At 42.3% G+C, this 72,089-nt stretch overlaps 1 protein-coding gene across 5 annotated transcripts; it reads right to left on the bottom strand.

The window, feature by feature from the left end:
- Positions 1–30,282: 30,282 nt before the first annotated feature.
- neurl1b (neuralized E3 ubiquitin protein ligase 1B) lies at positions 30,283–56,251 on the bottom strand. Of its 5 annotated transcripts, none has more exons than XR_005036003.1 (8): positions 55,950–56,251; positions 51,380–51,651; positions 44,880–45,213; positions 40,179–40,381; positions 35,870–36,458; positions 33,159–33,281; positions 31,618–31,992; positions 30,283–31,584 (listed from the first exon to the last, which is right to left on the bottom strand). XR_005036003.1 is itself a non-coding variant. In XM_036943563.1 (8 exons), the coding sequence occupies exons 1-7, from the start codon at positions 55,975–55,977 to the stop codon at positions 31,703–31,705; spliced, it is 1,839 nt and encodes a 612-aa protein (XP_036799458.1). In that variant the 5' UTR covers positions 55,978–56,251; the 3' UTR covers positions 30,283–31,560; positions 31,667–31,702. The 5 variants fall into 5 exon arrangements, 3 of the variants coding, with proteins under 3 accessions (XP_036799458.1, XP_036799457.1, XP_036799459.1); XR_005036004.1 differs by having other exon boundaries at positions 30,283–31,573; XM_036943563.1 differs by having other exon boundaries at positions 30,283–31,560; positions 31,667–31,992.
- Between the last annotated feature and the right edge of the window lie 15,838 nt (positions 56,252–72,089).

The following is a 72,089-nucleotide window of genomic DNA, read 5'->3' as shown; positions in this document are numbered from 1 at the left end:
GGTCTAAACTACCTCCCCTCTCATCACAAATAACTGGTATAAACTACCTCACCTCTTATCACAAAGAACTGGTATAAACTACCTCACCTCTTATCACAAAGAACTGGTATAAACTACCTCACCTCTTATCACAAATAACTGGTATAAACTACCTCACCTCTCATCACAAAGAACTGGTATAAACTACCTCACCTCTCATCACAAAGAACTGGTCTAAACTACCTCACATCACAAAGAACTGGTATAAACTACCTCACCTCTCATCACAAAGAACTGGTATAAACTACCTCACATCACAAAGAACTGGTATAAACTACCTCACATCACAAAGAACTGGTATAAACTACCTCACCTCTTATCACAAAGAACTAGTATAAACTACCTCACCTCTCATCACAAATAACTGGGTATAAACTACCTCACCTCTCATCACAAAGAACTGGTATAAACTACCTCACCTCTCATCACAAATAACTGGTATAAACTACCTCACATCACAAAGAACTAGTATAAACTACCTCACCTCTCATCACAAAGAACTGGTCTAAACTACCTCACATCACAAAGAACTGGTATAAACTACCTCACCTCTCATCACAAAGAACTAGTATAAACTACCTCACCTCTCATCACAAAGAACTGGTATAAACTACCTCACCTCTCATCACAAAGAACTGGTATAAACTACCTCACCTCACATCACAAAGAACTGGTATAAACTACCTCACCTCACATCACAAATAACTGGTATAAACTACCTCACCTCTCATCACAAAGAACTAGTATAAACTACCTCACCTCACATCACAAAGAACTGGTATAAACTACCTCACCTCTCATCACAAAGAACTGGTATAAACTACCTCACCTCTTATCACAAAGAACTAGTATAAACTACCTCACCTCTCATCACAAATAACTGGGTATAAACTACCTCACCTCTCATCACAAAGAACTGGTATAAACTACCTCACCTCTCATCACAAATAACTGGTATAAACTACCTCACATCACAAAGAACTGGTATGAACTACCTCACCTCTCATCACAAAGAACTGGTCTAAACTACCTCACATCACAAAGAACTAGTATAAACTACCTCACCTCTCATCACAAAGAACTGGTATAAACTACCTCACCTCTCATCACAAAGAACTGGTATAAACTACCTCACCTCTCATCACAAAGAACTGGTATAAACTACCTCACCTCTCATCACAAAGAACTGGTATAAACTACCTCACATCACAAAGAACTAGTATAAACTACCTCACCTCTCATCACAAAGAACTAGTATAAACTACCTCACCTCTCATCACAAAGAACTGGTATAAACTACCTCACCTCTCATCACAAAGAACTGGTATAAACTACCTCACCTCTCATCACAAAGAACTAGTATAAACTACCTCACCTCTCATCACAAAGAACTGGTATAAACTACCTCACCTCTCATCACAAAGAACTGGTATAAACTACCTCACCTCTCATCACAAAGAACTAGTATAAACTACCTCACCTCTCATCACAAAGAACTGGTATAAACTACCTCACCTCTCATCACAAAGAACTGGTATAAACTACCTCACCTCTCATCAAAAAAGAACTAGTATAAACTACCTCACCTCTCATCACAAAGAACTGGTATAAACTACCTCATCACAAAGAACTGGTATAAACTACCTCATCTCTCATCACAAAGAACTGGTATAAACTACCTCACCTCTCATCACAAAGAACTGGTATAAACTACCTCACCTCTCATCACAAAGAACTAGTATAAACTACCTCACCTCTCATCACAAAGAACTGGTATAAACTACCTCACCTCTCATCACAAAGAACTGGTATAAACTACCTCACCTCTCATCACAAAGAACTGGTATAAACTACCTCACCTCTCATCACAAAGAACTGGTATAAACTACCTCTCATCACAAAGAACTGGTATAAACTACCTCCCCTCTCATCACAAAGAACTGGTATAAACTACCTCACCTCTCATCACAAAGAACTGGTATAAACTACCTCACCTCTCATCACAAAGAACTGGTATAAACTACCTCACATCACAAAGAACTAGTATAAACTACCTCACCTCTCATCACAAAGAACTGGTATAAACTACCTCACCTCTCATCACAAAGAACTGGTATAAACTACCTCACCTCTCATCACAAAGAACTAGTATAAACTACCTCACCTCTCATCACAAAGAACTGGTATAAACTACCTCACCTCTCATCACAAAGAACTGGTATAAACTACCTCACCTCTCATCACAAAGAACTAGTATAAACTACCTCACCTCTCATCACAAAGAACTGGTATAAACTACCTCACCTCTCATCACAAAGAACTGGTATAAACTACCTCACCTCTCATCACAAAGAACTAGTATAAACTACCTCACCTCTCATCACAAAGAACTGGTATAAACTACCTCACCTCTCATCACAAAGAACTGGTATAAACTACCTCACCTCTCATCAAAAAAGAACTAGTATAAACTACCTCACCTCTCATCACAAAGAACTGGTATAAACTACCTCATCACAAAGAACTGGTATAAACTACCTCACCTCTCATCACAAAGAACTGGTATAAACTACCTCACCTCTCATCACAAAGAACTGGTATAAACTACCTCACCTCTCATCACAAAGAACTAGTATAAACTACCTCACCTCTCATCACAAAGAACTGGTATAAACTACCTCACCTCTCATCACAAAGAACTGGTATACACTACCTCACCTCTCATCACAAAGAACTGGTATAAACTACCTCACCTCTCATCACAAAGAACTGGTATAAACTACCTCTCATCACAAAGAACTGGTATAAACTACCTCCCCTCTCATCACAAAGAACTGGTCTAAACTACCTCCCCTCTCATCACAAATAACTGGTATAAACTACCTCACCTCTTATCACAAAGAACTGGTATAAACTACCTCACCTCTTATCACAAAGAACTGGTATAAACTACCTCACCTCTTATCACAAATAACTGGTATAAACTACCTCACCTCTCATCACAAAGAACTGGTATAAACTACCTCACCTCTCATCACAAAGAACTGGTCTAAACTACCTCACATCACAAAGAACTGGTATAAACTACCTCACCTCTCATCACAAAGAACTGGTATAAACTACCTCACATCACAAAGAACTGGTATAAACTACCTCACATCACAAAGAACTGGTATAAACTACCTCACCTCTTATCACAAAGAACTAGTATAAACTACCTCACCTCTCATCACAAATAACTGGGTATAAACTACCTCACCTCTCATCACAAAGAACTGGTATAAACTACCTCACCTCTCATCACAAATAACTGGTATAAACTACCTCACATCACAAAGAACTAGTATAAACTACCTCACCTCTCATCACAAAGAACTGGTCTAAACTACCTCACATCACAAAGAACTGGTATAAACTACCTCACCTCTCATCACAAAGAACTAGTATAAACTACCTCACCTCTCATCACAAAGAACTGGTATAAACTACCTCACCTCTCATCACAAAGAACTGGTATAAACTACCTCACCTCACATCACAAAGAACTGGTATAAACTACCTCACCTCACATCACAAATAACTGGTATAAACTACCTCACCTCTCATCACAAAGAACTAGTATAAACTACCTCACCTCACATCACAAAGAACTGGTATAAACTACCTCACCTCTCATCACAAAGAACTGGTATAAACTACCTCACCTCTTATCACAAAGAACTAGTATAAACTACCTCACCTCTCATCACAAATAACTGGGTATAAACTACCTCACCTCTCATCACAAAGAACTGGTATAAACTACCTCACCTCTCATCACAAATAACTGGTATAAACTACCTCACATCACAAAGAACTGGTATGAACTACCTCACCTCTCATCACAAAGAACTGGTCTAAACTACCTCACATCACAAAGAACTGGTATAAACTACCTCACCTCTCATCACAAAGAACTAGTATAAACTACCTCACCTCACATCACAAAGAACTGGTATAAACTACCTCACCTCTCATCACAAAGAACTGGTATAAACTACCTCTCATCACAAAGAACTGGTATAAACTACCTCACCTCTCATCACAAAGAACTGGTATAAACTACCTCACATCACAAAGAACTGGTATAAACTACCTCACCTCTCATCACAAAGAACTGGTATAAACTACCTCTCATCACAAAGAACTGGTATAAACTACCTCACATCACAAATAACTGGTATAAACTACCTCACCTCTCATCACAAAGAACTGGTCTAAACTACCTCACCTCTCATCACAAAGAACTGGTATAAACTACCTCACATCACAAATAACTGGTATAAACTACCTCCCCTCTCATCACAAAGAACTGGTATAAACGACCTCCCCTCTCATCACAAAGAACTGGTATAAACTACCTCACCTCTTATCACAAAGAACTGGTATAAACTACCTCACCTCTCATCACAAATAACTGGTATAAACTACCTCACATCACAAAGAACTGGTATAAACTACCTCTCATCACAAAGAACTGGTATAAACTACCTCACCTCTCATCACAAAGAACTGGTATAAACTACCTCACATCACAAAGAACTGGTATAAACTACCTCACCTCTCATCACAAATAACTGGTATAAACTACCTAATCACAAAGAACTGGTATAAACTACCTCACCTCTCATCACAAAGAACTGGTATAAACTACCTCACCTCTTATCACAAAGAACTAGTATAAACTACCTCACCTCTCATCACAAAGAACTGGTATAAACTACCTCACCTCTCATCACAAAGAACTGGTATAAACTACCTCACCTCTCATCACAAAGAACTGGTCTAAACTACCTCACATCACAAAGAACTGGTATAAACTACCTCACCTCTCATCACAAAGAACTGGTATAAACTACCTCACATCACAAAGAACTGGTATAAACTACCTCACATCACAAAGAACTGGTATAAACTACCTCACCTCTCATCACAAAGAACTGGTATAAACTACCTCACCTCTTATCACAAAGAACTAGTATAAACTACCTCACCTCTCATCACAAATAACTGGGTATAAACTACCTCACCTCTCATCACAAAGAACTGGTATAAACTACCTCACCTCTCATCACAAATAACTGGTATAAACTACCTCACATCACAAAGAACTGGTATAAACTACCTCACCTCTCATCACAAAGAACTGGTCTAAACTACCTCACATCACAAAGAACTGGTATAAACTACCTCACCTCTCATCACAAAGAACTAGTATAAACTACCTCACCTCACATCACAAAGAACTGGTATAAACTACCTCACCTCTCATCACAAAGAACTGGTATAAACTACCTCACCTCTCATCACAAAGAACTAGTATAAACTACCTCACCTCACATCACAAAGAACTGGTATAAACTACCTCACCTCTCATCACAAAGAACTGGTATAAACTACCTCACCTCACATCACAAAGAACTGGTATAAACTACCTCACCTCACATCACAAATAACTGGTATAAACTACCGCACCTCTCATCACAAAGAACTAGTATAAACTACCTCACCTCTCATCACAAAGAACTGGTATAAACTACCTCACCTCTCATCACAAAGAACTAGTATAAACTACCTCACCTCTTACCACAAAGAACTGGTATAAACTACCTCACCTCACATCACAAAGAACTGGTATAAACTACCTAACCTCTCATCACAAAGAACTGGTATAAACTACCTCACATCACAAAGAACTAGTATAAACTACCTCACCTCTCATCACAAAGAACTGGTATAAACTACCTCACCTCTCATCACAAAGAACTGGTATAAACTACCTCACCTCTCATCACAAAGAACTGGTATAAACTACCTCACATCACAAAGAACTAGTATAAACTACCTCACCTCTCATCACAAAGAACTGGTATAAACTACCTCACCTCTCATCACAAAGAACTGGTATAAACTACCTCACCTCTCATCACAAAGAACTAGTATAAACTACCTCACCTCTCATCACAAAGAACTGGTATAAACTACCTCACCTCTCATCACAAAGAACTGGTATAAACTACCTCACCTCTCATCACAAAGAACTAGTATAAACTACCTCACCTCTCATCACAAAGAACTGGTATAAACTACCTCACCTCTCATCACAAAGAACTGGTATAAACTACCTCACCTCTCATCACAAAGAACTAGTATAAACTACCTCACCTCTCATCACAAAGAACTGGTATAAACTACCTCACCTCTCATCACAAAGAACTGGTATAAACTACCTCACCTCTCATCAAAAAATAACTAGTATAAACTACCTCACCTCTCATCACAAAGAACTGGTATAAACTACCTCACCTCTCATCACAAAGAACTGGTATAAACTACCTCACCTCTCATCACAAAGAACTGGTATAAACTACCTCACCTCTCATCACAAAGAACTAGTATAAACTACCTCACCTCTCATCACAAAGAACTGGTATAAACTACCTCACCTCTCATCACAAAGAACTGGTATACACTACCTCACCTCTCATCACAAAGAACTGGTATAAACTACCTCACCTCTCATCACAAAGAACTGGTATAAACTACCTCTCATCACAAAGAACTGGTATAAACTACCTCCCCTCTCATCACAAAGAACTGGTCTAAACTACCTCCCCTCTCATCACAAATAACTGGTATAAACTACCTCACCTCTTATCACAAAGAACTGGTATAAACTACCTCACCTCTTATCACAAAGAACTGGTATAAACTACCTCACCTCTTATCACAAATAACTGGTATAAACTACCTCACCTCTCATCACAAAGAACTGGTATAAACTACCTCACCTCACATCACAAAGAACTGGTATAAACTACCTCACCTCACATCACAAATAACTGGTATAAACTACCTCACCTCTCATCACAAAGAACTAGTATAAACTACCTCACCTCACATCACAAAGAACTGGTATAAACTACCTCACCTCTCATCACAAAGAACTGGTATAAACTACCTCACCTCTTATCACAAAGAACTAGTATAAACTACCTCAACTCTCATCACAAATAACTGGGTATAAACTACCTCACCTCTCATCACAAAGAACTGGTATAAACTACCTCACCTCTCATCACAAATAACTGGTATAAACTACCTCACATCACAAAGAACTGGTATGAACTACCTCACCTCTCATCACAAAGAACTGGTCTAAACTACCTCACATCACAAAGAACTGGTATAAACTACCTCACCTCTCATCACAAAGAACTAGTATAAACTACCTCACCTCACATCACAAAGAACTGGTATAAACTACCTCACCTCTCATCACAAAGAACTGGTATAAACTACCTCACCTCTCATCACAAAGAACTAGTATAAACTACCTCACCTCACATCACAAAGAACTGGTATAAACTACCTCACCTCTCATCACAAAGAACTGGTATAAACTACCTCACCTCACATCACAAAGAACTGGTATAAACTACCTCACCTCACATCACAAATAACTGGTATAAACTACCTCACCTCTCATCACAAAGAACTGGTATAAACTACCTCACCTCACATCACAAAGAACTGGTATAAACTACCTCACCTCTCATCACAAAGAACTGGTATAAACTACCTCACCTCTCATCACAAAGAACTGGTATAAACTACCTCACCTCTTATCACAAAGAACTGGTATAAACTACCTCACCTCACATCACAAAGTACTGGTATAAACTACCTAACCTCTCATCACAAAGAACTGGTATAAACTACCTCACATCACAAAGAACTAGTATAAACTACCTCACCTCTCATCACAAAGAACTGGTATAAACTACCTCACCTCTCATCACAAAGAACTGGTATAAACTACCTCACCTCTCATCACAAAGAACTGGTATAAACTACCTCACATCACAAAGAACTAGTATAAACTACCTCACCTCTCATCACAAAGAACTGGTATAAACTACCTCACCTCTCATCACAAAGAACTGGTATGAACTACCTCTTCTCTCATCACAAAGAACTAGTATAAACTACCTCACCTCTCATCACAAAGAACTGGTATAAACTACCTCACCTCTCATCACAAAGAACTGGTATAAACTACCTCACCTCTCATCACAAAGAACTAGTATAAACTACCTCACCTCTCATCACAAAGAACTGGTATAAACTACCTCACCTCTCATCACAAAGAACTGGTATAAACTACCTCACCTCTCATCACAAAGAACTGGTATAAACTACCTCACCTCTCATCACAAAGAACTAGTATAAACTACCTCACCTCTCATCACAAAGAACTGGTATAAACTACCTCACCTCTCATCACAAAGAACTGGTATACACTACCTCACCTCTCATCACAAAGAACTGGTATAAACTACCTCACCTCTCATCACAAAGAACTGGTATAAACTACCTCTCATCACAAAGAACTGGTATAAACTACCTCCCCTCTCATCACAAAGAACTGGTCTAAACTACCTCCCCTCTCATCACAAATAACTGGTATAAACTACCTCACCTCTTATCACAAAGAACTGGTATAAACTACCTCACCTCTTATCACAAAGAACTGGTATAAACTACCTCACCTCTTATCACAAATAACTGGTATAAACTACCTCACCTCTCATCACAAAGAACTGGTATAAACTACCTCACCTCTCATCACAAAGAACTGGTCTAAACTACCTCACATCACAAAGAACTGGTATAAACTACCTCACCTCTCATCACAAAGAACTGGTATAAACTACCTCACATCACAAAGAACTGGTATAAACTACCTCACATCACAAAGAACTGGTATAAACTACCTCACCTCTCATCACAAAGAACTGGTATAAACTACCTCACCTCTTATCACAAAGAACTAGTATAAACTACCTCACCTCTCATCACAAATAACTGGTATAAACTACCTCACATCACAAAGAACTGGTATAAACTACCTCACCTCTCATCACAAAGAACTAGTATAAACTACCTCACCTCACATCACAAAGAACTGGTATAAACTACCTCACCTCTCATCACAAAGAACTGGTATAAACTACCTCACCTCACATCACAAAGAACTGGTATAAACTACCTCACCTCACATCACAAATAACTGGTATAAACTACCTCACCTCTCATCACAAAGAACTAGTATAAACTACCTCACCTCACATCACAAAGAACTGGTATAAACTACCTCACCTCTCATCACAAAGAACTGGTATAAACTACCTCACCTCTCATCACAAATAACTGGTATAAACTACCTCACCTCTTATAACAAAGAACTGGTATAAACTACCTCACCTCACATCACAAAGAACTGGTATAAACTACCTAACCTCTCATCACAAAGAACTGGTATAAACTACCTCACATCATAAAGAACTAGTATAAACTACCTCACCTCTCATCACAAAGAACTGGTATAAACTACCTCCCCTCTCATCACAAAGAACTGGTCTAAACTACCTCCCCTCTCATCACAAATAACTGATATAAACTACCTCACCTCTTATAACAAAGAACTGGTATAAACTACCTCACCTCTTATCACAAATAACTGGTATAAACTACCTCACCTCTCATCACAAAGAACTGGTATAAACTACCTCACATCACAAAGAACTGGTATAAACTACCTCACCTCTCATCACAAAGAACTGGTATAAACTACCTCACCTCTCATCACAAAGAACTGGTATAAACTACCTCACCTCTCATCACAAAGAACTGGTATAAACTACCTCTCATCACAAAGAACTGGTATAAACTACCTCACATCACAAAGAACTGGTATAAACTACCTCACCTCACATCACAAAGAACTGGTATAAACTACCTCACCTCTTATCACAAATAACTGGTATAAACTACCTCACCTCTCATCACAAAGAACTGGTATAAACTACCTCACATCACAAAGAACTGGTATAAACTACCTCACCTCTCATCACAAAGAACTGGTATAAACTACCTCACCTCTCATCACAAAGAACTGGTATAAACTACCTCACCTCTCATCACAAAGAACTGGTATAAACTACCTCTCATCACAAAGAACTGGTATAAACTACCTCACCTCTCATCACAAATAACTGGTATAAACTACATCACCTCTCATCACAAAGAACTGGTATAAACTACCTCACCTCTCATCACAAAGAACTGGTATAAACTACCTCACCTCACATCACAAAGAACTGGTATAAACTACCTCACCTCACATCACAAAGAACTGGTATAAACTACCTCACCTCACATCACAAAGAACTGGTATAAACTACCTCACCTCACATCACAAAGAACTGGTATAAACTACCTCACCTCTCATCACAAAGAACTGGTATAAACTACCTCACCTCTCATCACAAAGAACTGGTATAAACTACCTCACCTCACATCACAAAGAACTGGTATAAACTACCTCACCTCACATCACAAAGAACTGGTATAAACTACCTCACCTCTCATCACAAAGAACTGGTATAAACTACCTCACATCACATCACAAAGAAAACAATGAAAGTGAAACTTATGTTATGGTACGTCATCAATCAAACCACGTTGTGTTGCTACCGTGTTGTTGTTATGTTGTGTTGCTACCATGCTGTGTTGTCATGTGTTGCTTCCATGCTGTGTTGTTGTCTTAGGTCTCTCTTTATGTAGTGTTGTCTCTCTTGTTGTGATGTGTGTTTTGTCCTATATTTATATAGTATTTTTTATTTTATTTTTAATCCCAGGCCCCTGTCCCCGCAGGAGGCATTTTGCCTTTTGGTAGGCCGTCATTATAAATAAGAATTTATTCTCAACTGAATTGCATAGTTCAATAAAGGTTAAATAAAATACCCAAAAACAAACATTTAGAACTGCCATCTCCACTGCACCTACAGACCGATACAGCATCTCTACCTACAGACCTATACAGCATCTCTACTTACAGACCTATACAGCATCTATACCTACAGACCTATACAGCATCTCTACCTATAGACCTATACAGCATCTCTACCTACAGACCTATACAGCATCTCTACCTATAGACCTATACAGCATCTCTACCTACAGACCTATACAGCATCTCTACCTACAGACCTATACAGCATCTCTACCTACAGACCGATACAGCATCTCTACCTACAGACCTATACAGCATCTCTACCTACAGACCTATACAGCATTTCTACTTACAGACCTATTCAGCATCTCTACTTACAGACCTATACAGCATCTCTACCTACAGACCTATACAGCATCTCTACCTACAGACCGATACAGCATCTCTACCTACAGACCTATACAGCATCTCTACCTACAGACCTATACAGCATTTCTACTTACAGACCTATTCAGCATCTCTACTTACAGACCTATACAGCATCTCTACCTACAGACCTATACAGCATCTCTACCTACAGACCTATACAGCATCTCTACCTACAGACCTATACAGCATCTCTACCTACAGACCGATACAGCATCTCTACCTACAGACCGATACAGCATCTCTACCTACACAACTATACAGCATCTCTACCTACAGGCCTATAAAGCATCTCTACCTACAGACCGATACAGCATCTCTACCTACAGACCGATACAGCATCTCTACCTACAGACCTATACAGCATCTCTACCTACAGACCTATACAGCATCTCTACATACAGACCTGTACAGCATCTCTACCTACAGACCTATACAGCATCTCTACCTACAGACCTATACAACATCTCTACCTACAGACCTATACAGCATCTCTACCTACAGAACTATACAGTATCTCTACCTACAGACCTGTACAGCATCTCTGCCTACATACATATACAGCATCTCTACCTACAAATCTGTACAGCATCTCTGCCTACAGACCTGTACAGCATCTCTGCCTACAGAACTATACAGCATCTCTACCTACAGACCTGTACCGCATCTCTGCCTACAGACCTATACAGCATCTCTATCTACATAACTATACAGCATCTCTACCTACAGACCGATACAGCATCTCTACCTACAGACAGATACAGCATCTCTACCTGCAGACCAATACAGCATCTCTACCTACAGACCTATACAGCATCTCTACCTATAGACCGATACAGCGTCTCTGCCTACAGACCTATACAGCATCTCTACCTACAGACCTATACAGCATCTCTACCTACAGACCTATACAGCATCTTTATCTACAGGCCTATACAGCATCTCTACCTACATACCTATACAGCATCTCTACCTATAGACCTATAAAGCATCTCTACCTACACAACTATACAGCATCTCTACCTACAGACAGATACAGCATCTATACCTACAGACCTATACAGCATCTCTACCTATATACCTATACAGCATCTCTACCTACAGACCTATACAGCATCTCTACCTATAGACCTATACAGCATCTCTACCTACAGACCGATACAGCGTCTCTACCTACAGACCTATACAGCATCTCTACCTACACAACAATACAGCATCTCTACCTACAGACAGATACAGCATCTATACCTACAGACCTATACAGCATCTCTACCTATAGACCTATACAGCATCTCAACCTACAGACCTATACAGCATCTCTACCTATAGACCTATACAGCTTCTCTACCTACAGACCTATACAGCATCTCTACCTACAGACCGATACAGCATCTCTACCTACAGACCTATACAGCATCTCTACCTACAGACCTATACAGCATCTCTACTTACAGACCTATTCAGCATCTCTACTTACAGACCTATACAGCATCTCTACCTACAGACCTATACAGCATCTCTACCTACAGAACTATACAGCATCTCTACCTACAGAACTATACAGCATCTCTACCTACAGACCTATACAGCATCTCTACTTACAGACCTATACAGCATCTCTACCTACAGACCTATACAGCATCTTTACCTACAGACAGATAGAGCATCTCTACCTACAGACCTATACAGCATCTCTACCTATAGACCTGTACAGCATCTCTACCTACAGACCTATACAGCATCTCTACCTATAGACCTATACAGCATCTCTACCTACAGACCGATAGAGCGTCTCTACCTACAGACCTATACAGCATCTCTACCTACACAACTATACAGCATCTCTACCTACAGACAGATACAGCATCTATACCTACAGACCTATACAGCATCTCTACCTATAGACCTATACAGCATCTCTACCTACAGACCTATACAGCATCTCTACCTATAGACCTATACAGCATCTCTACCTACAGACCTATACAGCATCTCTACCTACAGACCGATACAGCATCTCTACCTACAGACCTATAAAGCATCTCTACCTATAGACCTATACAGCATCTCTACTTACAGACCTATTCAGCATCTCTACTTACAGACCTATACAGCATCTCTACCTACAGACCTATACAGCATCTCTACCTACAGAACTATACAGCATCTCTACCTACAGACCTATACTGCATCTCTACTTACAGACCTATACAGCATCTCTACCTACAGACCTATACCGCATCTCTACCTATAGACCTATACAGCATCTCTACCTATAGACCTATACATCATCTCTGCCTACAGACCTATACAGCATCTCTACTTACAGACCGATACAGAGTCTCTACCTATAGACCTATACAGCATCTCTACCTACAGACCTATTCAGCATCTCTACTTACAGACCGATACAGCATCTCTACCTACGGACAGATACAGCGTCTCTACCTATAGACCTATACAGCATCTCTACCTATAGACCTATACAGCATCTCTACCTACAGACCGATACAGCATCTCTACCTACAGACCTATACAGCATCTCTACCTATAGACCTATACAGCATCTCTACTTACAGACCGATACAGCATCTCTACCTACAGACCTATACAGCATCTCTACCTATAGACCTATACAGCATCTCTACTTACAGACCTATTCAGCATCTCTACTTACAGACCGATACAGCATCTCTACTTACAGACCTATACAGCATCTCTATCTACAGAACTATACAGCATCTCTACCTACAGACCGATACAGCATCTCTACCTACAGACAGATACAGCATCTCTACCTGCAGACCAATACAGCATCTCTACCTACAGACCTATACAGCATCTCTACCTATAGACCGATACAGCGTCTCTGCCTACAGACCTATACAGCATCTCTACCTACAGACCTATACAGCATCTCTACCTACAGACCTATACAGCATCTTTATCTACAGGCCTACACAGCATCTCTACCTACATACCTATACAGCATCTCTACCTATAGACCTATAAAGCATCTCTACCTACACAACTATACAGCATCTCTACCTACAGACAGATACAGCATCTATACCTACAGACCTATACAGCATCTCTACCTATATACCTATACAGCATCTCTACCTATAGACCTATACAGCATCTCTACCTACAGACCTATACAGCATCTCTACCTATAGACCTGTACAGCATCTCTACCTACAGACCTATACAGCATCTCTACCTACAGACAGATAGAGCATCTCTACCTACAGACCTATACAGCATCTCTACCTATAGACCTATACAGCATCTCTACCTACAGACCTATACAGCATCTCTACCTATAGACCTATACAGCATCTCTACCTACATTCCGATACAGCGTCTCTACCTACAGACCTATACAGCATCTCTACCTACACAACTATACAGCATCTCTACCTACAGACAGATACAGCATCTATACCTACAGACCTATACAGCATCTCTACCTATAGACCTATACAGCATCTCTACCTACAGACCTATACAGCATCTCTACCTATAGACCTATACAGCATCTCTACCTACAGACCTATACAGCATCTCTACCTACAGACCGATACAGCATCTCTACCTACATACCTATACAGCATCTCTACCTACAGACCTATACAGCATCTCTACTTACAGACGTATTCAACATCTCTACTTACAGACCTATACAGCATCTCTACCTACAGACCTATACAGCATCTCTACCTACAGAACTTTACAGCATCTCTACCTACAGACCTATACAGCATCTCTACTTACAGACCTATACAGCATCTCTACCTACAGACATATACCGCATCTCTACCTATAGACCTATATAGCATCTCTACCTATAGACCTATACATCATCTCTGCCTACAGACCTATACAGCATCTCTACTTACAGACCGATACAGCGTCTCTACCTACAGACCTATACAGCATCTCTACCTATAGACCTATACAGCATCTCTACCTACAGACCGATAGAGCGTCTCTACCTACAGACCTATACAGCATCTCTACCTACACAACTATACAGCATCTCTACCTACAGACAGATACAGCATCTATACCTACAGACCTATACAGCATCTCTACCTATAGACCTATACAGCATCTCTACCTACAGACCTATACAGCATCTCTACCTATAGACCTATACAGCATCTCTACCTACAGACCTATACAGCATCTCTACCTACAGACCGATACAGCATCTCTACCTACATACCTATACAGCATCTCTACCTACAGACCTATACAGCATCTCTACTTACAGACGTATTCAACATCTCTACTTACAGACCTATACAGCATCTCTACCTACAGACCTATACAGCATCTCTACCTACAGAACTTTACAGCATCTCTACCTACAGACCTATACAGCATCTCTACTTACAGACCTATACAGCATCTCTACCTACAGACATATACCGCATCTCTACCTATAGACCTATATAGCATCTCTACCTATAGACCTATACATCATCTCTGCCTACAGACCTATACAGCATCTCTACTTACAGACCGATACAGCGTCTCTACCTACAGACCTATACAGCATCTCTACCTATAGACCTATACAGCATCTCTACCTACAGACCGATAGAGCGTCTCTACCTACAGACCTATACAGCATCTCTACCTACACAACTATACAGCATCTCTACCTACAGACAGATACAGCATCTATACCTACAGACCTATACAGCATCTCTACCTATAGACCTATACAGCATCTCTACATACAGACCTATACAGCATCTCTACCTATAGACCTATACAGCATCTCTACCTACAGACCTATACAGCATCTCTACCTACAGACCGATACAGCATCTCTACCTACAGACCTATAAAGCATCTCTACCTATATACCTATACAGCATCTCTACTTACAGACCTATTCAGCATCTCTACTTACAGACCTATACAGCATCTCTACCTACAGACCTATACAGCATCTCTACCTACAGAACTATACAGCATCTCTACCTACAGACCTATACTGCATCTCTACTTACAGACCTATACAGCATCTCTACCTACAGACCTATACCGCATCTCTACCTATAGACCTATACAGCATCTCTACCTATAGACCTATACATCATCTCTGCCTACAGACCTATACAGCATCTCTACTTACAGACCGATACAGCATCTCTACCTACAGACCGATACAGCATCTCTACCTACATACCTATACAGCATCTCTACCTACAGACCTATACAGCATCTCTACTTACAGACGTATTCAACATCTCTACTTACAGACCTATACAGCATCTCTACCTACAGACCTATACAGCATCTCTACCTACAGAACTTTACAGCATCTCTACCTACATTCCTATACAGCATCTCTACTTACAGACCTATACAGCATCTCTACCTACAGACATATACCGCATCTCTACCTATAGACCTATACAGCATCTCTACCTACAGACCTATTCAGCATCTCTACCTACAGAACTTTACAGCATCTCTACCTACAGACCTATACAGCATCTCTACTTACAGACCTATACAGCATCTCTACCTATAGACCTATACATCATCTCTGCCTACAGACCTATACAGCATCTCTACTTACAGACCGATACAGAGTCTCTACCTATAGACCTATACAGCATCTCTACCTACAGACCTATTCAGCATCTCTACTTACAGACCGATACAGCATCTCTACCTACGGACAGATACAGCGTCTCTACCTATAGACCTATACAGCATCTCTACCTATAGACCTATACAGCATCTCTACCTACAGACCGATACAGCATCTCTACCTACAGACCTATACAGCATCTCTACCTATAGACCTATACAGCATCTCTACTTACAGACCGATACAGCATCTCTACCTACAGACCTATACAGCATCTCTACCTATAGACCTATACAGCATCTCTACTTACAGACCTATTCAGCATCTCTACTTACAGACCGATACAGCATCTCTACCTACAGACCTATACAGCATCTCTATCTACAGAACTATACAGCATCTCTACCTACAGACCGATACAGCATCTCTACCTACAGACAGATACAGCATCTCTACCTGCAGACCAATACAGCATCTCTACCTACAGACCTATACAGCATCTCTACCTATAGACCGATACAGCGTCTCTGCCTACAGACCTATACAGCATCTCTACCTACAGACCTATACAGCATCTCTACCTACAGACCTATACAGCATCTTTATCTACAGGCCTATACAGCATCTCTACCTACATACCTATACAGCATCTCTACCTATAAAGCATCTCTACCTACACAACTATACAGCATCTCTACCTACAGACAGATACAGCATCTATACCTACAGACCTATACAGCATCTCTACCTATATACCTATACAGCATCTCTACCTACAGACCTATGCAGCATCTCTACCTATAGACCTATACAGCATCTCTACCTACACAACTATACAGCATCTCTACCTACAGACAGATACAGCATCTATACCTACAGACCTATACAGCATCTCTACCTACAGACCTATGCAGCATCTCTACCTATAGACCTATACAGCATCTCTACCTATAGACCTATACATCATCTCTGCCTACAGACCTATACAGCATCTCTACTTACAGACCGATACAGCGTCTCTACCTATAGACCTATACAGCATCTCTACCTACAGACCTATACAGCATCTCTACCTACAGACCGATACAGCATCTCTACCTACACAACTATACAGCATCTCTACCTACAGGCCTATAAAGCATCTCTACCTACAGACCTATACAGCATCTCTACCTACAGACCGATACAGCATCTCTACCTACAGACCTATACAGCATCTCTACCTACAGACCTATACAGCATCTCTACCTACAGACCTGTACAGCATCTCTACCTACAGACCTATACAGCATCTCTACCTACAGACCTATACAACTTCTCTACCTACAGACCTATACAGCATCTCTACCTACAGAACTATACAGTATCTCTACCTACAGACCTGTACAGCATCTCTGCCTACATACATATACAGCATCTCTACCTACAAATCTGTACAGCATCTCTGCCTACAGACCTGTACAGCATCTCTGCCTACAGAACTATACAGCATCTCTACCTACAGACCTGTACCGCATCTCTGCCTACAGACCTATACAGCATCTCTATCTACAGAACTATACAGCATCTCTACCTACAGACCGATACAGCATCTCTACCTACAGACAGATACAGCATCTCTACCTGCAGACCAATACAGCATCTCTACCTACAGACCTATACAGCATCTCTACCTATAGACCGATACAGCGTCTCTGCCTACAGACCTATACAGCATCTCTACCTACAGACCTATACAGCATCTCTACCTACAGACCTATACAGCATCTTTATCTACAGGCCTATACAGCATCTCTACCTACATACCTATACAGCATCTCTACCTATAGACCTATAAAGCATCTCTACCTACACAACTATACAGCATCTCTACCTACAGACAGATACAGCATCTATACCTACAGACCTATACAGCATCTCTACCTATATACCTATACAGCATCTCTACCTACAGACCTATACAGCATCTCTACCTATAGACCTATACAGCATCTCTACCTACAGACCGATACAGCGTCTCTACCTACAGACCTATACAGCATCTCTACCTACACAACAATACAGCATCTCTACCTACAGACAGATACAGCATCTATACCTACAGACCTATACAGCATCTCTACCTATAGACCTATACAGCATCTCAACCTACAGACCTATACAGCATCTCTACCTATAGACCTATACAGCTTCTCTACCTACAGACCTATACAGCATCTCTACCTACAGACCGATACAGCATCTCTACCTACAGACCTATACAGCATCTCTACCTACAGACCTATACAGCATCTCTACTTACAGACCTATTCAACATCTCTACTTACAGACCTATACAGCATCTCTACCTACAGACCTATACAGCATCTCTACCTACAGAACTATACAGCATCTCTACCTACAGAACTATACAGCATCTCTACCTACAGACCTATACAGCATCTCTACTTACAGACCTATACAGCATCTCTACCTACAGACCTATACAGCATCTTTACCTACAGACAGATAGAGCATCTCTACCTACAGACCTATACAGCATCTCTACCTACACAACTATACAGCATCTCTACCTACAGACAGATACAGCATCTTTACCTACAGACCGATAGAGCGTCTCTACCTACAGACCTATACAGCATCTCTACCTACACAACTATACAGCATCTCTACCTACAGACAGATACAGCATCTATACCTACAGACCTATACAGCATCTCTACCTATAGACCTATACAGCATCTCTACCTACAGACCTATACAGCATCTCTACCTATAGACCTATACAGCATCTCTACCTACAGACCTATACAGCATCTCTACCTACAGACCGATACAGCATCTCTACCTACAGACCTATAAAGCATCTCTACCTATAGACCTATACAGCATCTCTACTTACAGACCTATTCAGCATCTCTACTTACAGACCTATACAGCATCTCTACCTACAGACCTATACAGCATCTCTACCTACAGAACTATACAGCATCTCTACCTACAGACCTATACTGCATCTCTACTTACAGACCTATACAGCATCTCTACCTACAGACCTATACCGCATCTCTACCTATAGACCTATACAGCATCTCTGCCTACAGACCTATACAGCATCTCTACTTACAGACCTATACAGCATCTCTACCTATAGACCTATACAGCATCTCTACCTATAGACCTATACATCATCTCTGCCTACAGACCTATACAGCATCTCTACTTACAGACCGATACAGAGTCTCTACCTATAGACCTATACAGCATCTCTACCTACAGACCTATTCAGCATCTCTACTTACAGACCGATACAGCATCTCTACCTACGGACAGATACAGCGTCTCTACCTATAGACCTATACAGCATCTCTACCTATAGACCTATACAGCATCTCTACCTACAGACCGATACAGCATCTCTACCTATAGACCTATACAGCATCTCTACCTATAGACCTATACAGCATCTCTACTTACAGACCGATACAGCATCTCTACCTAAAGACCTATACAGCATCTTTACCTATAGACCTATACAGCATCTCTACTTACAGACCTATTCAGCATCTCTACTTACAGACCGATACAGCATCTCTACCTACAGACCTATACAGCATCTCTATCTACAGAACTATACAGCATCTCTACCTACAGACCGATACAGCATCTCTACCTACAGACAGATACAGCATCTCTACCTGCAGACCAATACAGCATCTCTACCTACAGACCTATACAGCATCTCTACCTATAGACCGATACAGCGTCTCTGCCTACAGACCTATACAGCATCTCTACCTACAGACCTATACAGCATCTCTACCTACAGACCTATACAGCATCTTTATCTACAGGCCTATAAAGCATCTCTACCTACATACCTATACAGCATCTCTACCTATAGACCTATAAAGCATCTCTACCTACACAACTATACAGCATCTCTACCTACAGACAGATACAGCATCTATACCTACAGACCTATACAGCATCTCTACCTATATACCTATACAGCATCTCTACCTACAGACCTATGCAGCATCTCTGCCTACAGACCTATACAGCATCTCTACTTACAGACCTATACAGCATCTCTACCTATAGACCTATACAGCATCTCTACCTATAGACCTATACATCATCTCTGCCTACAGACCTATACAGCATCTCTACTTACAGACCGATACAGAGTCTCTACCTATAGACCTATACAGCATCTCTACCTACAGACCTATTCAGCATCTCTACTTACAGACCGATACAGCATCTCTACCTACGGACAGATACAGCGTCTCTACCTATAGACCTATACAGCATCTCTACCTATAGACCTATACAGCATCTCTACCTACAGACCGATACAGCATCTCTACCTATAGACCTATACAGCATCTCTACCTATAGACCTATACAGCATCTCTACTTACAGACCGATACAGCATCTCTACCTAAAGACCTATACAGCATCTTTACCTATAGACCTATACAGCATCTCTACTTACAGACCTATTCAGCATCTCTACTTACAGACCGATACAGCATCTCTACCTACAGACCTATACAGCATCTCTATCTACAGAACTATACAGCATCTCTACCTACAGACCGATACAGCATCTCTACCTACAGACAGATACAGCATCTCTACCTGCAGACCAATACAGCATCTCTACCTACAGACCTATACAGCATCTCTACCTATAGACCGATACAGCGTCTCTGCCTACAGACCTATACAGCATCTCTACCTACAGACCTATACAGCATCTCTACCTACAGACCTATACAGCATCTTTATCTACAGGCCTATAAAGCATCTCTACCTACATACCTATACAGCATCTCTACCTATAGACCTATAAAGCATCTCTACCTACACAACTATACAGCATCTCTACCTACAGACAGATACAGCATCTATACCTACAGACCTATACAGCATCTCTACCTATATACCTATACAGCATCTCTACCTACAGACCTATGCAGCATCTCTACCTATAGACCTATACAGCATCTCTACCTACAGACCGATACAGCGTCTCTACCTACAGACCTATACAGCATCTCTACCTACACAACAATACAGCATCTCTACCTACAGACAGATACAGCATCTATACCTACAGACCTATACAGCATCTCTACCTATAGACCTATACAGCATCTCTACCTACAGACCTATACAGCATCTCTACCTATAGACCTATACAGCATCTCTACCTACAGACCTATACAGCATCTCTACCTACAGACCGATACAGCATCTCTACCTACAGACCTATACAGCATCTCTACCTACAGACCTATACAGCATCTACTTACAGACCTATTCAGCATCTCTACTTACAGACCTATACAGCATCACTACCTACAGACCTATACAGCATCTCTACCTACAGAACTATACAGCATCTCTACCTACAGTCCTATACAGCATCTCTACTTACATACCTATACAGCATCTCTACCTACAGACCTATACAGCATCTTTACCTACAGACAGATAGAGCATCTCTACCTACAGACCTATACAGCATCTCTACCTATAGACCTATACAGCATCTCTACCTACAGACCTATACAGCATCTCTACCTATAGACCTATACAGCATCTCTACCTACAGACCTATACAGCATCTCTACCTATAGACCTATAAAGCATCTCTACCTACACAACTATACAGCATCTCTACCTACAGACAGATACAGCATCTATACCTACAGACCTATACAGCATCTCTACCTATATACCTATACAGCATCTCTACCTACAGACCTATGCAGCATCTCTACCTATAGACCTATACAGCATCTCTACCTACAGACCGATACAGCGTCTCTACCTACAGACCTATACAGCATCTCTACCTACACAACAATACAGCATCTCTACCTACAGACAGATACAGCATCTATACCTACAGACCTATACAGCATCTCTACCTATAGACCTATACAGCATCTCTACCTACAGACCTATACAGCATCTCTACCTATAGACCTATACAGCATCTCTACCTACAGACCTATACAGCATCTCTACCTACAGACCGATACAGCATCTCTACCTACAGACCTATACAGCATCTCTACCTACAGACCTATACAGCATCTACTTACAGACCTATTCAGCATCTCTACTTACAGACCTATACAGCATCACTACCTACAGACCTATACAGCATATCTACCTACAGACCTATACAGCATCTCTACCTACAGTCCTATACAGCATCTCTACTTACATACCTATACAGCATCTCTACCTACAGACCTATACAGCATCTTTACCTACAGACAGATAGAGCATCTCTACCTACAGACCTATACAGCATCTCTACCTATAGACCTATACAGCATCTCTACCTACAGACCTATACAGCATCTCTACCTATAGACCTATACAGCATCTCTACCTACAGACCGATACAGCGTCTCTACCTACAGACCTATACAGCATCTCTACCTACACAACTATACAGCATCTCTACCTACAGACAGATACAGCATCTATACCTACAGACCTATACAGCATCTCTACCTATAGACCTATACAGCATCTCTACCTACAGACCTATACAGCATCTCTACCTATAGACCTATACAGCATCTCTACCTACAGACCTATACAGCATCTCTACCTACAGACCGATACAGCATCTCTACCTACATACCTATACAGCATCTCTACCTACAGACCTATACAGCATCTCTACTTACAGACCTATTCAACATCTCTACTTACAGACCTATACAGCATCTCTACCTACAGACCTATACAGCATCTCTACCTACAGAACTTTACAGCATCTCTACCTACAGACCTATACAGCATCTCTACTTACAGACCTATACAGCATCTCTACCTACAGACATATACCGCATCTCTACCTATAGACCTATATAGCATCTCTACCTATAGACCTATACATCATCTCTGCCTACAGACCTATACAGCATCTCTACTTACAGACCGATACAGCGTCTCTACCTACAGACCTATACAGCATCTCTACCTATAGACCTATACAGCATCTCTACCTACAGACCGATAGAGCGTCTCTACCTACAGACATATACAGCATCTCTACCTACACAACTATACAGCATCTCTACCTACAGACAGATACAGCATCTATACCTACAGACCTATACAGCATCTCTACCTATAGACCTATACAGCATCTCTACCTACAGACCTATACAGCATCTCTACCTATAGACCTATACAGCATCTCTACCTACAGACCTATACAGCATCTCTACCTACAGACCGATACAGCATCTCTACCTACAGACCTATAAAGCATCTCTACCTATATACCTATACAGCATCTCTACTTACAGACCTATTCAGCATCTCTACTTACAGACCTTTACAGCATCTCTACCTACAGACCTATACAGCATCTCTACCTACAGAACTATACAGCATCTCTACCTACAGACCTATACTGCATCTCTACTTACAGACCTATACAGCATCTCTACCTACAGACCTATACCGCATCTCTACCTATAGACCTATACAGCATCTCTACCTATAGACCTATACATCATCTCTGCCTACAGACCTATACAGCATCTCTACTTACAGACCGATACAGAGTCTCTACCTATAGACCTATACAGCATCTCTACCTACAGACCTATTCAGCATCTCTACTTACAGACCGATACAGCATCTCTACCTACGGACAGATACAGCGTCTCTACCTATAGACCTATACAGCATCTCTACCTATAGACCTATACAGCATCTCTACCTACAGACCGATACAGCATCTCTACCTACAGACCTATACAGCATCTCTACCTATAGACCTATACAGCATCTCTACTTACAGACCGATACAGCATCTCTACCTACAGACCTATACAGCATCTCTACCTATAGACCTATACAGCATCTCTACTTACAGACCTATTCAGCATCTCTACTTACAGACCGATACAGCATCTCTACCTACAGACCTATACAGCATCTCTATCTACAGAACTATACAGCATCTCTACCTACAGACCGATACAGCATCTCTACCTACAGACAGATACAGCATCTCTACCTGCAGACCAATACAGCATCTCTACCTACAGACCTATACAGCATCTCTACCTATAGACCGATACAGCGTCTCTGCCTACAGACCTATACAGCATCTCTACCTACAGACCTATACAGCATCTCTACCTACAGACCTATACAGCATCTTTATCTACAGGCCTATACAGCATCTCTACCTACATACCTATACAGCATCTCTACCTATAGACCTATAAAGCATCTCTACCTACACAACTATACAGCATCTCTACCTACAGACAGATACAGCATCTATACCTACAGACCTATACAGCATCTCTACCTATATACCTATACAGCATCTCTACCTACAGACCTATGCAGCATCTCTACCTATAGACCTATACAGCATCTCTACCTACACAACTATACAGCATCTCTACCTACAGACAGATACAGCATCTATACCTACAGACCTATACAGCATCTCTACCTACAGACCTATGCAGCATCTCTACCTATAGACCTATACAGCATCTCTACCTATAGACCTATACATCATCTCTGCCTACAGACCTATACAGCATCTCTACTTACAGACCAATACAGCGTCTCTACCTATAGACCTATACAGCATCTCTACCTACAGACCTATACAGCATCTCTACTTACAGACCGATACAGCATCTCTACCTACGGACAGATACAGCGTCTCTACCTATAGACCTATACAGCATCTCTACCTACAGACCTATACAGCATCTCTACCTACAGACCTATACAGCATCTCTACCTACAGACCTATACAGCATCTCTACCTTTTAGACCTATACAGCATCTCTACCTACAGACCGATACAGCATCTCTACATACAGACCTATACAGCATCTATACCTACAGACCGATACAGCATCTCTACCTACAGACCTATACAGCATCTCTACCTATAGACCTATACAGCATCTCTACCTACAGACCGATACAGCATCTCTACCTACAGACCTATACAGCATCTCTACCTATAGACCTATACAGCATCTCTACTTACAGACCGATACAGCATCTCTACCTACAGACCTATACAGCATCTCTACCTATAGACCTATACAGCATCTCTACTTACAGACCTATTCAGCATCTCTACTTACAGACCTATACAGCATCTCTACCTACAGACCTATACAGCATCTCTACCTACAGAACTTTACAGCGTCTCTACCTACAGACCTATACAGCATCTCTACTTACAGACCTATACAGCATCTCTACCTACAGACCTATACCGCATCTCTACCTATAGACCTATACAGCATCTCTACCTATAGACCTATACATCATCTCTGCCTACAGACCTATACAGCATCTCTACTTACAGACCGATACAGCGTCTCTACCTACAGACCTATACAGCATCTCTACCTATAGACCTATACAGCATCTCTACCTACAGACCGATAGAGCATCTCTACCTACAGACCTATACAGCATCTCTACCTACACAACTATACAGCATCTCTACCTACAGACAGATACAGCATCTATACCTACAGACCTATACAGCATCTCTACCTATAGACCTATACAGCATCTCTACCTACAGACCTATACAGCATCTCTACCTATAGACCTATACAGCATCTCTACCTACAGACCTATACAGCATCTCTACCTACAGACCGATACAGCATCTCTACCTACAGACCTATAAAGCATCTCTACCTATAGACCTATACAGCATCTCTACTTATAGACCTATTCAGCATCTCTACTTACAGACCTATACAGCATCTCTACCTACAGACCTATACAGCATCTCTACCTACAGAACTATACAGCATCTCTACCTACATACCTATACTGCATCTCTACTTACAGACCTATACAGCATCTCTACCTACAGACCTATACCGCATCTCTACCTATAGACCTATACAGCATCTCTACCTATAGACCTATACATCATCTCTGCCTATAGACCTATACAGCATCTCTACTTACAGACCGATACAGAGTCTCTACCTATAGACCTATACAGCGTCTCTACCTATAGACCTATACAGCATCTCTACCTACAGACCTATACAGCATCTCTACCTACAGACCTATACAGCATCTCTACCTACAGACCTATACAGCATCTCTACCTTTTAGACCTATACAGCATCTCTACCTACAGACCTATTCAGCATCTCTACTTACAGACCTATTCAGCATCTCTACTTACAGACCTGTACATAATCTCTGCTACTCTCCCCCCTGCTCTGTTCTACTCCGGTATTGCTGCTGGCACTTTAATGGCTCATTGTGATGCTGCAACGTAATTAACATGTGTTTCGTTTGCTCCATTCCAGACATTATTATGAGCTGTCCTCCCCTCTCACCAGCCTCAAATCAATTTGGAATTCAGACTGTTACAAAACATGGAATAAGTCAAGGGGTATGAATACTTTCTGGTGGCATTGTATTTTCATAGTGAAACGCCCTGAAAAATAAGCCAAACATAGCTATGTTCCTCATTTAAAAACATTTTATACAGTCTTCTTGTTACTGCGTCCAGTGAGCTTCAACCTGGAAAGTTGTGTTGTTTCCTCGTCAACTGGAAGGTTCAGGATGACAGGCGGAAATGTGGAGGAACTGGTTCTGCAGAAACCATGACGTCTGGTTGTTGTTTAGTCGTTAAGATTTCTACAAAGGTACAGCGGGAATGGAAAACGATGTTCTTTAAAATACAAGAGGTCAAGTGAAATGTTGTGATTGACTAAGTGATGTCTCTTGACTTAGGATGGTTATCACTTGTCAATGCAGAGGCTGCCCCCTAGGGGTGGATTCACTCGTTCCTCTCACAGAAGCCCTGTTTATATCTGGTTCTAACATGCGTCCTTTGTCCTGATCTTGTCCACATTCTGATTGTGTCCACATTTCTTTTTGGACCGATGTAGACAAAACAAAGGACACATTGTGATCAGATCTTCCTGATCACCTCTAGAGGTAGTCAGACACACATTGTGTCTGGATATTGTACAAGTGTAGACAGATCTGGACAGAAAAAACATTTAAATCATAAATATTATAGGCCCCTAAAATCATTGACATGTGGCACCATTGATTGATTACATTTGTGTCTTGCAATAAATAAATATTATTTTGAAAGAATAGCTTTGAAATAATTTGCCTAAATGAAGGGACCAGGAAATGTGGTCACAATGCAGACAGTGGATGGATAACAGACACTTTTAATACTTTGTGTAGACATATTTCTGTAAATATGGGCACAATCAGAATGTAGGGCAGATCAGAACAAAGCACCAGGTATAAACGGGGCCAGAGAGATCAGAACAAACCACCAGGTATAAACGGGGCCAGAGAGATCAGAACAAACCACCAGGTATAAACGGGGCCAGAGAGAACACCTGAATACACCAGAAATCACATTTACATTCTAGCACACCACAGAACAAGCCTGTGTCCCAAATGGCACCCTATTCCCTATATAGTGTGCTACTTTAGACCAGGGACCTATGGAACCCTATTCCCTATTTTTAGTGTTCTACTTTAGACCAGCGTAGTGCACTATAAGGAGACATCTGTATACTCTGTACAGCACGTTTCATTTAATAACACTCTGCATGTCTTGTTCAAACATCTTTCTCTTCATAGTAAAAAGCCCTGAACAATTCGCCAACATAAGGTTATATATTTTTCTCATTTAGAAACATTACATAAACAGTCTCCTTTTATTTTGCATAAGCTGTCTGCAGTGACCAATGTGCTTCTTCATTAATTCCACAACACCTTCATTTACAAATAGCATTGTCATCATATTTAGAACTTGGACATGAAGACATTTGACAAACATTGTCTAAGGCACAAAGATAGAAGGTATTTGGCAGAGTGGTGACTCACAGAAGAGTCCCCTCAGCTGTCCTTCCAACACGTGAAGGGTTAAAACCACACAGTCAGAAAACCATGTGACAGGCAGACAAACAGGAAAAGAAAGCCCTGCCGCCCTCAGCTATGGTAGAGAGAGTCTCAGGTAGAGAGAGAGAGAGAGTCTCGGGTAGAGAGAGAGAGTCTCGGGTAGAGAGAGAGAGAGATAGTCTCGGGTAGAGAGAGAGAGAGTCTCGGGTAGACAGAGAGAGAGAGTCTCGGGTAGAGAGAGAGAGAGAGAGAGTCTCGGATAGAGAGAGAGAGAGTCTCGGGTAGAGAGAGAGAGAGAGTCTCGGGTAGAGAGAGAGAGAGAGAGTCTCGGATAGAGAGAGAGAGAGAGAGAGAGTCTCGGGTAGAGAGAGAGAGAGAGAGAGTCTCGGGTAGAGAGAGAGAGAGTCTCGGGTAGTGAGAGAGAGTGTCTCGGGTAGAGAGAGAGAGAGAGTCTCGGGTAGAGAGAGAGAGAGAGAGAGAGTCTCGGGTAGAGAGAGAGAGAGAGAGTCTCGGGTAGAGAGAGAGAGAGAGAGTCTCGGATAGAGAGAGAGAGAGTCTCGGGTAGAGAGAGAGAGAGAGAGAGTCTCGGGTAGAGAGAGAGAGAGAGTCTCGGGTAGAGAGAGAGAGAGAGAGAGTCTCGGGTAGAGAGAGAGAGAGAGAGAGAGTCTCGGGTAGAGAGAGAGAGAGAGAGAGTCTCGGTAGAGAGAGAGAGAGTCTCGGGTAGAGAGAGAGAGTGTCTCGGGTAGAGAGAGAGAGAGAGTCTCGGGTAGAGAGAGAGAGAGAGAGAGTCTCGGGTAGAGAGAGAGAGAGTCTCAGGTAGAGAGAGAGAGTGTCTCGGGTAGAGAGAGAGAGAGTCTTGGATAGAGAGAGAGAGAGTCTCAGTTAGAGAGAGGGAGTCTCGGGTAGAGAGAGGGAGTCTCGGGTATAGCGAGAGAGTCTCGGGTAGAGAGAGAGAGTCTTGGGTAGAGAGAGAGAGAGTCTCGGGTAGAGAGAGAGAGAGAGAGAGAGAGAGAGAGAGAGAGAGAGAGAGAGAGAGAGAGAGTCTCGGGTAGAGAGAGAGAGTCTCGGGTAGAGAGAGAGAGAGTCTCGGGTAGAGAGAGAGAGTCTCGGGTAGAGAGAGAGAGAGTCTCGGGTAGAGAGAGAGAGAGAGTCTCAGGTAGAGAGAGAGAGAGAGAGTCTCGGGTAGAGAGAGAGAGAGTCTCAGGTAGAGAGAGAGAGAGAGTCTCGGGTAGAGAGAGAGAGAGTCTCGGGTAGAGAGAGAGAGAGAGAGAGTCTTGGGTAGAGAGAGAGAGTCTCGGGTAGAGAGAGAGAGAGAGAGAGAGAGAGAGTCTCGGGTAGAGAGAGAGAGAGTCTCGGGTAGAGAGAGAGAGAGAGAGTCTCGAGTAGAGAGAGAGAGAGTCTCGAGTAGAGAGAGAGAGAGTCTCGGGTAGAGAGAGAGAGAGAGTCTCGGGTAGAGAGAGAGAGAGAGTCTCGGGTAGAGAGAGAGAGAGTCTCGGGTAGAGAGAGAGAGAGTCTGCCTGCTCTTTCAAGGCCCTGCCTGACTGCTGCAGTGTGTCCAGTCTATCAGGGCCAATATGTCTTGATGTGGGAGGTCCGTGATGGACCTGCTGCAGTGTGTCCAGTCTATCGGGGCCAATATGTCTTGATGTGGGAGGTCCGTGATGGACCTGCCATAGTGTGTCCAGTCTATCAGGGCCAATATGTCTTGATGTGGGAGGTCCGTGATGGACCTGCCGTAGTGCAGAATGTCTAGTTTGGTAAGAGACGTCTCTGGGGTGCAGACAGAGCCCTGTCCCAGTAGTTTGTCCTCTCATGGATGGTCAGGCTTAATGATGACCTTGATGAGCCTGTTGAAATGGTGTCCAGTCTGTCTCTATAGCCTTCAAATATACATCTGGACCTCAAAGCCAGTTTCACTGCTTTAAAAAAAAATATTCCCCTCTAATCAAGGACTGATATAGACCTGGGACCTCAGGTGTGAAATGAATTATCACGTAGAACAGGAAACCAGCAGTACTCCAGATCTGGTAGGGTCAGAGTTGAATATCCCTGCTCTAGACAATGTCTGCTGCAGTAATGTCCCAGACATCATGGTCTGTATGTCTTGATGATGTCTTTAATGGGACGTCTTTAATGGGCCTGCTGCAGTAACGTCCCAGTAATGTCCCAGTAATGTCCCAGTCCTCTCATGGTCTGTATGTCTTGATGACGTCTTTAATGGGCCTGCTGCAGTAATGTCCCAGTCCTCTCATGGTCTGTATGTCTTGATGACGTCTTTAATAGGCCTGCTGCAGTAATGTCCCAGTAATGTCCCAGTCCTCTCATGGTCTGTATGTCTTGATGATGTCTTTAATGGGACGTCTTTAATGGGCCTGCTGCAGTAATGTCCCAGTAACGTCCCAGTCCTCTCATGGTCTGTATGTCTTGATGACGTCTTTAATGGGCCTGCTGCAGTAATGTCCCAGTAATGTCCCAGTAATGTCCCAGTCCTCTCATGGTCTGTATGTCTTGATGATGTCTTTAATGGGCCTGCTGCAGTAATGTCCCAGTAATGTCCCAGTAATGTCCCAGTCCTCTCATGGTCTGTATTTCTTGATGACGTCTTTAATGGGCCTGCTGCAGTAATGTCCCAGTAATGTCCCAGTAATGTCCCAGTCCTCTCATGGTCTGTATGTCTTGATGACGTCTTTAATGGGCCTGCTGCAGTAATGTCCCAGTAATGTCCCAGTAATGTCCCAGTAATGTCCCAGTAATGTCCCAGTCGTCTCATGGTCTGTATGTCTTGATGACGTCTTTAATGGGCCTGCTGCAGTAATGTCCCAGTAATGTCCCAGTCCTCTCATGGTCTGTATGTCTTGATGACGTCTTTAATGGGCCTGCGGCAGATAGGACAGCAGGCATTCACTTGTCTCTTCAGCTTTAGCCCACAGTTGTTACACAGACACATGTGACCGCAGGTGTAGATGACTGTGTCCACTTCCTGGTCGAAACAGACGGTGCACTCCCCGTTCTTACCACCAGAAGGCAGCTCTGGGGCAGACAGGGTGGGGGAGACAGTGTGGGGGAGACAGGGTGGGGGAGACAGCGTGGGGGAGACAGGGGGGCTGAGAGGGGAGCTGGGGGCAGTCACTGAGGAAGAGATGGAGATAGGAGAGGTGTTAGAATGAGAGGAGGCCCTGGGAAACATTTTTACATAACTACTTCAAATGAACAGCAACTTGTTGAGTTTTATAACAGCTACTATAGAGCCTTCATGAAGTCAGTTTATAACAGCTACTATAGAGCCTTCATGAAGTCAGTTTATAACAGCTACTATAGAGCCTTCATGAAGTCAGTTTATAACAGCTACTATAGAGCCTTCATAAAGTCAGTTTATAACAGCTACTATAGAGCCTTCATAAAGTCAGTTTATAACAGCTACTATAGAGCCTTCATAAAGTCAGTTTATAACAGCTACATAGAGCCTTCATGAAGTCAGTTTATAACAGCTACTATAGAGCCTTCATAAAGCCAGTTTTATAACAGCTACTATAGAGCCTTCATAAAGTCTGTTTATAACAGATACTATAGAGCCTTCATGAAGTCCGTTTATAACAGATACTATAGAGCCTTCATGAAGTCAGTTTATAACAGCTACATAGAGCCTTCATGAAGTCAGTTTATAACAGCTACTATAGAGCCTTCATAAAATCAGTTTATAACAGCTACTATAGAGCCTTCATAAAGTCTGTTTATAACAGATACTATAGAGCCTTCATGAAGTCCGTTTATAACAGATACTATAGAGCCTTCATGAAGTCAGTTTATAACAGCTACATAGAGCCTTCATGAAGTCAGTTTATAACAGCTACTATAGAGCCTTCATAAAATCAGTTTATAACAGCTACTATAGAGCCTTAATGAAGTCAGTTTATAACAGCTACTATAGAGCCTTCATAAAGTCAGTTTATAACAGCTACTATAGAGCCTTCATAAAGTCAGTTTATAACAGCTACTATAGAGCCTTCATAAAGTCAGTTTATAACAGCTACTATAGAGCCTTCATAAAATCAGTTTATAACAGCTACTATAGAGCCTTAATGAAGTCAGTTTATAACAGCTACTATAGAGCCTTCATAAAATCAGTTTATAACAGCTACTATAGAGCCTTCATAAATCAAGTTTATAACAGCTACATAGAGCCTTCATGAAGTCAGTTTATAACAGCTACTATAGAGCCTTCATGAAGTCAGTTTATAACAGCTACTATAGAGCCTTCAAAGTCATGTGTGTGTGGTCACGTGCGTGTAACTGACCCAGGGAGGACTCGGAGGAGGATCTGTTGACGCTGAAGGCCAGGTCAGAATCACTGTCGTCTGGACTACTACTGCTACTACTGGTCTGGGAGGAAAGGAAGGAAGGGCTGGACTGGAGCGTGCCTGGAACACAGCGACAGAGACACACACGCAGTTAATATCGCTCCACAGTGGGAAATTACCTTTCAATGTCAAGCACGCTATGATATCTCTGTCTCTCGCTATAATGTCTCTGTCTCTCGCTATAATGTCTCTGTCTCTCGCTATAAGGTCTCTGTCTCTCGCTATAATGTCTCTGTCTCTCGCTATAATGTCTCTGTCTCTCGCTATAATGTCTCTGCTCTCGCTATAATGTCTCTGTCTCTCGCTAAAATGTCTCTGTCTCCCGCTATAATGTCTGTTTCTCGCTATGATATCTCTGTCTCTTGCTATAATGTCTCTGTCTCTTGCTATAATGTCTCTGTCTCTCGCTATAATGTCTCTGTCTCTCGCTATAATGTCTCTGTCTCTCGCTATAATGTCTCTGTCTCTCGCTATAATGTAATCTTTGTCTCTGTGACACAAACACACGTTACGTTCTACTTTAACAACTTTAGACTTTTTGCAAGATTATTAAATCTCTTTTTTTCAAGAGAAGGAAAGAAATACAGACTGTTTTTATATCCTAGTTTGGTTAGAAGAGAGAGTTACATCTCTTTTTCAATTGAGACCTAATCTCAGTACAGCTATAAAACAGTGTGTTGCAATCTCTGATGGTACAGAACAGCAAACAGAGCGATGACAGAATGGTGAACTGCATCGTGGGTGATGAGCGTTTACGAGGTGGTCATCACTGATAAACATTGTTATGGCGAACAGCGATAGCCATAAAACTACAACAGTAAGGCATTACATCACATAACTAACCTGTTCAGTAAGTCATACAATAGCTAACAACACTACATCAGATATGTTATTACGTAATCAGACAGCTAGATTTCAAACATTTTAAAGGAAAATAGTTTTATTGGAGTAATTTGTACAGTGTTATAAAGCCCCTAGGGAGCTGTAATTAATCTGGGTGGTCGGCTGGGCTGACCGAGCGAGAGAAAGAGGGAGAGAGAGGGGGGGGGGGGGGGGGGTTATAAGGGAGCAGTTGGTGGGAGAGAGCAGATAAGTCACATCCTAAAATAACCCAGAGGGGAACAGAGAGGACCATGGGAGCGTCATCACTACGCACCAGCATTCCTCTGGGTCTGGGAAAGAATGAAAAAGAACTGGGAACTGAAGGGATTGTTGGAAACCAGGAAGCTGAGGGTGTGACTACTGCGTACTGGTACACTTTCTGACCATTACATAGCCCATACGGTACAAGCATTCAGTAATGGTATAGGATTTCTGCTGATATACTGAAAACATTGCTGGGCTGAGTCTGTTGATGTCTCCATGCAGGGTAAAGAATGCCCAGAGTGTCTGTGATGAGTATTTATATACAGTATCTATATGATATAGTATGCAGTGCCTTCGGAAGAATTCAGACAACTTGGACTTTTTCCAAATGTTGTTACGTTCCAGCCATATTCTAAAATGGATTAAATAAATAAAAAATCCTCATCAATCTACACACAATACCCCATAATGACATCACAATACCCCATAATGACATCACAATACCCCATAATGACATCACAATACCCCATAATGACATCACAATACCCCATAATGACATCACAATACCCCATAATGACAGTAATAACAGGTTTTTAGAAATTTGAACAATTCTTTTTAAATACCTTATTTACATAAATATTCAGATCCTTTGCTAATAAGACTCAAAATTGAGCTCAGGCGCATCCTGTTTCCATTGATCATTCTTGAGATGTTTCTACAACTTGATTGGAGTCCACCTGTGGTAAATTCAATTGATTGGACATGATTTGGAAAGGCACACACCTGTCTATAGAAGGTCGCACAGTTGAGAGTGAATGTAACAGCAAAAACCAAGCCATGAGGTCGAAGGAATTATCCGTAGAGCTTCGAGACATGATTGTGTCGAGGCACAGATCTGGGGAAGGGTACCAAAATATTTCTGCAGCATTGAAGGTCCCCAAGAAGACAGCGCCCTCAATCATTCTTAAATTGAAGAAGTTTGGAACCACCAAGACTCTTCCTAAAGATGGCCGCCTGGCCAAACTGAGCAATCGGGGGAGAAGGGCCTTGGTCAAGGAGGTGACCAAGAACCCGATGGTCACTCTGACAGAGCTCCAGAGTTCCTCTGTGGAGATGGGAGAACCTTCCAGAAGGACAACCATCTTTGCAGCACTCCACCAATCAGGCCTTTATGGTAGAGTGGCCAGACGGAAGCCAGTCCTCAGTAAAAGGCACATGACAACGACCCAAAGCACAAAGCCAAGACAACGCAGGAGCGGCTTCGGGACAAGTCTCTGAATGTCCTTGAGTGGCCCAGCCAGAGCCTGGACTTGAACCCGATCGACCTGAAAAGAGCTGTGCAGAGACGCTCACCATCCAACCTGACAGAGGTTGAGAGGATCTGCAGAGAAGAATGGGAGAAACTCCCCAAATACAGATGTGTCAAGCTCGTAGCGTCATACCCAAGAAGACTCGAGGCTGTAATCACTGCCAAAGGTGCTTCAACAAAGTACTGAGTAAAGGTTCTGAATACTTATGTAAATGTGATATTTCATTTCTTATAGTGTATGTGAATAACCTACCCAGTATCCTGAGTCTGTTGACCGCTCCATGCAGGGTAAAGAAGGCCCATAGTTTCTGTGATGAATCGACACACAGCAGCCTCCCTCTGGCCGCCCCGTTGACCCCATGATGCACCTCACCGCTGGGTGTCAGGCTGAAGGACAGAACGTCCCCGGAGCAGGGCATGGGGAAGCCGCGGTACACCACCCAGTACTCCTTCCTGTCCAGCAGCACCTCTGGGTCGGCAGGAAGTTCCCCAGCATGGAGGGACCCCGGATCGCAGGAGGTCAGTCCGAAAAGGAGCGCCCCGAAGTAGGGCAGGCCGAGATGACCGACCTCGACGTAGAGCGTCTCCCTGACCCTTAGGGGGCGATCTGAGAACACCAGAGTCCTCGAAGAGTCAAGGAAGTGGATACACGCTGCAGAGCGGTCAGCTGACAGGATGACGTCCGGGCCATGGACTGGATGGAAGTGGAGGTCGGTGTCGAGCGGCGAGGGGAGCCCAGCTCGGACCAACCGGGGGGTGGAGAATGGGACGGATGATGATGATGATGTTATGGAGGAGGAAGATGTGGTACAACAGGGGATCATCTGGCTGTAGTTGTTGAGCTGTAAGGTGTCAGAATCAAAAACACATTTATTCCCCAGGTACATTTACACGACCGTTCAAACGTTTGGGGTCACTTAGAAATGTCCTTGTTTTGAAAAAAAAAGCATTTTTTTTTGTTCAATAAAATAACATACAATTGATCAGAAATACAGTGTAGACATTGTTAATTTTGTTAATGACAACATTAGTGTCTGTGTTCTTTTGCCCATCTTAATCTTTTCTTTTTATTGGCCAGTCTGAGATGTGGCTTATTGTTTGCAACTCTGCCTAGAAAACCAGCATCCCGGAGTCACCTCTCCACTGTTGACGTTGAGACTGGTGTTTGAGGGTACTTTTTTAATGACGCTGCCAGTTGAGGACTTGTGAGGCGTCTGTTTCTCAAACTAGACACACTAATGTACTTGTCCTCTTGCTCAGTTGTGCACCGGGGCCTCCCACTCCTCTTTCTATTCTGGTTAGAGACAGTTTGCGCTGTTCTGTGAAGGGAGAAGTACACAGCGTTGTACAAGATCTTCAGTTTCTTGTGAATTTCTCGCATGGAATAGCTTTCATTTCTCAGAACAAGAATAGACTGATGAGTTTCAGAAGAAAGTGTTTTGTTTCTGGCCAGTTTGAGCCTGACATCGAACCCACAAATTCTGATGCTCCAGATACTCAACTAGTCTAAAGAAGGCCAGTTGTATTGCTTCTTTAATCAGGACAACAGTTTTCAGCTGTGCTAACATAATTGCAAAAGGGTTTTCTAATGATCAATTATCCTTTTAAAATGATACACTTAGATTAGCTAACACAACGTGCCATTGGAACACAGGAGTGATGGTTGCTGATAATGGGACTGTACGCCTGTGTAGATATTCCATTAAAATCTGTCGTTTCCAGCTACAATAGTCATTTACAACATTAACAATGTCTACACTGTATTTCTGATCAATTTGATGTTATTTTAATGGCCCAAAAATGTGCTTTTCTTTCAAAAACAAGGTCAAGTGACCCCAAACTTTTGAATTGTAGTGCACTGTACATGCACCAGGAATTTGACCTGGTGAGATGATGCTGCCACAATAATATATATAGACTATAAACACAATATACAGACAGAATATATAGTAAATTAACACAATATACAGACAGAATATATAGACCATAAACACAATATACAGACAGAATATATAGACTATAAACACAATATACAGACAGAATATATAGTAAATTAACACAATATACAGACAGAATATATAGACCATAAACACAATATACAGACAGAATATATAGACCATAAACACAATATACAGACAGAATATATAGACCATAAACACAATATACAGACAGAATATATAGACCATAAACACAATATACAGACAGAATATATAGTAAATTAACACAATATGCAGACAGAATGTATAGACCATAAACACAATATACAGACAGAATATATAGACCATAAACACAATATACAGACAGAATATATAGTAAATTAACACAATATACAGACAGAATATATAGACCATAAACACAATATACAGACAGAATATATAGTAAATTAACACAATATACAGACAGAATATATAGACTATAAACACAATATACAGACAGAATATGTAGACTATAAACACAATATACAGACAGAATATATAGACCATAAACACAATATACAGACAGAATATATAGACCATAAACACAATATACAGACAGAATATATAGTAAATTAACACAATATGCAGACAGAATGTATAGACCATAAACACAATATACAGACAGAATATATAGACCATAAACACAATATACAGACAGAATATATAGTAAATTAACACAATATACAGACAGAATATATAGACCATTAACACAATATACAGACAGAATATATAGTAAATTAACACAATATACAGACAGAATATATAGACTATAAACACAATATACAGACAGAATATGTAGACTATAAACACAATATACAGACAGAATATATAGACCATAAACACAATATACAGACAGAATATATAGTCCATAAACACAATATACAGACAGAATATATAGTAAATTAACACAATATGCAGACAGAATATATAGACCATAAACACAATATACAGACAGAATATATAGACCATAAACACAATATACAGACAGAATATATAGTAAATTAACACAATATGCAGACAGAATATATAGTAAATTAACACAATATACAGACAGAATATATAGTAAATTAACACAATATACAGACAGAATATATAGACTATAAACACAATATACAGACAGAATATATAGACCATAAACACAATATACAGACAGAATATATAGTAAATTAACACAATATACAGACAGAATATATAGTAAATTAACACAATATACAGACAGAATATATAGACTATAAACACAATATACAGACAGAATATATAGACCATAAACACAATATACAGACAGAATATATAGTAAATTAACACAATATACAGACAGAATATATAGACTATAAACACAATATACAGACAGAATATATAGACCATAAACACAATATACAGACAGAATATATAGTAAATTAACACAATATACAGACAGAATATATAGACCATAAACACAATATACAGACAGAATATATAGTAAATTAACACAATATACAGACAGAATATATAGTAAATTAACACAATATACAGACAGAATATATAGACTATAAACACAATATACAGACAGAATATATAGACCATAAACACAATATACAGACAGAATATATAGTAAATTAACACAATATACAGACAGAATATATAGACCATAAACACAAATACAGACAGAATATATATTAAATTAACACAATATACAGACAGAATATATAGACCATTAACACAATATACAGACAGAATATATAGTAAATTAACACAATATACAGACAGAATATATAGACCATAAACACAATATACAGACAGAATATATAGACCATAAACACAATATACAGACAGAATATATAGTAAATTAACACAATATACAGACAGAATATATAGACCATAAACACAAATACAGACAGAATATATAGACCCTAAACACAAATACAGACAGAATATATAGACCATAAACACAATATACAGACAGAATATATAGTAAATTAACACAATATACAGACAGAATATATAGACCCTAAACACAAATACAGACAGAATATATAGACTATAAACACAATATACAGACAGAATATATAGACCATAAACACAAATACAGACAGAATATATAGTAAATTAACACAATATACAGACAGAATATATAGACCATAAACACAATATACAGACAGAATATATAGTCCATAAACACAATATACAGACAGAATATATAGACCATTAACACAAATACAGACAGAATATATAGACCATAAACACAAATACAGACAGAATATATAGACCCTAAACACAAATACAGACAGAATATATAGACCATAAACACAATATACAGACAGAATATATAGTAAATTAACACAATATACAGACAGAATATATAGACCATTAACACAATATACAGACAGAATATATAGTAAATTAACACAATATACATACAGAATATATAGACTATAAACACAATATACAGACAGAATATATAGACCATAAACACAATATACAGACAGAATATATAGACCATTAACACAATATACAGACAGAATATATAGACCATAAACACAATATACAGACAGAATATATAGTCCATAAACACAATATACAGACAGAATATATAGACAAACAACTTACAGAATTTGAGCTGTAGTTCGCAGTGGCCATCTTCGCAGTGGCTTTGTTGTTGAGCTGTAACGTGGCCATCTTCGCGGCGGCCTGGTTGTTCTCTAGCTGGTTGTTGTTGTAGTTTGCGGAGTCGTGGCTGCTCTGAGGGAGGTAGGCACTGAGACGGGCCGCAGACAGACAACTGGACCCGACACTCTCTGCAAACTTGCTCTCTGGGAGGAGAGAGAGCAAGGGGAGAGGGAAAGGAGAGCGAGTGAGAGAGAGGGAGAGGGAGAGAGAGGGGCAGGAGAGAGAGGGGCAGGAGAGCACGGGAGAGAAGAGAGAGGGACAGAGAGAGGGAGAGAGGAAGAGGGAGGGAAAGAGAGGGGAAGGAGAGATAGAGAGAGAGAGATAGGGGGAGAACAAGATAAGGTAGGTGAGCAGTAGGTTCCATTAAAGAGACTACTGATTCACTAGCAACATCGTTCCTTCTGGAGCAAAGCAGAATAATGATAGTCAAGTCAAATGTTAAGTATTTTTGGACTGAAGATAACAAGCCCATAGAGATTGCTTTACGTTACTCTAAATGAAGGAACTCCTATGCAAACATACTTTAGAGGGAAAATAGCAGAGGTGAGGGAGATGGTCTGGTATGTTCTGAGAACTATTCCTTTTGTAGCCTCAAACCCAGAACCCAGCCTAGACCCCAGCCCAGACCCCAGCCCAGACCCCAGCCCAGAACCCAGCCCAGAACCCAGCCCAGACCACAGCCCCCAGCCCAGACCCCAGACCACAGCCCAGACCCCAGCCCAGCCCAGCCCCCAGCCCAGCCCCCAGCCCAGCCCCCAGTCCTGTCCAGCCCAGCCCGCAGCCCAGCCCAGACTCCAGCCCAGCCCCCAGACCCCAGACCCCAGTCCAGCCCCCAGCCCAGAACCCGGCCCAGACCCCAGCCCAGCCCCCAGCCCAGCCCCCAGCCTGTCTAGCAGCGTGACACTGCTGAGAAAGATGCTGTATTTCAGTGAACCCAGAATGTTTGTGCTTTGAGCCACTTAAAGGCTTAAATTATTGAAGCGAAGCAGTCTAATATAACTGTCTCACTCGGCTCCTATCTGCACTGCTGATGTGAGGAAGTAGACTTCATTAGAATTGGAAGCTGAACTGTCCCAGACATTATCGGGTTTTTTACACAAACTGTCCCAGACATTATCAGTTTATATAACAAACTGTCCCAGACATTATCAGTTTATATAACAAACTGACCCAGACATTATCGGGTTTTTTACACAAACTGTCCCAGACATTATCAGTTTATATAACAAACTGTCCCAGACATTATCAGTTTATATAACAAACTGTCCCAGACATTATCAGTTTATATAAGAAACTGTCCCAGACATTATCAGTTTATATAACAAACTGTCCCAGACATTATCAGTTTATATAACAAACTGTCCCAGACATTATCAGTATATATAACAAACTGTCTTGGCTGAAGGTGACTGTGTGAGAGCGATGACTGTGTCTTGGCTGAAGGTGACTGTGTGAGGGTGATGACTGTGTCTTGGCTGAAGGTGACTGTGTGAGGGTGATGACTGTGTCTTGGCCGAAGGTGACTGTGTGAGGGTGATGACTGTTTCCAGTGATACTATAGAAATCAGGGTTTAAATACTATTTTAAATCATTTCAAATACTTTATCTGGACTAGATTGAGTTTGCCTGTTGCAATGTTACCAATAGAATAGTCTCAATAATTAAAACCCAGCACATATGGTACTTTAGGCAGACTAGAGCAAACACTAACGCTGTTTGAAAGATCTCAAATAGTATTTGAACCCAGGACTGTTGCTGGAGCAGCAAGCAGAGAGCTGAGGCGCCTCACTGAGTAGACTGCTCCCAGCACCAGCAGCCTTTACCAAACATGGTCAGACCAATGATTAACACACACACAGAGAGAGAGAGAGAGAGAGAGAGAGAGAGAGAGAGAGGAGACACTGGTTGGACTGATCACAGACAACGATGAGACAACCTATAGGGAGGAGGTCAGAGACCCCACACTGCCAGCACTGCAACCTCTCCCTCAACGTCAAGACCAAGGAGCTGTTCGTGGACCAGAGGAAACAGAGGGGCGTCCCCATCCATATCCATGGAACTGTAGTGGAGCGGATCGAGATCTTCATGTTCCTCAGTGTCCACATCACTAAGGATCTATCATGGTCCACACACACCAACCCAGTTGTGAAGAGGGCGTGGTAGTGCCTCTTCCCCGCTAAGGGGGTTGAAAAGATTTGGCACGGGGCCCTCAGATCCTCAAAGTCACATGTCACATGTGCCGAATACAAGTGTAGACCTTACAGTGAAATGCTTACTTTACAAGCCCTTAGGGATTTTTTCTCCTCAATTTTCGCCTAAAGTTACATACCCAAATCTAACTGCCTGTAGCTCAAGCCCTGAAGCAAGGATATGCATTTTCTTGGTACCATTTGAAAGGAAACACTTTGAAATTTGTGGAAATGTGAATTGAATGTTGGAGAATATAACACAATAGATCTGGGAGAAGATAATACAAAGAAATAAACTACTGTTTGTCTTTGTTCTACCACCATCTTTAAAATGCAACAGAAAGGTCCCAGGTCTAGCCATCACTCTGGTTGTAGTTATGGTGGTGTCCACAAGAGGGCAGCAGTGCATGTGCAAAGTTTCAGACACATAACCTGAAGTATGAGCGAACTACATGACATTTTGTGTGAAGTCACCCAGGTACATTTGGGCAAATCATGAAGTAGACATTTGCATTCATGTTACATTTTTCTGAAAGAATATTGTCAAATCTAATAAATATACTTGGACTTTGATTTAGCTTTTCCAGTATTAGTAGCCATATTATAAGGCAAACATTTGCAAAACAACCCGTTTTCATAACTTCATAACTCTGAATATTCTTATAATTTTAGTCCAAAAGGAAAAGGCATGCTGTCACAAAAGGTTAGCATCTACATTTTACAACAGATACAGGGTTTCCGGATACTTCCGTAAAGCCTAGCTCATTGGTTATCTAGATATCTTTGTTTGACCCCGATTGGTGCTTATTTGACAAAGTTAGTGTCGTTCAAGTGAAGACCTCCCGCAACATTGGCGTGCCATGAAGGCGCCGCTCTCTAACCAAATATGGTGTCCTATAGGATATACTACACCCCTGATGATATAGTGAAGTCTGGTTACGTTCTAGGATCTCTGAGGAACGTGATTTGACTGGTTGAAACAACGTTTAATGTGAGATTTCCACAGATTCCTTTCTTTGCAAATTTAACGAGTGGAAATACAAAATCGATCGTGCATGTTTTATGGACCTTTTTAGGATATGAAAAAGGATTTTAACTAACAAAACGACACTTCATGTTATCTCTGGGACCCTTTAGATGATAAATCAGAGCAAGATTTCACAATGTAAGTACACATTTCACCTTCAGAGGTGAATTTGTCAAATTAGGCTATCAGAAGCTTCTAGGGCCATGATATAATTTTCTAGTATTTTCCAAGCTGTTCATTTAATCTTTATTTAACTAGGCAAGTCAGTTAATAAAAAAAATCTTATTTTCAATGACTGCCTAGGAACAGTGGGTTAACTGCCTTGTGGGTTAACTGCCTGTTGTTCTGCCTCAGGGGCAGAACAACAGATTTGTACCTTGTCAGCTCGGGGGTTTGAACTTGCAACCTACCAGTTACTAGTCCAACGCGCTAACCACTAGGCTACACTGCCGCCTCAACTCTGCCGTTTAAAGGCACAGTCAACTTAGTGTATGTGAACTTCTGACCCACTGAAATTGTGATACAGCTAATTATACGTGAAATAATCTGTAAAGTCTGTAAACAATTGTTGGAAAAATGACTTGTGTCATGCACAAAGTAGATGTCCTAACCGACTTGCCAAAACCATAGTTTGTTAACAAGACATTTGTGGAGTGGTTGAAAAACACGTTTTAATGACTCCAACCTAAGTGGATGTAAACTTCTGACTTCAACTGTATATGTACCGACATTTGTTGTTTCTCTAAAATCTGTGATCGTGACACAAGGCGCTGCATGATTTACAACTGTCCTGTTGACGGAACGACCTATCCCTAAGAAGAACCCTTAATTAAAAGGCCAACCATTCACAGCTGAGTTGAGCTGTTCCTTTAAAAGGCCAAACATTCACAGCTGAGTTGAGCTGCTTACTAAGAGGCCAACCATTCACAGCTGAGTTGAGCTGTTCCCTTAAAAGGCCAACCATTCACAGCTGAGTTGAGCTGTTCCCTTAAAAGGCCAACCATTCACAGCTGAGTTGAGCTGTTCCCTTAAAAGGCCAACCATTCACAGCTGAGTTGAGCTGTTCCCTTAAAAGGCCAAACATTCATAGCTGAGTTGAGCTGTTCCTTTAAGGGAGCTGTTCCCTTAAGTTCCTTAAGGGAACAGCTCAACTCAGCTGTGAATGATTGGCCTTTTAAGAGAACAGCTCAACTCAGCTGTGAATGTGTTGTGGTCCTAATGAGGGGAAGTGTTTGGCTACCATTAACTGCCTTTCTCTCTGACTCATAGGCTTGTTGTTCTACAGTGTAATATCGTGCTGCTACTCTTCTCTCAGAGTACAACCCTTTGGTTAGGAAGGAATTACTTGACAAGACTTTGGGCCAATGTCATGCTGTTGTTGGAACCCTAAGACAGAAAATACTATTTAACAAGGCAGAGACTGACCTAGCAGTGTAACCTCCTGGATGAGGCCATAGATGTCTATGATGGCCCAGAGCGGACATCCTATACTCAGACCACAGTGGAAGAGGATGGGTTCCTCCTCGTTGATACTGTAGAACACGCGGCCGTGTCTGTCGGCCCAGAAGGACAGGACGTTGTTGCGGATCGCCAGGCGTTCCGGCAGGGCTTTGGCCCAGTAACCCGGCCGCGTCACCAGGTCCGGACAGGCGTACTTGGGGATGTTGGAGGAGTTGAGCTCACTCGGGTCCAGACTGGTGAAACCGAACCGCAGAGCACCACTCCAGCCGTTGTGTACACCGGACAGACGCAGACGCACCTGGGAAGGAGTGGGGATTGTAATGATCACTCTGTGCATTTCATACAGGAAGTTTTTTATTCATTTTTTATTTATTTCACCTCTATTTAACCAGGTAAGCTAGTTGAGAACACCTTTATTTAACCAGGTAAGCTAGTTGAGAACACCTTTATTTAACCAGGTAGGCTAGTTGAGAACACCTTTATTTACCCAGGTAGGCTAGTTGAGAACACCTTTATTTAACCAGGTAGGCTAGTTGAGAACACCTTTATTTAACCAGGTAGGCTAGTTGAGAACACCTTTATTTAACCAGGTAGGCTAGTTGAGAACACCTTTATTTAACCAGGTAGGCTAGTTGAGAACACCTTTATTTAACCAGGTAGGCTAGTTGAGAACACCTTTATTTAACCAGGTAGGCTAGTTGAGAACACCTTTATTTAACCAGGTAGGCTAGTTGAGAACACCTTTATTTAACCAGGTAGGCTAGTTGAGAACACCTTTATTTAACCAGGTAGGCTAGTTGAGAACACCTTTATTTAACCAGGTAGGCTAGTTGAGATCACCTTTATTTAACCAGGTAGGCTAGTTGAGAACACCTTTATTTAACCAGGTAGGCTAGTTGAGAACACCTTTATTTAACCAGGTAGGCTAGTTGAGAACACCTTTATTTAACCAGGTAGGCTAGTTGAGAACACCTTTATTTAACCAGGTAGGCTAGTTGAGAACACCTTTATTTAACCAGGTAGGCTAGTTGAGAACACCTGTATTTAACCAGGTAGGCTAGTTGAGAACAAGTTCTCATTTGCAACTGCGACCTGGCCAAGATAAAGCATAGCAATTCGACACATACAACAACACAGAGTTACACATGGAAAGAACAAAACATACAGTCAATAATACAGTAGAACTAAAGAAAACAAAAAGTCTATATACAGTGAGTGCAAATGAGGTCAAATAAGGGAGTTAAGGCAATAAATAGGCCATGGTGGCGAAGTAATTACAATATAGAAATTAAACATTGGAATGGTAGATGTGCAGAAGATGAATGTACAAGTAGAGATACTGGGGTGCAAAGGTAAGATAAATAAATAAATACAGTATGGGGATGAGGTAGATAGATGGGCTGTTTACAGATAGGCTATGTACAGGTGCAGTGATCTGTGAGCTGCTCTGACAGTTGGTACTTAAAGCACAGGTCGCAGTGGTGGGTAGTATGGGGCTTTACCTAGCAGAGACTTGTAGATGACCTGTAGCCAGTGGGTTTGGCGACGAGTATGAAGCGAGGGCCAGCCAACAAGAGCGTACAGGTCGCAGTGGTAGGTAGTATATGGGGCTTTGGTGACAAAACGGATGGCACTGTGATAGACTGCATCCAATTTGCTGAGTAGAGTGTTGGAGGCTATTTTATAGATGACATCGCCGAAGTCGAGGATCGGTAGGATGGTCAGTTTTACGAAGGTATGTTTGGCAGCATGAGTGAAGGGTGCTTTGTTGCGGTATAGGAAGATGATTCTAGATTTAATTTTGGATTGGAGATGCTTACTGTGAGTCTGGAAGGAGAGTTTACAGTCTAGCCAGACACCTAGGTATTTGTAGTTGTCCACATATTCTAAGTCAGAGCCGTCCAGAGTAGTGATGCTGGACGGGCGGGCAGGTGCGGGCAGTGATCGATTGAATAGCATGCATTTAGTTTTACTTGCATTTAAGAGCAGTTGGAGGCCACGGAAGGAGAGTTGTATGGCATTGAAGCTCGTCTGGAGGGTTGTTAACACAGTGTCCAAAGAGGGGCCAGAAGTATACAGAATGGTATCGTCTGCGTAGAGGTGGATCAGAGAATCACCCGCAGCAAGAGCGACATCATTGATGTTTACAGAGAAAAGAGTCGGCCCGAGAATTGAACCCTGTGGCACCCCCATAAGAGACCGCCAGAGGTCCGGACAACAGGCCCTCCGATTTGACACACTGAACTCTATCAGATAAGTAGTTGGTGAACCAGGCGAGGCAGTAATTAGAAAAACCAAGGCTGTCGAGTCTGCCAATAAGAATGTTGTGATTGACAGAGTCGAAAGCCTTGGCCAGGTCGATGAATACGGCTGCACAGTAATGTCTCTCATCGATGGCGGTTATGATGTCGTTTAGAACCTTGAGCGTGGCTGAGGTGCACCCATGACCAGCTCTGAAAACAGAATGCATAGCGGAGAAGGTATGGTGGGATTCGAAATGGTCAGTAATCTGTTTGTTAACCAGGCTTTCGAAGACCTTAGAAAGACAGGGTAGGATAGATATAGGTCTGTAGCAGTTTGGGTCTAGAGTGTCACCCCCTTTGAAGAGGGGGCTGACCACGGCAGCTTACCAATCTTTGGGAATCTCAGACGATACGAAAGAGAGGTTGAACAGGCTAGTAATATGGGTTGCAACAATTTCGGCAGATCATTTTAGAAAGAGAGGGTCCAGATTGTCTAGCCCGGCTGATTTTTAGGGGTCCAGATTTTGCAGCTCTTTCAGAACATCAGCTATCTGGATCTGGGTGAAGGAGAAATGGTGGGGGCTTTGGCAGGTTGCTGTGGAGGGTGCTGGGCAGTTGACCGGGGTAGGGGTAGCCAGGTGGATAGCATGGCCAGCCGTAGAGAAATGCTTATTGAAATTCTCAATTATAGTGGATTTATCGGTGGTAACAGTGTTTCCTATCCTCAGAGCAGTGGGCAGCTGGGAGGAGGTGCTCTTCTTCTCCATGGACTTTACAGTGTCCCAGAACTTTTGTTGAGTTTGTAATATAGGATGAAAATTTCTGTTTGATAAAGCTAGCCTTAGCTTTCCTAACTGCCTGTGTATATTTGTTCCTAACTTCCCTGAAAAGTTGCATATCACGGGGGCTAGTTGATGCTAATTCAGAACGCCACAGGATGTTTTTGTGCTGGTCAAGGGCAGACAGGTCTGGAGTGAGCCAATGGCTATATCTGTTCACAGTTCAATTGTTTTTGAATGGGGCATGCTTATTTAAGATGGTGAGGAGGGAACTTTTAAAGAATAACCAGGCATCCTCAACTGATGGGATGAGGTCAATGTCATTCCAGGATACCCGGGCCAGGTCGATTAGAAAGGCCTGCTCGCAGAAGTGTTTTAGGGAGCGTTTGACAGTGATGAGGGGTGGTCGTTTGGTCGCAGACCCATTACGGACCCAGAGAGAGAGATCAAAATTAACAGTGAGTGACATGAGAGAGAAAGACAGAGATGATAGAGATGGCAGAGATGTCTCCAGACAGAGATGACAGAGATGTCTCCAGACAGAGATGTCTCCAGACAGAGATGACAGAGATGACAGAGATGTCTCCAGACAGAGATGATAGAGATGACAGAGATGTCTCCAGACAGAGATGACAGAGATGTCTCCAGACAGAGATGATAGAGATGGCAGAGATGTCTCCAGACAGAGATGACAGAGATGACAGAGATGTCTCCAGACAGAGATGACAGAGATGTCTCCAGATAGAGATGACAGAGATGTCTCCAGACAGAGATGCCAGATATCAGGGTTAGGGAATATCAGGGTTAGGGTATATCAGGGTTAGGGTATATCAGGGTTAGGGTATATCAGGGTTAGGGTTAGGGTATATCAGGGTTATGGTATATCAGGGTTAAGGTATATCAGGGCTAGGGTATATCAGGGTTAGGGTATATCAGGGTTAGGGTATATCAGGGTTAGGGTTAGGGTATATCAGGGTTAGGGTATATCAGGTTTAGGTTATATCAGGGTTAGGGTATATCAGGGTTTGGGTATATCAGGGCTAGGGATAGGGTATATCAGGGTTAGGGTATATCAGGGCTAGGGTTAGGGTATATCAGGGTTAGGGTATATCAGGGTTTGGGTATATCAGGGCTAGGGTATATCAGGGTTAGGGTATATCAGGGTTAGGGTATATCAGGGTTAGGGTATATCAGGACTAGGGTATATCAGGGTTAGGGTATATCAGGGTTAGGGTATATCAGGGTTTGGGTATATCAGGGTTAGGGTATATCAGGGTTAGGGTTAGGGTATATCAGGGTTAGGGTATATCAGGGTTAGGGTTTATCAGGGTTAGGGTTTATCAGGGTTATGGTATATCAGGACTAGGGTATATCGGGGTTAGGGTATATCAGGGTTAGGGTATATCAGGGTTATAGTATATCCTCTCTTGGGTAGGGGGCAGTATTTTCACCTCCGGATGAAAGGCGTGCCCAAAGTAAACTGCCTGTTACTCAGGCCCAGAAGCTAGGATATGCATATAATTGGTAGATGTAACGGTTTTCTTGAGTCGAAGGAGAGGCGGACCAAAACGCAGCGTGGTGATTATTCATGGTTCTTTAATAAAAAAGCTATACATGAATAGACTAACAAAACAAGAAATGTGAAAAACCAAAACAGCCCTATCTGGTGCAAACACAGAGACAGGAACAATCACCCACGAAACACTCAAAGAATATGGCTGCCTAAATATGGTTCCCAATCAGAGACAACGATAAACACCTGCCTCTGATTGAGAACCACTCTAGGCAACCATAGACTTACCTAGAGTACTACTCTAACCACAATCCCATAACTACAAACAACCCCAGACAAAACACACCACATAAATAACCCATGTCACACCCTGGCCTGATCAAAATAATAAAGAAAACACAAAATACTAAGACCAGGGCGTGACAGAACACCCCCCCCCCCCCCCCAAGGTGCGGACTCTCGGCCGCACACCTAAACCCATAGGGGAGGGTCCGGGTGGGCGTCTTTTTTCAACCCCTTTACCAAAGAGCACCTTCTATCTACCCTAATGTACTATTGTGTACCTTAGTAGCGCTTCCCTTCCTTTTTCTACTAGTCTTTAGAAATTGTTCAATGTTTTTCTTTTGAGAAGTAGTCCTATTCATTGTAAGTGTCACTCCAGCTGGACTCTACTGTTTTGATGCGTGTGAACAGGAGCGCGATTCATGTTGTTTTTATCCGGTATTAGAAACAGTTTATTCCGTCATAAATGTTAGCGATTTATTTACGTTTCAGGATACCTGAGGTTGGATTAGGAACGTTGTTTGAAATGTTTGGACCAAGTTTACAGGTAACTTATTAGATACTTTGTAGGCATGTTGGGACCGGTGTATTTCTGAATCAAACGCGCCACATAAATAAAGGACATTATCGAACAAAAGGACCATTTATGACGTTTCTGGGATATTTTGGAGTGCCAACAGAAGAAGATCATCAAAGGTAAGGCATGAACTATATCACTATTTCTGACTTTTGTACTGCACCTGCCTGGTTGAAATATGTTTTTCATGTGATTGTATACGGGGCGCTGTCCTCATATAATCGCATGGTGTGCTTTCTCCGTAAAGCCTTTTTGAAATCTGACACAGCGGCTGGATTAACAAGAAGTTAAGCTTTCTTTTGATGTATAACACTTATACTTTCAAGAATGTTAAATATTTGAATTTGGTATTTTTGAATTTCGCGCTCTGCAATTTCACCGGATGTTGTCCAGGTGGGACGCTTACCGTCCCAACTGGCCATAAGAAGATATCAGGGTTAGAGTTGAGGAGAGACAGAGAGGGGTCTTACCATTTCGTAGTCTAACAGGTCTTTGGCTAAATGTTAGCGTTGGGGCAGGGATCGCGACTGGATTTTTTGGAGGGTCCCCAAATGAGTATGATTTAGGAAATTCCCACAAATAACAAAAATAAATGTGATTTTTTTCTCTCAATGTAATCAAGGTATGAAAATGTTATGTTATTTTAAAATAAAATAAATCATTATAATTATGTTCCGTCCGTCCGTCCGCCCGACCATCCACTCTGACAAAAATCGTCCCATGGCTTAATATAGTTGCCTAACCCTGGCCCAAGTTAGGGTGTGTTAGGGTTAGTGTTAGGGTATGTTAGGGTCAGGGTATGTCAGGGTCAGGGTATGTTAGGGTCAGGGTATGTTAGGGTCAGGGTATGTTAGGGTCAGGGTATGTTAGGGTCAGGGTATGTCAGGGTATGTCAGGGTCAGGGTATATCAGGGTCAGGGTATGTCAGGGTCAGGGTATGTTAGGGTCAGGGTATATCAGGGTCAGGGTATGTTAGGGTCAGGGTATGTCAGGGTCAGGGTATGTTAGGGTCAGGGTATGTTAGGGTCAGGGTATGTTAGGGTCAGGGTATATCAGGGTCAGGGTTTTACCTTCTGATAGAGTCTAACCGGTCGTTGGCTGAAGGTGATTCCGTTGCAGAAGCTGTTCTTCCTGGTAGCTCGTCTCAGCTGACCGTCCAGCCTGATGTTCTTCCCCTTGGCCTGAGGGTGGAACCTGGGCGACTCCAGACTGAGGATCACTGGGGGGGCCGACGTCCGCCTCTCTACCACCGAACCCCCGCCACCTCCTCTCCCACCGCTGCCACCGTGCAGAGTGAAGAACTGCCTGCTCACCACAGGGTCGGGCTGTAGAGTCACATCTTCTGGGAGGAGGCAATAACAGAATAAGAAGAGGGGAGAGGGATTGGTTAATTGGTTAATGGTTACCGGATGATCCTTGAGTCGACCAGCCCATAACCCATTTACAGTATACAGCCTGTAACCCATATACAGCCTGTAACCCATATACAGCCTGTAACCCATATACAGTATACAGCCTGTAACCCATATACAGCCTGTAACCCATATACAGCCTGTAACCCATATACAGTATACAGCCTGTAACCCATATACAGCCTGTAACCCATATACAGTATACAGCCTGTAACCCATATACAGCCTGTAACCCATATACAGTATACAGCCTGTAACTCATATACAGCCTGTAACCCATATACAGTATACAGCTTGTAACCCATATACAGTATACAGCCTGTAACCCATATACAGTATACAGCCTGTAACCCATATACAGTATACAGCCTGTAACCCATATACAGTATACGGATTGTAACCCATATACAGTATACAGCCTGTAACCCATATACAACCTGTAACCCATATACAACCTGTAACCCATATACAACCTGTAACCCATATACAGCCTGTAACCCATATACAGTATACAGCCTGTAACCCATATACAGCCTGTAACCCATATACAGTATACAGCCTGTAACCCATATACAGCCTGTAACCCATATACAGTATACAGCCTGTAACTCATATACAGCCTGTAACCCATATACAGTATACAGCTTGTAACCCATATACAGTATACAGCCTGTAACCCATATACAGTATACAGCCTGTAACCCATATACAGTATACAGCCTGTAACCCATATACAGTATACGGATTGTAACCCATATACAGTATACAGCCTGTAACCCATATACAACCTGTAACCCATATACAGTATACAGCCTGTAACTCATATACAACCTGTAACTCATATACAGTATACAGCCTGCAACCCATATACAACCTGTAACCCATATACAACCTGTAACCCATATACAGCCTGTAACCCATATACAGTATACAGACTGGTATCATCAGGAGGGTAGAGACTATAGACTGTTATCATCAGGAGGGTAGAGACTATAGACTGGTATCATCAGGAGGGTAGAGACTATAGACTGGTATCATCAGGAGGGTAGAGACTATATACTGGTATCATCAGGAGGGTAGAGACTATAGACTGCTATCATCAGGAGAGTAGAGACTATAGACTGGTATCATCAGGAGGGTAGAGACTATAGACTGGTATCATCAGGAGGGTAGATACTATAGACTGGTATCATCAGGAGGGTAGAGACTATAGACTGGTATCATCAGGAGCGTAGAGACTATAGACTGGTATCATAAGGAGGGTAGAGACTATAGACTGGTATCATCAGGAGGGTAGAGACTATAGACTGGTATCATCAGGAGAGTAGAGACTATAGACTGGTATCATCAGGAGGGTAGAGACTATAGACTGGTATCATCAGGAGGGTAGAGACTATAGACCGGTATCATCAGGAGAGTAGAGACTATAGACTGGTATCATCAGGAGGGTAGAGACTATAGACTGGTATCATCAGGAGAGTAGATACTATAGACTGGTATCATCAGGAGGGTAGAGACTATAGACTGGTATCATCAGGAGAGTAGATACTATAGACTGGTATCATCAGGAGAGTAGAGACTATAGACTGGTATCATCAGGAGAGTAGAGACTATAGACTGGTATCATCAGGAGGGTAGAGACTATAGACTGGTATCATCAGGAGGGTAGAGACTATAGACTGGTATCACCAGAAGAGTAGAGACTATAGACTGGTATCATCAGGAGAGTTGAGACTATAGACTGGTATCATCAGGAGAGTAGAGACTATAGACTGGTATCATTAGGAGAGTAGAGACTATAGACTGGTATCATCAGGAGGGTAGAGACTATAGACTGGTATCATAAGGAGGGTAGAGACTATAGACTGGTATCATCAGGAGAGTAGAGACTATAGACTGGTATCATCAGGAGGGTAGAGACTATAGACTGGTATCATCAGGAGGGTAGAGACTATAGACTGGTATCATTAGGAGAGTAGAGACTATAGACTGGTATCATCAGGAGGGTAGAGACTATAGACTGGTATCATTAGGAGAGTAGAGACTATAGACTGGTATCATCAGGAGGGTAGAGACTATAGACTGGTATCATCAGGAGAATAGAGACTATAGACTGGTATCATCAGGAGAGTAGAGACTATAGACTGGTATCATCAGGAGGGTAGAGACTATAGACTGGTATCATTAGGAGAGTAGAGACTATAGACTGGTATCATCAGGAGAGTAGAGACTATAGACTGGTATCATCAGGAGGGTAGAGACTATAGACTGGTATCATCAGGAGGGTAGAGACTATAGACTGGTATCATCAGGAGAGTAGAGACTATAGACTGGTATCATCAGGAGGGTAGAGACTATAGACTGGTATCATCAGGAGAGTAGAGACTATAGACTGGTATCATCAGGAGGGTAGAGACTATAGACTGGTATCATCAGGAGGGTAGAGACTATAGACTGGTATCATCAGGAGGGTAGAGACTATAGACTGGTATCATCAGGAGGGTAGAGACTATAGACTGGTATCATTAGGAGAGTAGAGACTATAGACTGGTATCATCAGGAGGGTAGAGACTATAGACTGGTATCATTAGGAGAGTAGAGACTATAGACTGGTATCATCAGGAGAGTAGAGACTATAGACTGGTATCATCAGGAGAATAGAGACTATAGACTGGTATCATCAGGAGAGTAGAGACTATAGACTGGTATCATCAGGAGGGTAGAGACTATAGACTGGTATCATCAGGAGGGTAGAGACTATAGACTGGTATCATCAGGAGAGTAGAGACTATAGACTGGTATCATCAGGAGAGTAGAGACTATAGACTGGTATCATCAGGAGGGTAGAGACTATAGACTGGTATCATTAGGAGAGTAGAGACTATAGACTGGTATCATCAGGAGGGTAGAGACTATAGACTGGTATCATCAGGAGGGTAGAGACTATAGACTGGTATCATCAGGAGAGTAGAGACTATAGACTGGTATCATCAGGAGGGTAGAGACTATAGACTGGTATCATCAGGAGGGTAGAGACTATAGACTGGTATCATCAGTCTGAGTGAAGTATAATTTAACATTAGCGAATCACATGACTGCGAGGCGTGGCTTGACGTGGATAGATGACAAGTCGGGGGCGGGTTAACAGAAGGTTCTGTTGGAGATGATTGGTAGATGAAGCCGATTAAGACAATGCCTACGCAGCGAGGTCTTTCTATTTGCTAACGAAGGTCAAGTTTGACACGTTGGTCCACCAGACTCTTCTGGACAGAAGTGACTGGGAACGAGATTAGTTATTGACAGTTACACTTCTGATTTTCACATGCCTAGTATCTGTCTGACTAACAGTCGACATGGTGAGGTCTGATCCACTGTCAGCTGATATGAGTGTGGGTGCAAACTGATAGAGTAGGAGGAGGTGTGTGTTTGTGTGTGTGTGTGTGTTTGTGTGTGTGTGTGTGTGTGTGTGTGTGTGTGTGTGTGTGTGTGTGTTAGGGTAAATCACTGGATCACCTCTACGAACCTGGGCTGATCTAAAAGGAAACAATGGTTAGAAAACCACAGCTAGCTTTGCAAACTAATCTTCCATGGCTGTGGCTAAACTACAAGGCAACGAGCTAGCGTTATTGTGGACTACATGAGCTGGGAAATTAACACGGCGTAAAATATTTAGAGCAATAAAATCAGATGAATAACAGTTGTTATTACCATGTCATTACATTCAGATATATATTCAGAAAATAAACTACGACATTAAAACATATTGAAAAAAGTGCCTAAAAATAAATACTAAATATAACCGGAAACACAAGATTGAACTTCTATTTAATTCATCTGATACGTCTCGGGGATTCTCTGTTTTCTCCCACGCATTGGAGATCAAGTCAAAAAAATAAAATAGATTTAACCATACAAAAATATAATGTAAATAAATAAATGACAAGTTAAAGACTTTGAAAAACTATGTTTAGTCTAAGACATCGTCGAGAATCACGCTCTCTCGTCTTTCCCGCGCACCGGAGAGCTTGCACGCCTGCCGTCGGGCGTCAGCAGTGCTGCGCAGCTCGAGCTGCCCACTTCAGTTCTCCGTGAACCGTCTTTATCAACACCGCATAAAGGCGCACTGTATTGCTAAGTGCTCTCAATTATTAAATAGAGACGGAGAGCTGTGTGAACATTCCTTATTATGCTGTTATGATTATTAAAATCAGAAAGTCTTAGATCTTACCTAAAGGTTTATGTGTTGTGTTGCCCATTATATCCACTGATGCGTCTCACTGGTTGACAAGTGAATTCTGAATGTAATATCTCTTTGTCCATCCATTTATGTATGTCCAATATGGTGTGTCAAAGAGCTACTTATTTGCCTTTTAGTCTGGGTATTTCTGAACCATTTGAACAGCGCTGAGTCTCCTTAAAGAAGCATGGACATTCTCTGTAATGTTATCTCTGCAAGAAATGTGACGATCAGGCAGGCTGCTCTCTCTACCTCTCCCTCTCCCTCTCCCTCTCTCGCTCTCTCTCTCTCTCTCTCTCTCTCTCTCTCTCTCTCTCTCTCTAAACAGCAGTGCTAACTGGCGCACTGTGCCTCCCCCTCCTCTCTTCAGTATCCTCTCCCCTCTCTATCTTCTCCGTGACTTTAAAGAAACAGTAAGCTTGGCTGGTGCTCCTCTCCCAGGCAGTTACAGAATCTAAGGCACAGTGGACTAGACTCAGCTAGTTACTCTGCTGCTCTGAGCCGAATTGACTATCCATGGGCTACAAGACACACAACAGACACTACTGTCTAACGGAATGATTGGATCAACTCACTCCGAGGTCAACTCAGGACCATTCCATTCAATGATCTCTGTCACAATTATACAACATCAGTTTAATATCAAATAACGGAGTTGAAACATTTCCCTCATATGGAGAAATTGGATGACAGTTATTAGATCATTACCTAAACTCATTATTCAGCTTTCATCATGAAGGTCAATACCATTCCCATCCGTCTCTGTCTCTACACAGCATCAAACACATGCTTTTAATAAAGGCACTGAGTTCAGAGACACACCTAGGCCAGTCACTATACACAGTGGGCTCCCAAATTATTGACCCCATTGATAAAGATCAACAAAAATGACTGTATAAAATAAATGATTTAAATACTGAACTATATGGGCAAATTATACTAATACTAATACAGTCACTCAGAGAAAGAGATTTTGTTTAACAAGTAATACTTTTTAATACTGATTACCAACCCTGTTTTCAAGACCTTTCAATATCCCGCCTCTCCAGGACAACGGCACTGAGCCTTATCAATATCTCGCCTCTCGAGGACAACGGCGCTGAGCCTTATCAATATCTCACCCCTCCAGGACAACGGCGCTGAGCCTTATCAATATCTCACCTCTCGAGGACAACAGCACTGAGCCTTATCAATATCTCACCTCTCGAGGACAACAGCACTGAGCCTTATCAATATCTCACCCCTCCAGGAAAACAGAACTGAGCCTTATCAATATCTCACCTCTCGAGGACAACGGCACTGAGCCTTATCAATATCTCACCCCTCCAGGACAACGGCACTGAGCCTTATCAATATCTCACCTCTCGAGGACAACGGCACTGAGCCTTATCAATATCTCACCTCTCGAGGACAACAGCGCTGAGCCTTATCAATATCTCGCCTCTCGAGGACAACGGCACTGAGCCTTATCAATATCTCACCTCTCGAGGACAACGGCGCTGAGCCTTATCAATATCTCACCTCTCGAGGACAACGGCGCTGAGCCTTATCAATATCTCACCTCTCGAGGACAACGGCGCTGAGCCTTATCAATATCTCACCTCTTGAGGACAACGGCGCTGAGCCTTATCAATATCTCACCCCTCCAGGAAAACGGAACTGAGCCTTATCAATATCTCACCTCTCGAGGACAACGGAACTGAGCCTTGTCAATATCTCACCTCTCGAGGACAATGGCGCTGAGCCTTATCAATATCTCACCCCTCCAGGAAAACGGAACTGAGCCTTATCAATATCTCACCTCTCGAGGACAACGGCACTGAGCCTCATCAATATCTCACCTCTCGAGGACAACGGAACAGAGCCTTATCAATATCTCACCCCTCCAGGACAACGGCGCTGAGCCTTATCAATATCTCACCTCTCGAGGACAACGGCACTGAGCCTTATCAATATCTCACCCCTCCAGGAAAACGGAACTGAGCCTTATCAATATCTCACCTCTCGAGGACAACGGAACTGAGCCTTATCAATATCTCACCTCTCGAGGACAACGGCGCTGAGCCTTATCAATATCTCACCTCTCGAGGATAACGGCACTGAGCCTTATCAATATCTCACCTCTCGAGGACAACGACACTGAGCCTTATCAATATCTCACCTCTCGAGGACAACGGCACTGAGCCTTATCAATATCTCACCTCTCGAGGACAACGGCACTGAGCCTCATCAATATCTCACCTCTCGAGGACAACGGCGCTGAGCCTTATCAATATCTCACCCCTCCAAGACAACGGCACTGAGCCTTATCAATATCTCACCTCTCGAGGACAACGGAACTGAGCCTTATCAATATCTCACCCCTCCAGGACAATGGCACTGAGCCTTATCAATATCTCAACTCTCGAGGACAACGACACTGAGCCTTATCAATATCTCACCTCTCATGGACAACGGAACTGAGCCTTATCAATACCTCACCTCTCGAGGACAACGGCGCTGAGCCTTATCAATATCTCACCCATCCAGGACAACGGCACTGAGCCTTATCAATATCTCACCTCTCGAGGACAACGGAACTGAGCCTTATCAATATCTCACCTCTCGAGGACAACGGCGCTGAGCCTTATCAATATCTCACCTCTCGAGGACAACGGAACTGAGCCTTATCAATATCTCACCCCTCCAGGAAAACGGAACTGAGCCTTATCAATATCTCACCTCTCGAGGACAACGGAACTGAGCCTTATCAATATCTCACCTCTCGAGGACAACGGCGCTGAGCCTTATCAATATCTCACCTCTCGAGGATAATGGCACTGAGCCTTATCAATATCTCACCTCTCGAGGATAACGGCACTGAGCCTTATCAATATCTCACCTCTTGAGGACAACGGCACTGAGCCTTATCAATATCTCACCTCTCGAGGACAACGGCACTGAGCCTTATCAATATCTCACCTCTCGAGGACAACGGCACTGAGCCTCATCAATATCTCACCTCTCGAGGACAACGGCGCTGAGCCTTATCAATATCTCACCCCTCCAGGACAACGGCACTGAGCCTTATCAATATCTCACCTCTCGAGGACAGCGGAACTGAGCCTTATCAATATCTCACCCCTCCAGGACAATGGCACTGAGCCTTATCAATATCTCAACTCTCGAGGACAACGACACTGAGCCTTATCAATATCTCACCTCTCGAGGACAACGGCGCTGAGCCTTATCAATATCTCACCTCTCGAGGATAACGGCACTGAGCCTTATCAATATCTCACCCCTCCAGGACAACAGAACTGAGCCTTATCAATATCTCATCTCTCGAGGATAACGGCACTGAGCCTTATCAATATCTCACCTCTCGAGGACAACGGAACTGAGCCTTATCAATATCCCATCTCTCGAGGACAACGGCGCTGAGCCTTATCAATATCTCACCCCTCCAGGATAACGGCACTGAGCCTTATCAATATCTCACCCCTCCAGGACAACGGCACTGAGCCTTATCAATACCAATATCAACACATTGAGAGGAATCTTAACCTGTTCCTCTTTACAGAATCTTTCCAGATCGTTGATTTTCTTCATCTGGTCTTATTGACTTCCCTCTTCAATTCAAACCACAGTGTTTCAAATCAGGTTTAAGTCAGCAGACTGAGATGGCCATTGCAAAATGCTGATTAAAGGCCCAGTGCTGTCAAAAATATGATTTACCTGTGCTTTACATACATTCTCACGATATGAGGTTGGATAAATACTGTGAAATTGTGAAAATTAGGATCATTCCCTTTAAGTGTAAGAGCTGTTTGAAACGACCGGCTGAGATTTCAGCCTGTTTTGGTGGGATGGAGTTTTGATCTGCCTGGTGACATCAGCAAAATGAGCTAATGGACCAATAAGAAAGGTAGTTGAACCTAGACTGTAGACTGAGCAGTGGTGTGTTTGGCATTGAACTTAGAAGGGGGTTTCTACAACCTAGACGGTTGTAAACCTCTCAACAACATGAAAATGATTAAATCATAGGTTTGTTCACGGTCGCATGACGTGATCTTCCTGTCTGGGAGACCTCCCTCTCATTTCCTCTTCCTCACCCCTCCGTACCTCCTCACCATTCTGATAGATCCCTCCCACTAAGGAAAAAGGCCCCTCTCTCCTCACCCTAACTCTAACCCCCCTACCCCAATAAGGGGAAATCCCCTGCCCTCCTCACCCCTCCTCAACCTAACTCTAACCTCTATCAAGGAGAAAGCCCCCTCTCTCCTCACCCTAACCCTACCACCCCAAAAGGGAAAGCCCCCTCTCTTCTCACCCTAACCCCCCAATAAGGGAAAGCCCCCTCTCTCCTCACACTAACCCCTACCCCCAATAAGGGGAAAGCCCCTGCCCTCCTCACCCCTCCTCACACTAACCCTACCCCGTAAATAAGAGAAAGCCCCCTCTCTCCTCACCCTAACTCTAACACCAAAATAAGGGGAAAGCCCCCTCTCTCCTCACCCTAACACCCCAATAAGGGGAAAGCCCCCTCTCTCCTGACCCTAACCCCCCAATAAGGGGAAAGCCCCCTCTCTCCTCACCCTAACACCCCAATAAGGGGAAAGCCCCCTCTCTCCTCACCCTAACCCTGCAATAAGGGGAAAGCCCCCTCTCTCCTCACCCTAACCCCTCAATAAGGCGAAAGCCCCCTCTCCTCACCCTAACCCTAACACACCAATAAGGGGAAAGCCCCCTCTCCTCACCCTAACCCTAACACACCAATAAGGGGAAAGCCCCCTCTCCTCACCCTAACCCTAACACACCAATAAGGGGAAAGCCCCCTCTCTCCTCACCCTAACACACCAATAAGGGTGACTTATGACTAGGTACCAGTAACTGACTAGGTATCAGTAACTGACTAGGTACCAGTAACTGACTAGGTATCAGTAACTGACTAGGTATCAGTAACTGACTAGGTACCAGTAACTGACTAGGTATCAGTAACTGACTAGGTACCAGTAACTGACTAGGTATCAGTAACTGACTAGGTATCAGTAACTGACTAGGTACCAGTAACTGACTAGGTACCAGTAACTGATACACTACAAATGAGTGGTGGGTTTGTCTTGCTGCTGTGTACTTTTGAAAGTGTCTAAGCCATATGAGGAAATCCCCCCCCCCCCCCCCCCCCACACACACACACCCGTCCTCTGCCCCCCTCTTCCCCTGTTCCTCCCTCCTCTCATTGCCTTGACTGTTTGGCTCCTCTCAAGCTGTTTCCTGTCTCCTGGACCACAGTGCTCTCTGACGAGTCCGCTGGGTTGGAGGGCTGGAGGGCTAGTTAGTACCTCATGGTCTGGGCCTGCAGTATTATATAGCTGCAGAGCTACGGGGCGGAGTATTCTATACTGTTCTCTGAGGGTACAGGGGTTTAGTACACAGCCTGGGTTGGAGGCCTGGCTTTCCCAGACCCAGGGATGGGTCTCAAGGAGCAGCTGTGACAGGAAGGGAAGTCCAGCCTGGTCCCGGAATCCAGGTGCTGTTTTTGTATTAGGAGCCGCAAGTTGGGCAATAGGTTACCACACAGGACCCTCCTGGAATAGGTTACCACACAGAACCCTCCTGCAATAGGTTACCACACAGGACCCTCCTGCAATAGGTTACCACACAGGACCCTCCTGCAATAGGTTACCACACAGGACCCTCCTGGAATAGGTTACCACACAGGACCCTCCTGGAATAGGTTACCACACAGGACCCTCCTGCAATAGGTTACCACACAGGACCCTCCTGGAATAGGTTACCACACAGGACCCTCCTGGAATAGGTTACCACACAGGACCCTCCTGCAATAGGTTACCACACAGGACCCTCCTGGAAGCAGCAGTGTGTGACAGAGACTCTCTGATCACTTAGCAGTTGAAGTGAAGCAGAATAGAAAATGTTTGGGTATGAGGCGAAGTGACATTCCTCCCACTCGGAGAGACACAGACACGCAGACACACACATACACGTAGTGCCACCGTGTCAGAGAGGGATTTCAACACAGGAAGTGAGTCTAAGTGAGCCAATGACGGAGGTCGCAATCAAGCCCTGCACTCAACACAAAGGAAACACAACAGCTCAGCGCCACCCTGCTCACTGTGGGTGTAATGTTGTCACCGGTTGGAACAGCCTAGTACTTTTTACTCATCTACTCAATCACATTATTACATTAATACATTAAAGCCTAATAACACGGAGGTTGGTTCTTGTCCCCCAAAATAACTTTAGTATTATTTTAGATCAATCTTTTGAGAAGTGTGAAGGGATTTTTTTTGTTATTGTTCAAGAATAGATCTTCTACTACTCCATTTGAAAAGGATTCTGTGAGTACTTCTCTATTAAAAGGGATTTTGTGAGTACTTCTCTATTAAAAGGGATTCTGTGAGTACTTCTCTATTAAAAGGGATTCTGTGAGTACTTCTCTATTTAAAGGGGATTTTGTGAGTACTTCTCTATTAAAAGGGATTCTGTGAGTACTTCTCTATTTAAAAGGGATTCTGTGAGTACTTCTCTATTTAAAAAGGATTTTGTAAGTACTTCTCTATTTAAAAGGGATTCTGTGAGTACTTCTCTATTTAAAGGGGATTCTGTGAGTACTTCTCTATTAAAAGGGATTTTGTAAGTACTTCTCTATTTAAAGGGGATTCTGTGAGTACTTCTCTATTTAAAAGGGATTCTGTGAGTACTTCTCTATTTAAAAAGGATTTTGTAAGTACTTCTCTATTTAAAAGGGATTCTGTGAGTACTTCTCTATTTAAAGGGGATTCTGTGAGTACTTCTCTATTAAAAGGGATTTTGTAAGTACTTCTCTATTTAAAGGGGATTCTGTGAGTACTTCTCTATTTAAAGGGATTCTGTGAGTACTTCTCTATTTAAAAGGGATTCTGTGAGTACTTCTCTATTTGAAAAGGATTTATGAGTACTTCTCTATTTAAAGGGATTCTGTGAGTACTTCTCTATTTGAAATGGATTTATGAGTACTTCTCTATTTAAAGGGATTCTGTGAGTACTTCTCTATTTAAAAGGGATTCTGTGAGTACTTCTCTATTTAAAGGGGATTCTGTAAGTACTTCTCTATTTAAAAGGGATTTTGTGAGTACTTCTCTATTAAAAGGGATTCTGTGAGTACTTCTCTATTAAAAGGGATTCTGTGAGTACTTCTCTATTTAAAGGGGATTTTGTGAGTACTTCTCTATTAAAAGGGATTCTGTGAGTACTTCTCTATTTAAAAGGGATTCTGTGAGTACTTCTCTATTTAAAAGGGATTTTGTAAGTACTTCTCTATTTAAAAGGGATTCTGTGAGTACTTCTCTATTTAAAAGGGATTTTGTAAGTACTTCTCTATTTAAAAGGGATTCTGTGAGTACTTCTCTATTTAAAAAGGATTTTGTAAGTACTTCTCTATTTAAAAGGGATTCTGTGAGTACTTCTCTATTTAAAGGGGATTCTGTGAGTACTTCTCTATTAAAAGGGATTTTGTAAGTACTTCTCTATTTAAAGGGGATTTTGTGAGTACTTCTCTATTTAAAAGGGATTTTGTAAGTACTTCTCTATTTAAAGGGGATTCTGTGAGTACTTCTCTATTTAAAGGGATTATGTGAGTACTTCTCTATTTAAAAGGGATTATGTGAGTACTTCTCTATTTGAAAAGGATTTATGAGTACTTCTCTATTTAAAGGGATTCTGTGAGTACTTCTCTATTTGAAAAGGATTTATGAGTACTTCTCTATTTAAAGGGATTCTGTGAGTACTTCTCTATTTAAAAGGGATTCTGTGAGTACTTCTCTATTTAAAGGGGATTCTGTAAGTACTTCTCTATTTAAAAGGGATTTTGTGAGTACTTCTCTATTAAAAGGGATTCTGTGAGTACTTCTCTATTAAAAGGGATTCTGTGAGTACTTCTCTATTTAAAGGGGATTTTGTGAGTACTTCTCTATTAAAAGGGATTCTGTGAGTACTTCTCTATTTAAAAGGGATTATGTGAGTACTTCTCTATTTAAAAGGGATTTTGTAAGTACTTCTCTATTTAAAAGGGATTCTGTGAGTACTTCTCTATTTAAAAGGGATTTTGTAAGTACTTCTCTATTTAAAAGGGATTCTGTGAGTACTTCTCTATTTAAAAAGGATTTTGTAAGTACTTCTCTATTTAAAAGGGATTCTGTGAGTACTTCTCTATTTAAAGGGGATTCTGTGAGTACTTCTCTATTAAAAGGGATTTTGTAAGTACTTCTCTATTTAAAGGGGATTTTGTGAGTACTTCTCTATTTAAAAGGGATTTTGTAAGTACTTCTCTATTTAAAGGGGATTCTGTGAGTACTTCTCTATTTAAAGGGATTATGTGAGTACTTCTCTATTTAAAAGGGATTCTGTGAGTACTTCTCTATTTGAAAAGGATTTATGAGTACTTCTCTATTTAAAGGGATTCTGTGAGTACTTCTCTATTTGAAAAGGATTTATGAGTACTTCTCTATTTAAAGGGATTCTGTGAGTACTTCTCTATTTAAATGGGATTCTGTGAGTACTTCTCTATTTAAAGGGGATTCTGTAAGTACTTCTCTATTTAAAAGGGATTCTGTGAGTACTTCTCTATTTGAAAAGGATTTATGAGTACTTCTCTATTTAAAGGGGATTTTGTGAGTACTTCTCTATTTAAAGGGGTTTTGTAAGTACTTCTCTATTTAAAAGGGATTCTGTGAGTACTTCTCTATTTGAAAAGGATTTGTGAGTACTTCTCTATTTAAAAGGGATTTTGTGAGTACTTCTCTATTTGAAAAGGATTTTGTGAGTACTTCTCTATTTAAAAGGGGATTTTGTGAGTACTTCTCTATTTAAAAGGGATTTTATGAGTACTTCTCTATTTAAAAGGGATTTTGTGAGTACTTCTCTATTTAAAAGGGATTCTGTGAGTACTTCTCTATTTAAAAGGGATTTTATGAGTACTTCTCTATTTAAAAAGATTTTATGAGTACTTCTCTATTTAAAAGGGATTTTGTGAGTACTTTTCCATTTGTAACTACTTCTCTATTTGTAAGTACTTCTCTATTTGTAAGTACTTCTCTATTTAAACATGATTTTGTAAGTACTTCTCTATTTAAAGGGGATTTTGTAAGTACTTCTCTATTTAAAAGGGATTTTATGAGTACTTCTCTATTTAAAAGGGATTTTGTGAGTGCTTCTCTATTTAAAAGGGATTTTATGAGTACTTCTCTATTTAAAGGGGATTTTGTGAGTACTTCTCTATTTAAAAGGGATTTTATGAGTACTTCTCTATTAAAAAGGGATTTTGTGAGAACTTTTCCATTTGTAACTACTTCTCTATTTGTAAGTACTTCTCTATTTAAAGGGGATTTTGTGAGTACTTCTCCATTTGTCAGGGATTTTGCAGCAACTGACTGTGTTTTGATTCCATTGTAGAATCGTTGTATCATCTGGGCTGGGAGTGATCTGCACAGCCAAGATATTTACATGTTATTCTCTATTGTACAGTAATAATCATGTAAAACCAATCAGGCAGTCTTCCACTGTTGATACACCAGACTACTTCCTGATCACCAGACTACTTCCTAATCACCAGACTACTTCCTGATAACCAGACTACTTCCTGATCACCAGACTACTTCCTGATCACCAGACTACTTCCTGATCACCAGACTACTTCCTGATCACCAGACTACTTCCTGATCTCCAGACTACTTCCTGATCACCAGACTACTTCCTGATCACCAGACTGCTTCCTGATCACCAGACTACTTCCTGATCACCAGACTGCTTCCTGATAACCAGACTACTTCCTGATCACCAGACTACTTCCTGATCACCAGACTACTTCCTGATCACCAGACTACTTCCTGATCACCAGACTACTTCCTGATCTCCAGACTACTTCCTGATCACCAGACTACTTCCTGATCACCAGACTGCTTCCTGATCACCAGACTACTTCCTGATCACCAGACTACTTCCTGATCACCAGACTACTTCCTGATCACCAGACTACTTCCTGATCACTAGACTACTTCCTGATCACCAGACTACTTCCTGATCTCCAAGTCATTCACCCCGTTTCCTGCTAATCTCCTTGAAGCAGGAATGTTAAACAGAACCCTTCGGTTTAAAAAGTGTGTCATTGGTTTTCCTCCAATATTTCATATTTCTGACATGGTACTCAATGTTTTTACTATCCAGTACTCTATCCTCCCTGACCCTTGGTAAACACAGATCTATCACTATGATAGTCCTGGGAGTCCCGATAGACTGGTTGTCCCGGTAGCCTGTGAAGGAGGCTACCATCACGCCATAGAGAGGAGAGGCAGCCAGCCAATCTGCCAGTTTTTAGCCGGTCAGCCAGTCAGTCATTCCCAGAGTCAGTCAGCCAGCCAGGCAGTCAGCCAGTCAGGCAGGCAGTCAGCCAGTCGCCAGCCAGCCAGTTTATCAGTCAGCCAGTCATTCAGTTTGTCAGGCAGTCAGTCCGCCAATCAGTCAGTCAGCCAGCGAATTTATCAGCCAGCCAGTTTGTCAGTCAGTCAGCCAGTCAGCCAGTTTGTCAGTCAGTCAACCAACCTGCCAGTCAGCCAGTTTGTCATTCAGTTTGTCAGTCAGCCAGTCAGCCAGTTTGTCAGTCAGCCAGTCAGCCAGTCAGCCAGTTTGTCAGTCAGCCAGTCAGCCAGTCAGCCAGTTTGTCAGCCAGTCAGCCAGTCAGGGGGTTTGTCAGTCAATTAGCCAGTCAGCCAGTTTGTCAGTAAGACAGCTAGTCAATCAGTTTGTCAGCCAGACAGCCAGTCAATCAGTTTGTCAGCCAGTCAGCCAGTCAGCCAGTTTGTCAGCCAGTCAGCCAGTCAGCCAGTTTGTCAGCCAGTCAGCCAGTCAGCCAGTTTGTCAGTCAGTCAGCCAGTCAGCCAGTTTGTCAGTAAGACAGCCAGTCAATCAGTTTGTCAGTCAGTCAGCCAGTCAGCCAGTTTGTCAGTCAGACAGCCAGTCAATCAGTTTGTCAGTCAGTCAGCCAGTCAGACAGTTTGTCAGTCAGACAGCCAGTCAGACAGTTTGTCAGGCAGTCATAGATTGAGGTGGAGCGCGCCCACAAGACTGGAAAACCCACCACAGGCCCAGGTGACAGGCCCAGGTGACAGGCCCAGGTGACAGGCCCAGGTGACAGGCCCAGGCCAATAGTGGTCAAGTTCCTGAGGTTCAAGGACAAGGTAGCTGTTCTGGAAAGAGCCAAGAACTTGAGAGGAACGTATATCTTCCTCAACGAGGACTATCCTGAAGCTGTGCCCCAGAAGAGGAAAGAACTGATCCCAGCCATGAAAGCTGCCAGAGCGCGTGGGGACATTGCTTACATCCACTATGACAGACTCATTGTACACCCTCCCTCCCAGAAGCCTGGAAGGGATGAGAGAGCCAAGCCTATGGGTTCATGGCTTCAACCCCACAACACAGCACAACACACACACCAATTGATTAATGGACAGCTGAATGCATATATTTTTTCTCTTGCTTTATTTGTTCTTTTCCATATTATGTCTCTGATAAGCTAAAAGGGCTGAAAATAGCCCATATTAATACATGTAGCCTTAGGAATAAGGTTCATGAAATCAATAACCTGCTAACATCAGAGAACATTCATATATTAGCTATTTCTGAGACTACTGTATCATTGAATGATACATTAGTAGCAATACAAGGATATAACATCTACAGAAGAGACAGGAATGCTCATGGGGGAGGTGTTGCTGTATATATTCAGAGCCACATCTCTGTAATGCTTAGAGAAGATCTAATGTCAAGTGTTGTTGAAGTGTTGTGGTTGCAGGTTTACTTGGCACATCTAAAGCCTTTTCTTTTGGGGTGTTGCTATAGGCCATCAGTCAGGTTCTAAATAATATGTGTGAAATGCTTGGTAGTGTAGGTGATGTAAACAGAGAGGTCTAATTTCTTGGGGACCTGAATATTGACTGGTTTTCATCAAGCTGTCCACTCAAGAGGAAGCTTCTCACTGTAACTAGTGTCTGTAATCTGGTTCAGGTTATTAATCAACCTACCAGGATGTTTACAAACACTACAGTAACAAGATCATCCACATGTATTGATCACATTTTTACTAATACTGTAGAACGGTGTTCTAAAGCTATATCCATACCCATTGGATGACGTGATCACAATATAGTGGCTATATCCATACCCATTGGATGACGTGATCACAATATAGTGGCTATATCCATACCCATTGGATGACGTGATCACAATATAGTGGCTATATCCATACCCATTGGATGACATGATCACGATATAGTGGCTATATTCAGGAAAGGCAATGTTCCACCAGCTGGGCCTAACATAGTATATAAGAGATCATACAAAATATTTAACTGTGACTCTTATGTGGATGATGTTTAAAATATTTGTTGGTCTGATGTGAATAATAAGGAGCATCCAGACACTGCACTTGATGAATTTATGAAATTGATCCTTCCAATTATTGATAAACATGAACCTGTTAAGGTACTGACTGTTAGAACTGTTAAGGCTCCATGGATTGATGAGGAATTGAAAAACTGTATGGTTGAAAGAGATGGAGGCAAAAGGAGTGGCTGATAAGTCTGGTTGCACATCTGACTGGCTGACTTACTGCAAATTAGAAATGATGTGACTAAACTCAACAAGAAGAGGGAGAAACTGTATTATGAAGCCAAGATCAATGATATAAAGAATGATATAAAGAATGCTCTTCATTGTAATCAGAGGGCTTATATAAATACTATGCACGCCAGTCTCTCTTGGCTAAAAGTTAAGGAGAGAATGAATGCATAACTTCTTATTTTTCTAAGAAACATTAATGTGTTGAATCCCAAATGGTTTTCATAGTCAACTTACACACATCTCTGACACACACACATAGCCCACCAGACATGCCACCAGGGGTCTTTTCACAGTACCCATATCCAGAGCAAATTCAAGAAAGCGTACAGTATTATATAGAGCCATTATTGCATGGAACTCCCTTCCATCTCATATTTCTCAAATAAACAGCAAACCTGGTTTCAAAAAACAGATAAAGCAACACCTCACGGCACAACGCCTTATTTGACCTAGACGGTTTGTGTACGTATTGGTATTAACGTCTGGAACTAATTCTAACCCTCTCGGTACACTAGGAGGGCTGAGTGTCTACAATACTGGGCTCCTGGAACTACTGTAACCCTAACCCTAACCCTAACTACTGTAACCCTAACCCTAACCCTAACTACTGTAACCCTAACCCTAACCCTAACTACTGTAACCCTAACCCTAACCCTAACTACTGTAACCCTAACCCTAACCCTAACTACTGTAACCCTAACCCTAACTACTGTAACACTAACCCTAACCCTAACTACTGTAACCCTAACCCTAACCCTAACTACTGTAACCCTAACCCTAACTACTGTAACCCTAACCCTAACTACTGTAACCCTAACCCTAACTACTGTAACCCTAACCCTAACTACTGTAACCCTAACCCTAACTACTGTAACCCTAACCCTAACTACTGTAACCCTAACCCTAATTACTGTAACCCTAACCCTAACCCTAACTACTGTAACCCTAACCCTAACCCTAACTACTGTAACCCTAACCCTAACCCTAACTACTGTAACCCTAACCCTAACCCTAACTACTGTAACCCTAACCCTAACCCTAACTACTGTAACCCTAACCCTAACCCTAACTACTGTAACCCTAACCCTAACCCTAACTACTGTAACCCTAAGTCTCGGGTCCTTAAACTTACACATTTGTAGTATTTTAATTCCCCTGGAAGATTTGAAAAGAGCTGTAGAAATACTGAACAGCTGTCAGTCAGGGGAGGTTTGAAAAGAGCTGTAGAAACACTGAACAGCTGTCAGTCAGGGGAGGTTTGAAAAGAGCTGTAGAAACACTGAACAGCTGTCAGTCAGGGGAGGTTTGAAAAGAGCTGTAGAAACACTGAACAGCTGTCAGTCAGGGGAGGTTTGAAAAGAGCTGTAGAAACACTGAACAGCTGTCAGTCAGGGGAGGTTTGAAAAGAGCTGTAGAAACACTGAACAGCTGTCAGTCAGGGGAGGTTTGAAAAGAGCTGTAGAAACACTGAACAGCTGTCAGTCAGGGGAGGTTTGAAAAGAGCTGTAGAAACACTGAACAGCTGTCAGTCAGGGGAGGTTTGAAAAGAGCTGTAGAAACACTGAACCACTGTCAGTCAGGGGAGGTTTGTTCTTGTGGTGGTTTCTCTCTCTAACTCTGTGTCTGTAGACAGCTTCTGTCCAAAGCCACAGTTCTAACAGCTACAGTGATATAGTCATAGCCTCATATCTCGGAAGTGTCTCAAATGGCCCATAGGGCTCTGGTATAAAGTAGTGCACTATATAGGGAATAGGGTGCTACGGCCCATAGGTCTCTGGTCTAAAGTAGTGCACTATACAGGGAATAGGGTGCCATTTGGGACTTACACTTATCGTAACACACCTGGCTGCTCCTCCATCTAACAAACATGGACCAAGCCAGCCAACCAGCCAGCCAGCCAACCAGCCACCCAGCCAGCCAGCCAGCCAGGCAACCAACCAGCCAGCCAGCTGTATAGGATAAAATCAGGACAATCTGTGTTGCTGACTGAAAAGCCCTCTCTTCTTCTTCTACTGGATCCAGACATTATACTTTATTACAAAGATAGTTGACCTGTCGTTACATACACACACACACACACACACACACACACACATGCACACACTGTGACCAGGACTCATAGGGTTAACCAGTCGTTGTCTCTACGTATGACCAGGATGACCAGGACTCATAGGGTTAACCAGTCGTTGTCTCTACGTATGACCAGGATGACCAGGACTCATAGGGTTAACCAGTCGTTGTCTCTACGTATGACCAGGATGACCAGGACTCATAGGGTTAACCAGTCGTTGGCTCTACACATGACCAGGACTCATAGGGTTAACCAGTCGTTGTCTCTAAACATGACCAGGATGACCAGGACTCATAGGGTTAACCAGTCGTTGTCTCTACGTATGACCAGGACGACCAGGACTCATAGGGTTAACCAGTCGTTGGTTCTACACATGACCAGGATGACCAGGACTCATAGGGTTAACCAGTCGTTGTCTCTAAACATGACCAGGATGACCAGGACTCATAGGGTTAACCAGTCGTTGTCTCTACGTATGACCAGGATGACCAGGACTCATAGGGTTAACCAGTCGTTGGCTCTACACATGACCAGGACTCATAGGGTTAACCAGTCGTTGTCTCTAAACATGACCAGGATGACCAGGACTCATAGGGTTAACCAGTTGTTGTCTCTAAACATGACCAGGATGACCAGGACTCATAGGGTTAACCAGTCGTTGTCTCTACGTATGACCAGGACTCATAGGGTTAACCAGTCGTTGTCTCTATGTATGACCAGGTTTACCAGGACTCATAGGGTTAACCAATCGTTGTCTCTACACATGACCAGGACTCATAGGGTTAACCAGTCGTTGTCTCTAAACATGACCAGGATGACCAGGACTCATAGGGTTAACCAGTCGTTGTCTCTACGTATGACCAGGAATCTTAGGGTTAGCCAGTCGTTGTCTCTATGTATGACCAGGATGACCAGGACTCATAGGGTTAACCAGTCATTGTCTCTATGTATGACCAGGATGACCAGGACTCATAGGGTTAACCAGTCGTTGTCTCTATGTATGACCAGGATGACCAGGACTCATAGGGTTAGCAGTCGTTGTCTCTACGTATGACCAGGATGACCAGGACTCATAGGGTTAACCAGTCGTTGTCTCTACGTGTGACCAGGATGACCAGGACTCATAGGGTTAACCAGTCGTTGTCTCTACACATGACCAGGATGACCAGGACTCATAGGGTTAACCAGTCGTTGTCTCTACACATTACCAGGATGACCAGGACTCATAGGGTTAACCAGTCGTTGTCTCTACGTATGACCAGGATGACCAGGACTCATAGGGTTAACCAGTCGTTGTCTCTACGTATGACCAGGATTACCAGGACTCATAGGGTTAACCAGTCGTTGGCTCTACGTATGACCAGGATGACCAGGACTCATAGGGTTAACCAGTCGTTGTCTCT

Source organism: Oncorhynchus mykiss, chromosome 14 (assembly GCF_013265735.2).
Source record: "Oncorhynchus mykiss isolate Arlee chromosome 14, USDA_OmykA_1.1, whole genome shotgun sequence".
NCBI lineage: Eukaryota > Metazoa > Chordata > Actinopteri > Salmoniformes > Salmonidae > Oncorhynchus > Oncorhynchus mykiss.
The sequence above is the reverse complement of the archived record's forward strand: the minus strand, read 5'-3'. Positions and strand labels throughout refer to the sequence as shown.

Excerpts from the sequence above, each read along its gene's own strand:
- neurl1b (XM_036943562.1), bottom strand. The coding sequence starts at position 55,977 with ATGGGCAACACAACACATAAACCTTTAG. Across the intron at positions 51,652-55,949 it reads CACAACACATAAACCTTTAG|AAGATGTGACTCTACAGCCC; the intron begins GTAAGATCTAAG and ends GCCTCCTCCCAG. Across the intron at positions 36,459-40,178 it reads CGAACTACAGCTCAAATTCT|CTCAACAACTACAGCCAGAT; the intron begins GTAAGTTGTTTG and ends GACACCTTACAG.